The 62444-nt window shown below is 38.9% G+C and overlaps 5 protein-coding genes across 10 annotated transcripts; 1 reads left to right on the top strand and 4 right to left on the bottom strand.

Moving 5' to 3' along the window:
• Positions 1-4777: 4777 nt before the first annotated feature.
• On the bottom strand, positions 4778-5743 carry LOC307137476 (odorant receptor 131-2-like; the record flags this gene model as incomplete). Its single annotated transcript, XM_079835142.1, has 1 exon — positions 4778-5743. One exon carries the CDS (start codon positions 5741-5743, stop codon positions 4778-4780), a length of 966 nt encoding a protein of 321 aa, XP_079691268.1.
• Positions 5744-8896: 3153 nt separating this feature from the next.
• LOC307137982 (odorant receptor 131-2-like) lies at positions 8897-9859 on the bottom strand (the record flags this gene model as incomplete). The annotated part of the gene is made up of 1 exon (XM_079836041.1): positions 8897-9859. One exon carries the CDS (start codon positions 9857-9859, stop codon positions 8897-8899), a length of 963 nt encoding a protein of 320 aa, XP_079692167.1.
• Positions 9860-23895: 14036 nt separating this feature from the next.
• Positions 23896-35483, top strand: LOC307137764 (B9 domain-containing protein 2). Of its 6 annotated transcripts, none has more exons than XM_079835679.1 (8): positions 26244-26321; positions 28844-29623; positions 30379-30648; positions 33864-33926; positions 34010-34154; positions 34265-34415; positions 34497-34607; positions 34685-35483. In XM_079835679.1, exons 3-8 carry the CDS (start codon positions 30453-30455, stop codon positions 34730-34732), a joined length of 714 nt encoding a protein of 237 aa, XP_079691805.1. In that variant the 5' UTR covers positions 26244-26321; positions 28844-29623; positions 30379-30452; the 3' UTR covers positions 34733-35483. The 6 variants fall into 6 exon arrangements, 5 of the variants coding, with proteins under 5 accessions (XP_079691806.1, XP_079691805.1, XP_079691803.1 ...); XM_079835677.1 differs by having other exon boundaries at positions 26292-26321; positions 28844-29412; XM_079835676.1 differs by lacking the exon at positions 26244-26321 and adding an exon at positions 28592-28825 and having other exon boundaries at positions 28903-29412.
• A 451-nt stretch (positions 35484-35934) lies between these two features.
• cbr1l (carbonyl reductase 1-like) lies at positions 35935-42655 on the bottom strand. Its single transcript, XM_079835124.1, has 4 exons — positions 41895-42655; positions 41114-41294; positions 40885-41008; positions 35935-37589 (listed from the first exon to the last, which is right to left on the bottom strand). Exons 1-4 carry the CDS (start codon positions 42181-42183, stop codon positions 37350-37352), a joined length of 834 nt encoding a protein of 277 aa, XP_079691250.1. The 5' UTR covers positions 42184-42655; the 3' UTR covers positions 35935-37349.
• Positions 42656-48363: 5708 nt separating this feature from the next.
• On the bottom strand, positions 48364-49257 carry LOC307137100 (olfactory receptor 52Z1P-like; the record flags this gene model as incomplete). The annotated part of the gene is made up of 1 exon (XM_079834579.1): positions 48364-49257. The coding sequence occupies one exon, from the start codon at positions 49255-49257 to the stop codon at positions 48364-48366; it is 894 nt and encodes a 297-aa protein (XP_079690705.1).
• Between the last annotated feature and the right edge of the window lie 13187 nt (positions 49258-62444).

The raw sequence follows: 62444 nt of genomic DNA, 5'->3' as shown, positions 1-62444 counted from the left end.
TTAGATTCAAATAGTTATAGATGGACCAATACTACAAACAGGGGCTGTTTCCGAAATCGCCCCCTATACCCTCATTCACTATTCCCTACATTAGTCCACTGATATAGTCCACTTCGAAAACGAGTGAGTGATTTCGGACACTAAGTCGCCGGAAAGGCAGCCGTTTTTGCAGTTTGTGCTTGCAGTTTGGCAGCTCCAGTAATAATGAAAAGATTTATCCTGAACTCTGCTACGGAAACTAGCATGTAACCTTAATCAAACAATATAATAATCATCTTAAAAAGGATCATTTATACCTGTATGCATGATATTGGGCTGGACCAGTGCGGTTCGGAAGATGGATGGATGATTGATTCAGCTGTGGGCACTATTTGAGGGAACAGCCATTTAGTGGTGTCCGAAACCATAGTGGACGTTATTAAGTGCACTCATACAATCCCACAATGCACCACAATAACGAGTTTGCAACCGATGAATGCTCGACGGCTAGAGAATACCCATAATGCACTGTGAGAGTCGCGCCGTGCATTGAATGAATTCCCGCGTTTCGCCAGGAGATGGCATCGACTCACACACTTTTTAAGACCAATGATATTGGGCCCACTCACTTATCGTCTCTAATTGAGCACGTCTGTTTACATACCCTGATAAACACTGATTAATATTAACTGATAACTGATCTAATATTTTCTTCATATTCATAGAAAATAAAATCCTTTCCGATCTGATATATGATGGAAAAAAGGATCAGTGCGAGTTTGGCAAAAGGCGAATTCGAACCTCTGATCGATTTGCGTCAAATCTTATTGTCAAGCCTCTTACCCCTACACTATTGCTGCTGATGAAGATTGTGTATTCCGTAGGTGTGTCTTCCTCAACCAGACGTTTAAACAAGCCGATATATTTAAATATATTTTTTGTAAATTGCATCTACTCCAGTAAAATGTTTCTGTTAAAGGACCCACCGACATTTTTTTTGCTTCTGACGCCCATAATATTAATAGTAGCCTACTATAAAGTATGAAATATATAGGCCTACTACAAATATTATTATTATTTTTTTTAATTAAATGCTTATTAGTTACTTTATTATTCCCCTTTCCAAGTAAGTTCAGTGCCACACAAGTAAAGAGTTATGGTTAACTTTAAGCTTGTTGGCTCGTTTTTGGAGTAATGGAGTGATGGAGAATGAGGGTACATAGGGCGAATCGGACAGCGGTAAGTTCATTCATTCAGGGCGCGACTCTGAGTGCGTTGAGAGTACACCGTCGAGTGAGAGAACGTTTCAAACGCATAAGGAGTTGTTTCTCGTTTGCTCTCGAAATGCTCTCGCGGGACTTTGCTGTCATACGCCGATCGGGCATCGAACAAGCATATTCTCCAGCGCGTACATCTAATGTACACTCGTTATTGCGGTGCATGGTGGGATTGAATAAGTGCACTCAAAGACGTCCACTATTGTTTCGGACACCACTAAAAATGGATGTTCACTCAAATAGTGCCCTATTTAAGGGTATAGGGGGCGATTTCGAACACAGCCAGGGACAGCTCGTCTGCAGTTTTTGTGACTGGTGTTTGTTAAGGTAGTTCTCTTAAGGTAGTTCTCTAATAGCTATTGCTATTAATATTTATTAATTTATCAATTTCCACGTGTTTTAAATATTATACACTACTGATATTAATTAACTGAATATATATTTTGTTTGTAGGTTGGGGGTTTTATAGAAATGTATGCAGTTACACAGTATAAAACTTTAAAGGCCGTTTTCTCAAAATGAGTTTTTCCTCACACTCAGAGTCAGAAATATACACTTCAGTAGTACCTACAAGCACCAACTTTTGCAGTCTTATACTGAACTATATTCTGAAGGCTTTTACAGAGGGATTTGTTGATATATCATTCCTATCCTGAGTTATAGGTCCTTTAACTCCAAAAAACATGGCGAAAATAGATTTTTTAAGGCTATTGTCAGTATTCTCTAATTTACTAAAGCACAAAATAAGATATCCAGAATCCCCTCTGTAAAAGCTCTCTCATCTAACATGTCAACAAATAGAACCAAGAATTTTAAACATGGTCCTTTCCAATTTCCAGATTTTGTTTTTGGAAAAGTATGCAAATGAGCGTATATTTAAGTATATAAGGCCTCATTTGCATATTAAAACATTAATTTACACACAACTTGTAATACATTTTTTTCTTATGTTTATGCCAGTAATAAACTGGAGAAGTTTCACAGTGATATCTTGTAATTAAAAAAAATTCCCTATTCACCTGTAGTGTCTCACCTTAAATAAATAAATGTTGGCTAGATTGTGTTCATTACCTGTCTAACAATGTATGTTTATGCTGAAATATAATAAAATAATTGTTTCTATTTTTAAAAACATGTATCTTGCGTCGTTATTGGTCATTATTTGTAGTGATTTGGCTCACGTGATTTAAGTTTCGCGCTTTAGAATTTCCGTTTGCGGTGCACTGGGGCGTCTTCAAGGTTTTCTCATTTTAGAAAAGTAAGTAGGACACTCCGAATGCGACCTTCAAATGTGCCCTTCTTTTACATGAATTCGGAGGGTGCATGAGGTGTATCCTTCATTGCTGCAGATAACCCACAATTCTTTGCGTCACCATTAACAACGGTCATATTTCTTTTAATATTATTTGAAAAAATGGTGACGCCGGCAGATATACATGCAAGCAAAGATGTGGCGTTCAAATTTCAAGCTTGTTTTTGTTTTTTTAAGTTGTATTACCTCAAATAGATAGTTGTGGTAAACAGGATTTCAAGTGTTTAGTGATTTTTAAACATTTAGAACAGTACTTTGCTGTCAAATCAAGAAACATTTCTTAGTCTTTTTCAAGTTATAAATAATTTTAATTCATGTAATTGGTGTGAGAGTGCAACAGCGCTGGGAACATGTTGGCATAGCAACGTGATACTTCCTGTTTCCTTTTCTGCCTGTGTGTCCTATGAAGGACATCGTTTAATTCTGATTGAGGACACTCCGTATACCGCATCCTTCACAGGATGTGTCCTCCGGAGGACGCAGCCTTTCGAAATTAAATGAAATGAGAGAGCTAGTGTATTTGGAGGATTCTGCAACTGAGACAGCCCTTAAAATAGCCGACTCCCTGATCAGTGCCCTGACTACTGAACTAGGGAGCTGATTGAGACGCACCCTTAGAAAACAATGACACCCAAGGAAACAGGAACAAACAGGAAAAGGGAAACTAGGAAAACATTTTATGAAATAAACTTCAAACTAAGACCCCATTTACACTGCATGGTTCAAGTGACCCAATTCTGATTTGTCCCTCTCATGTGGCACAGATTAAATATGACATGTGAACATGTAAGCAGGAAAAAAATGCATGAATTCCGATATGATTCGGATACGTGCATTTGCGTCTGCCATGTAGCGGTCAAATCAGATAGTCCCCAGTAAATGCAAGTCATATGTCATTGAAAAAGGGACGGAGGCGAATGACGTCAACTCAGGTGGACACGAATTGTGATCAAGGGCACTCCTCTTTTTTCTCCGCCTTACAAGAGCAATGTTTTGCTGACCTTTAAAGATTGTCTGCGCCCATTGCATATTGCATATTTACTTCCTTTTACGGGTCAGAACTTCTTGGGCTGTTTCGCCAGTGTATACACTCTAAAAAAAAAAAGGTTCTATATTGCACCAAAAATGGTCCTTGGCTCGTAATCATAGGGGAACCTTTTTTAGTGCTATATAGCACCAATTTTGGTGCTTCAGTGGTTCTTCAGCGGTTCTTCAGAGGTTCTTCAGCGGTTCCTCAGAGGTTCTTCACCGGTTCTTTGACTAAGGTGCTATATAGCACCTCTGAAGAACCGCTGAAGAACCACTGAAGCACCAAAATTGGTGCTATATAGCACTAAAAAAGGTTCCCCTATGATTACGAGCCCTTTTTTTTAGAGTGTAATGTAAATGCAAATATCGGATATGGGTCGCTTTTAAAAGATGATGTAAGCGGGTCGTCAGATATAGTCACCAAATCGGAATTGTGCATCAAAACCTGCAGTGTAAATGCGGCCTAAGAATCTCTAAACACAAAGAACCAAAAATGTGACACCATGTTAAGTGTTTTTCATGTTTGAGCAAAACTCACATGAGCCTGGTTAAAGTCAGCATGAAACTGAAATTTTGATTTTGTCTATACTTTCCCGATCACTTGCATGCATACACATGCACAAGTTTACATTACTGTTTTATGATCAAATGATAGACATATGTATAATCTACATAATCATGTTAGCACCAAAGAAATGCTTGATTAAGTAGTCAGTACTCATTGACACCAAATTTTATTTTTCTCATTGTTTCATTTTCAAAAATGCATTTACTCCCTTCTAGCACATATTGATGTCACACATGTTCCATGAGTCAGTATGACTAAAGAAAATTAACCTCAATGGTAACTGTAATTATGTTTATGTCAAATGGCTGGAAAGAGAGCAAAACACGGACAAATAAAACAACACTTATAAAACACATTCTCATATCTGTGGTTACTGCTCGGCCAAACTTTGTGATAAAGGTTAAATGTTTGTTAAATAGGCTGCATGTTTTACCAAAGATAAGCTATTGTGTGTGGTTTATCGCCAATATATCATTGTAGACAAAGACACAAGTTCATATTTTGCAATTTAAGAGAAATTTCCTTTTGTATCTTAATAATGAAAGAACATGATATATTAAAGGCTTTTAGGTTATATTTTAATACTATGAATTTTATAGTATCTAGTATTTTTCAGCCTCCTCCTGCTAAATGTATCTCTGTATTACAACTGTTTTTCCTTTTGAGACCAAATGTGAAGTAGTATTTAAATAAAGAGCTAAAGGCCTGATCTCTCATGCCATATATTAGAGGACTTAGACATTTTGGGAAAATCATAAACGTTACAAAGCAAAAATACATCACAGTCATTGAAGTCATATAGTCAGTATAAACATAAACAGCTTCTTGGATAACTCCAACTAAAATGGATGCAGCACAAAGACCCAGCTGTATTAGATGCAACAGAACAGTCTTGTTGGCCTTTTTGGCAGACATTTTATCACCAGAGGCTGTTTTAGCCACAGCTGCTATAGAAGCATAAGTAAAGATAATAATAAAACACACAGATATAAAAAACACACAAGCGAAAGCTATATCAAGTTGCTTATGGACCTGCAGCCTAAAGAAAGTAGTTTTTGAGCAGAACAAATACATTGCTGCGTTTGTATCAACAGAATAAAATATAATAATCTCACACAGGGATTTAATCCAGCCTATCATCCAAACAACACCAATGGCCATGTTAGTTCTTCCGCAGGTGGTGATTTCTGCGTGTCTGAGAGGGATGCAGATGGCCACATATCTCTCCAGTGACATCAAAGCCAGATTTATTATAGAGACCTGATAGAGAGCTGTTGCACTAACAAGAAGGATGAGGCAGGCGATTTTCATAACAAAAATCCTGCTAACAGCACACACAAATAACACTACACTCATTAAAAGATTGAGCGTATCGACCCAAAGCATGTGACCAAACAAAATGTAGCGGGATACCTCCTGAAAATAAGTCTTTTTCCTTAAAGTGAAGATCATGACTCCATTGACATAAAGGAAAATAACACATGAGGATACAGGCAAGAATGTTTTCAGCGGTGCATCTCGATCTACCAGGTATTGGATCTGAGTGAGATTAGATGTTGAACCATTAAAAGCAGACATATTCAGAAAAATAAAGCATGAAGCTGTTGACCACAGACGCTGGTATAGCACACTGACAAATACTGCAATACAATGTCCTTGGCTTCAGTAAAAATCTCCAGGCTTGTGTGCTGTTGAAGGCACAGAGGGAGAAAGATCAGAGCTCTGTCAGAGCATCACACTCTAAATAGTGTTAAACTCATTATTATATCTGGCAAAAAAAACCTTTGGGGATTTTTGTGGACATCCTCAATTGGAATTACTATTCATAAAGTAAATATTTACCCTATGACCATCGAGATACCCTAGAGTGTGATTAAACATGAGTTCACAGTCTCAACTAACAGAACAGCTATTTTCCCCCTGTACTTTAGGGCTATCTGTTTTCAGGAAAACTGAGGACATATATTTAAAACCTCATGTCTCTGACAGTATATCAACACAGAGATTAACAAATTATTCCTCTTCTATTCTGCAAATCAGTCAGTCAGAAAAAAAAAATAGCATTGACTTGTCATTTTATGTTCAGGTTCTGGGTTTATCTGTTTTTGTAGACAATATGCTTAATAAGGTGCTATAATTTTGGTCTCGCAAGGCCACTGGTATAATTAAACTTTTAAAGTCTGCATGTAATCAAAATGGACCATATTCCATTGTTAGCGCACATTACTAATCTTGTGGTGAACAATTAATCTGTGCAAATGAAATCAACCAAAACAAAATAATTGTTCTTCATAATCTTTAATCAAAATCTGAAAATTTGCTCACAGCAGCAGCAAACCACAACGATACAACTATCCAATCAATTCCCATTGGACAAAATCAAGTTCTGTCCTACAAGTTTTTTTTTCGTTTGAGAAGCCGCTTCATTCGGACATAAAAAGTGTGTCTGAAATCGCATACTGTCTGAGCAGAATTTTAATTGACCTCACAACCTTTAAAAAAGTATGTTTTAGAGATTAAATTCGGACGCACTACATCTGCCATGTTGTTACTGTCATGTGACCTTCCAGCGTCAGTTACGTCAGTTCACTGCCATTCACAAATCCCCTCCCGTGGCCTCATGGGATAGTAAAGTGTCCATCAAATCCTCACTTCAGAATCTAGGTGTAAGTATTAGGTTATCCAGGTTTCTTTTCACCTACTGCTTTTTTTTTTTTACTGTGTAAAATACCCCCCCCCCCCCCCCCCCCAGAAATAAATAGTTTTGCCCTGGTTATTCTTTACATACAATAACCTATGTGTCACAACTGGTAAGGCAAGATGAAGAGCAGTGGATCGATTTGCAGCAATACAACTTTAATCATAACAAAAACAAAGAAGGTATCCTATAGTGAAGGAACTGTGAAAGCTTTGAAACACAAAGATAGAACCAAACTGAGGGTATTAATCCACAAGATTATGAGGACTGAACAAGAAACAGGTGGCAAACATAATCAGTAACCAAGGAAACAGGAACTAAACAGGAAAAGGGAAACTTCGACAAACGTAACAAAATAAAGTTCAAACTAAAAGCCTCTAAACACAAAGAACTAAAACGTGACACCATGTTAAGTGTTTTTCATGATTAACCAAAATTCACATGAGCATGGTTAAAGTTAGCATGAAACCGGAACTTCACTATGTTCGGAAAGGAATTAACGCATTCTACAGAGCCCCTTAAGCGACATGGTGATGGAAAAAAAACATGAGGTGGGAGGAACAAATATGTTTCAATGCTTTTGCTTTCTCTCACAATTATAAAGTTGGGTAATTCAATTGTATATAATTTGCAGGCATCAGGGAGCTGCTATGAATATGCATATGCGGGGTATAGAAATCGCGTTTGAATGTATGCTCGCTTTTTACTTTCACTCTCCAATTATTTGTAACTATTTACAAGAAAAGATATTTGTCAGTGATGCTTAGGATCTGTTGCGCGCCAAATCCTCCGACATCATCCTGTCAGTCATCTCTCCTTACTATCTTCATGCGTTAAGTGAAATCTGATGTACTGTAATGTAACGACTATACCGCAACAAGCCTAACCATTTCCCTTTAGAGGCTCCGTTAAATGCGTTATTCATTTTCCGTGCCTTTCTGAATTTGGATTTAGGCTTTATTCTTTATAAATCCCGATATGGGCGTATGCAACGTTTATACATCAGGCCCCTGGACCAATACTATGTTACTGTCTGGGAAGCAAAAGTGACATTAGATAATCATATTTATGTTTCTTTCTTTTTAATTTTTTTTTTATTGCTGAAGTAAGCCTGTTGAACATTCTTCTCCTGCATCCATATTCTTCTTCAATCCAGAATGGCAGCACAGCTGAAGTTTAACTTCACCCTCTACTGTACAGGCATGAATTTGCATTTCTTTCAGCCTGAGGCTCGTTTATTTAACTTTTGGTGTGAAAAGGCCTTTACATTTTCCAAAAATATACCTTTTTTTGTTGTTATTAAAAAACAAGCAAGCCCAGGCTAAAGGTGAGAAAAAGTTATGCAAAAGTAATGTAACGCATTACTTTCCATAAAAAGTAAGTAACTCAATTGGGTTTGACATGGCTTTGAATGTATTTTTGAATGTAAAAACAAACTTGTGTGTTGTCTGCTTGCCAGATCACTTGCATGCACAAGTTTACATTACTGTTTTATGATCAAATGATAGACATATGTATAATCAACATAATCATGTTAGCCCCAAAGAAATGCTTGATTAAGTAGTCAGTACTCATTGACACCAAATTTTATTTTTCTTATTGTTTCATTTTCAAAAATGCAGTTACTCACTTCTAGCACATATTGATGTCACACATGTTCCATGAGTCAGTATGACTAAAGAAAATCAACCTCAATGGTAACTGTAATTATGTTTATGTCAAATGGCTGGAAAGAGAGCAAAACACGGACAAATAAAACAACACTTATAAAACACATTCTCATATCTGTGGTTACTGCACTGCAAAACTTTGTGATAAAGGTTAAATGTTTGTTAAATAGGCTGCATGTTTTACCAAAGATAAGCTATTGTGTGTGGTTTATCGCCAATATATCATTGTAGACAAAGACACAAGTTCATATTTTGCAATTTAAGAGAAATTTCCTTTTGTATCTTAATAATGAAAGAACATGATATATTAAAGGCTTTTAGGTTATATTTTAATACTATGACTTGTATAGTATCTAGTAATTTTCAGCCTCCTCCTGCTAAATGTATCTCTGTATTACAACTGTTTTTCCTTTTGAGACCAAATGTGAAGTAGTATTTAAATAAAGAGCTAAAGGCCTGATCTCTCATGCCATATATAAGAGGACTTAGACATCTTGGAAAAATCATAAAAATTACAAAGCAAAAATACATCACATTCATTGAAGTCATATAGTCAGCATAAACATAAACAGCTTCTTGGATAACTCCAACTAAAATGGATGCAGCACAAAGACCCAGCTGTATTAGATGCAACAGAACAGTCTTGTTGGCTTTTTTGGCAGACATTTTATCACCGGAGGCTGTTTTAGCCACAGCTGCTATGGAAGCATAAGTAAAAGTAATAATAAAACACACAGATATAAAAAACACACAAGTGAAAGCTATATCAAGTTGCTTATAGACCTGCAGCCTAAAGAGAGTAGTTCTTGAGCAGAACAAATGCATTGCTATGTTTGTATCAACGGAAAAATAGATCATAATCTCAGACAGGGACTGAATCCAGCTTAACATCCAAACAACACCAATGGCCATGTTAGTTCTTCCGCAGGTGGTGATTTCTGCGTGTCTGAGAGGGATGCAGATGGCCACATATCTCTCCAGTGACATCAAAGCCAGATTTAATGTAGAGACCTGATAGAGAGCGGTTGCAGCAACAAGAAGGATGAGGCAGGCGATTTTCATAACAAAAAGCCTACAAACAGCACACACAAACAACACTACACTCATTAAAAGATTGAGCGTATCGACCCAAAGCATGTGACCAAACAAAATGTAGCGGGATGCCTCCTGAAAAACAGTCTTTTTCCTTAAAGTGAAGATCATGACTCCATTGACATACAGGAAAATAACACATGAGGACACAGACAAAACAGTTTTCAAATCTCGATCCGCCATAAATGATATAGTCTGAGTGATGTTAGATTTAGAATCATTAAAATTAGACATATTCAGAAGCATAAAAAATATTAAAAAAAAATGCTGTTATAAAACACTGAATAATACTGCAATTTATAAAGTCTTTGTAACTGTAAATCTCCAGGCTTGTGTCACCTCTGTTGTTGAAGGTACCAAGAATGATCAGAGAGCATCACACTTTAAATATCAAAGACAGCATCTGTCATGAACTACGTATGGAATCCCAGTGGCTGGTTTGTGTGTCAAAATAACTGAAAAAAACTAAACAAACAAAAACAGTAACCCTTGGTGTGTATTTCACCAATAGTGCTTGACTACTTGCATCAACTATAGCAAATCCCAGTGGTTTATGTTTCCTTGTGCGTTTGTATAGAAATATGTCTTTAATTCTTGAAGTTATAAGACATGTAATTCAGACTCTGTCTGTAGGGTCAGTTAATACATTTCCTAATTAATATCCTATTATCAGTTAATATCTCCTTCAATTTGTGCATTAATAGAGTTTAAAAAGTTTTAATGGAGTGTTTTAATAATTATTCGTTATCACCAGGGGCACAACTACCCAGTGCCAGAGGGGTATGTCCCCCCCCCCCAATAACAAATAGTTATTAATAGGCTAATAACAAACATAAAAATAAACATTCGTTTGAAATTAATTAAAGAGAAAATTATGAGTTAAGCAATATCATACGAGCAAGAGTGCTATTTTCCAGAGTAGCCTATATCAGCACAATTGCAAAATGCGACATTAATTTTATACAACAGCTCAATAAACAACAAGTTGTCATTTTTTTTACAGTTTTTCTCTATTTTTCCAACAAAAATAGATTCAAACAAAGTATAGGTTTCTTTCTCGAATAATTCACCGTTTTTGAACAGTTGATTAGAACGAATTAGTTGAATGATTCTAGAATCCACTCACGCTGCCAAATATACTGGCAGTTTATAGTTTCATAGGCCTGAAATAATTTCATATTTCTATAATTAAAATATTATATTTAGAACATAAATCTAAAAATCTCATTACATTATTTAGGCAATTGTAATTACAGTGTAAGTGGATTTTGTTGATACTGATTTAATTTAAAGGGGGGGGGGACACTCAGTTTCAGTCAGTCTCATGTCAATCTTGAGTACCTATAGAGTAGCACTGCATCCTGCATATCTCCGAAAAGTCTTTATTTTTATTATAATTATAAAAGAAAGATGCGCTGTTCCGAGTCTTTCCGGAAAAAGCCGTGCGGCTGGGGGCGTATCGTGTGGGCGGAGCTAAAGAATGTCGAGCGCGCGCCGCTGTTACTGTGTTGAGTGCGTCTGAAAGCTGCGTCATCCCTAAAAGCGGGGAAAAACTTTATTCAACATAAAAAATGGCTTTTAATCAGATACAGCCATACATCTATGATCCGGAATCAGACCCAGAGGCTGAAGTTGAACAGGAGCAGCAGCAAAAACGACTAGAGCAGGACGTCGACTATGTGGTATAAGTTACACTAACTATATAATATGTTTAGCGGCTTGTGTTATTTAGAACACCATGTCAAGCGCGAGTGTTACAATGTGTGTGTGTGTGTGTGTGTGTGTGTGTGTGTGTGTGTGTGTGTGTTTACGCGTGGTTTGTGTTTACGCGTGGTTTGTGAAGACATGATTTGTAGTAAGCGGACTGGTTTTGCGCGTCAGGCTAGTGTTTACATAGAAAGACATGGAATAGTAGCGCATTTGAATGAAGAACCGCGCTTATTTAGTTCAACATATTTCCCCATTCTTTGTGTATTGTTGTTTGGAGTGCTTTTACAATACACAAACATACACATATAGTGGCCAGCTAAACAAATGTACACACACTATACATCGCATGCTCCATTGATCAATCATCTGTACGAGCCAGCGCTTTGATGGGCGTAGCCTATTGCTTTCACGCTCTCTCTCTCTCTCGCGCGCGCTCTTCCGGTAGAATTGTCCGTACGGCCCATACAAGGAAATTCCGCCCTGTTGATGTCAAGCGGACCCATGATCGAAAAAAACTTTCCGAAACTTATGACTAACAGGAAGTACTAATTTTGGCAAAGAAATACTCCCATCAAACGTCCACCTTAGCTTATGAAACGGTGTCCATGTTTAGCATGGGAATCCAAGTCTTTAACAGTGCCAAAAGATCAGTATGCATGAAACAGCATTTCACCCCCCCCTTTAATTATATAACAGCCATAGTGTATCGGGGTAAATAGTGTAGGGCCTAATGACTTAAAAAGATGGTCAACAATATGTAACTTTACTTTATAAGAGGTGTGCCCTAAAAAGTAGGCATGCAATTTTGAGAACACAAAGAGCACATTCTTTAGTCTGTTTGGATACTTCAAACCCAAGTTTGCACTGCCTGTTTGGTTTACCTGTTTAGCCTACACGTTAAAAGCGTGCATTTTGTCAGACTCATAGCGCGCGTCCTTGATGTGATTTACCATATAAGCGCGCGTTCTTAACGTGCGCTCTGGGGTCACGGAAAACCCGCGTCGGTTTTTTTAAATAGCAAATCACGCGTCGAGGACGTGCATCGGAAATGCGCGTTTTCCTTGACCCCAAAGTGCACCTTATAAGAAGGCGAGTGGGCGCATGTTTTGAGATTACACGCTTTTGACAGTGCGCAATCAGACGCCCGCCCAAGCGTATATGAACACTTTGGCTTGCCGCCGGCACGCCCACTCGCGATATTCCATTATTATCCAAAATTCTATTATGGAATCTTATGAGGGCGCCTACTCTAGCCTGTTAGTCCTCTAAAATGTTATATAATATTGAGGAAATACAGAAATTATTTAGATACGCACAACAGCAGCTACATATAGAAAAGACTACATTTTTTCATACCATCGTTTTGGCGCCCCCAATGTGCTGCGCCCCTATGCGCCGCATATAGCGCATACCCACTTTTTGCGCCACTGGTTTATCACACAGCTCTCTGGAATACTTTGTCAATCGTGGGATTCAGAGGTATTGTCTAAGCAAAGTCGTCAAAGTTTATAGTGGTGAACTTCAGACCAACTATTGTTAGCCAACTATTTGATTGCAAGTTCCGTTGTTATCAGCATAGTTCAACGAGTCTGTGTTTCCATAGTTCCAACAAACATTCAAACAAATAGCACCGCAAGTTGTGTGGTTGGAACGACAGCTCTTGACCTGTGGTTAGAAGTAGTTTATTGTTTTTATTACATGTGAATAAAGTTTCTTGAATATATTAAATTAAATCCTTATCTTGACCAAAATAAGCAAGCTGACATTCAGTACAATCTATCTCTTTCTTTTCTAATATATACAAATTTAATTTACGTCTTTCAGTTTATCAATAGATTTAAAGCTGCGTTTTTAAAGAGTGCACATGTACGTACATGCTCTAGTATGTAAGAACGAGCCTATGATTGAATCTGAACTGCGGAAAGCGTCAAGACACACAATTTTTTTTTCAAGTTTGCATCCACCAAAGTTAATCTAATAACTTAATCTACTGGTTTGTTTGTCAGACAAAATATTGGCGGATAGCAACGAGGGTACATAAAATCGGCAATATGACTGGTCAGATTGCCTGTTAATTAAACTCCAGGCGAAGGGTTAATTTCGTCATCACAGTCTGTGAAAAGGATCCATGCAACAATGTAGCCATGTGCATCCGTAATTACAAGATTCTTACATATAAAAAGTATTTACGTCCTTAACTCGTAATTACAGCTCTGTACCACCTGACCACTGTAGATTTGCGGCATTAGATTTGCCATTTAATTAAGCCACCCGGGGAACCAGCTAAGGATCTCGAGTCCCTCATAGCAATGGCCATCCGCCTGGACAATCGTCTGAGAGAGTGGAGAACAGTTCGAGCAACTGTTTTTTAAGTAGCAACAAAACATTGCTGGGCTAGAAGTAAGAACCGATTACGTCAGGCGCTGGGGGCGGGGTTACCGTGACCAACAAGACCAACACAAACTTGTGACAGCCATTTTTTAAATAGCAGCTAATGGAGCTAACCCCTGCTGCTCGTTTGTAATCTCCGTCTATACAAATTACGACGAGCTGCACAAATGCGTTGGATTCGCTGTGTTTTGATGCTGATGTAGGATCGTAAAGCCATGTGAATCAATAGTAACGCAACGTTTGCCATTGTTTATGGACGGCTTGTTCGAGATGCATCAGCGCTGTGCAGACCGATCGCCGTATGACAACGAGTCCAACAAGAGCATACGACTCCTTGTGCTTTTGATTCACACATGCAGTGTTTTGAAATCATACGCGGATCGGTTTGCGCAGCGTCGAAGCATCTCGAACAAGCCTGGTGTGTTTGTGTTTTCCGGTGCCTCGCTAGCGTTGCTGAGAAAGATGAGACGTATACAGTGACGTAAGACCTGGCTCTGTTGTGGCTCTCAGCATGTGGAAAAGCAAACGGTTCTTAGAAGGCTCCTCAGTCGAACCAACTATGAACTGGGACTAGCACTGGCTCTGAACAAGCACCCGGTTCATTCTGGTGGAAAAGGGGTATTAGTGTTCCTTCTTCCAGAGCTTCCCTGGCCCCTGAACAGCTCCGAGATTCCCCGGAGGACATGTAGTTGGGCCGTTCCAGGCATTCTCCTGACGAGAGGGAACAGCGCATGAGGGAGTGTCTGTGTCTCTACTGCGGTGCTTCTGGCTACTTCCGCTCCACTTGCCCCCGATCTTTCAGGAAACGCCTGTCCCTGCCCAGCTACAGGAGGGCTGTGATGGGAAAATTAGAGCTCCTCCTACTAACGATGTCCTAGCTGTTCTGTCGACCTGTCCCGAGTCCCCAGTTTACCATCGGTTCAAGCCAGTATTCAGCAAGTCCCGGGCTACCTCCTTACCACCTCACTGCACTTACGACTGTGCCATTGATTGGGTCCTGTCCTCCCAGGGGTCAGATCTTCTCCTTATTCTCCCCGAGCGCTCAGCTATGGATACCTACATTGAGGAGTCCTTGGCAGCCGGCATCATCCGTGCCTCGACTTCCCTGGCTGGGGCAGGCTTCTTTTTTGTAGAAAAGAAAGATGGGGGTCTTAGGCCTTGTATTGATTACCGAGCCCTCAACAAGACATGGTTCGGAATCGATACCCCCTTCCTCTCATGGCCACTTCTTTTGAGCTGCTTCAAGGGGCTTCCATTTTTACTAAACTGGATCTCTGCAATGCTTACCATTGCCACTACGAATATCTGATGATGCTGTTCGGGATCACCAACGTCCTCACAGTATTCCAAACCCCTATTAATGATGTTCTCCAGGAGATGCTTAGTATATTCGTCTTCGTATACCTGGACGATATCCTCATCTTCTCGAGGTCACTGAAGGAGCATGAGGGGCATGTTAGCAGAGTTCTCCAGAGACTCCTTGATAATCATCTCTGCATAAAACCAGAGAAGTGTGAATTTCATGTTTCTTGGGTTCATCGTCACTCCTGGCCACCTGGAGATTGACCCTAAGAAGGTCAAGGCAGTCCACAACTGGCCCACAGTTGTGGTGGAGGTGGATGCCTCAGAGGTGGGGGTGGGGGCTGTCCTGTCACAGAGGGGTGATGATGGAAAATTATACCCTTGTGCCTTCATGGGATCGAGAGTTGCTTGCGGAAAAAACTTGCCTTTGTGGCGTGGCGCCATTGGCTTGAGGGGGCTCAGCATCCTTTCCCTGGAATACCTCCAGCAGGCTAAGCAGTTCAACCCATGGCAAGTGCGATGGTCTCTGTTTTTTAATTGATTCCAGTTTCTCCTATCTTACAGACCTGGCACCAAGAATGTTAAGCCGGATGCACTGTCTCGAGCCTACTCTTCTGAAACACAAGAGAAGCCCTTGGCATTGATTATTCCGAGTTCTAGGATTGTCGCACCTCTTCAGTGGGAACTAGAAGGAGTGGTATGAGAGGCCCTTGCCCATGAGCCCGATCCAGGCAGTATTCCCGCTGGACGCTTGTACGTTACTCTATCTGCCCAGGCCTGTGTCTTACAGTGGGGTCATGAGTCGCCCTTGATGTGCCATCCAGGAAGTGCTAGCGCTTTGGACTTCGTCCAGCAGCGGTTTTGGTGGCCGTCCATCAAAAAGGACGTTCAGGTCTATGTGGAGGCCTGCCCCTTGTGCAACCAGGGGAAGTATATACATCAGTGACCCCAGGGACTGCTCTGTCCTTACCTGTTCCCTGCACGCTATGGTTGCACCTTTCTCTGGACTTTGTTATGGGACTTCCTCCATCCCAGGGCAACACAGTCATCCTGGTGATTGTGGACCGGTTCTCTAAGGCTGCCCAGTTTATTCCCTTGCCTAAGCTGCCTTCGGCCAAGGTAACTGCTGAGCTCCTCATGAACCATGTCTTCTGGATTTTCGGAATTCCCCTGTACATTGTCTCGGACCGAGGTCCCCAATTATGACTTATTGGGGCCACAGCCAGCCTATCGTCTGGGTTCCATCCAGAGTCTAATGGCCAGACAGAACGGATTAATAGGCCTTTACCACAGAGGAATTGGATACCGGAAGTGCGCGTCGAAGCAGTGTGCTGATTCTTCCATTGGTTATGCATATTTTCAATGTGCTGTTAACACCTAGTTGAACAAACGACACTTAAAATAAGCATCTGGAGGATGATTTAAAAATATGGACATTTTCAGAGACAGGAGAAGAGATAAACTGATCATTACTGTGTACAGGATTTTCCAAACTCTGCTGAACTTGTAGTTTTTTAATCTAACATAAGCTGAGGGTCGTAAACATACGTGATTATTTCACCACACGGTGTCAGTGCTCATCTAAATAGTGACTGCGATGAAGTGTGTGAGACCTGATGAATATGATCTGAATTAACATATTTATTTGCATTAAACATTTTAGTCATTATTCTGTCAATTTTCATTGACAATCATTTGACTGTGTATGTAATTCACACATTAATGCCAAAATTATGCCAAACGTATTACTGTTTAAGATTAATTAAATGTCATCGTTAAATTTATTTAAGGCAGTTACTGCACATTCATTCATCTATTTAATACTGTTGTCATGAAAATTGGAGTTTAACCAAGGTATTTGTAGTAAAACTGGTACAAATGGTACAAATGGTAGTCAATCCATGAAAAAAACATGGCTACTTCATTCTTACTATAATAAACCATGGTTACCTTCCGTAAGGGTGTTTATCAGTCAAATTCTTTTAAAAATGTAAATTCAACAGGTATGATTAGTAAGGGAAACACTGTAAATGAGAAGACGAGCACTGGACTGCGGCAAGTTAAAAACATATTAATTATTAAGAATGCACATTTGGATGGGGACATATCAGAAGATTGTCAATACGAGACGTAAACATCCTCAGTTTGGAAATGCATAGGCATACAACACACAAACATACTCCCACATTTTATTTTAAAAGAAGGGCCTTCATCCCGCCATATCAGTCTCACCCATGCTTTTAGTTTCAGGAAATGGTAAAATCTGAGGTATGGATGTCATTATTTAGTATTAGAGCACCGGATCACTGCAGCAACATCTGCGAGAAGATTCAGACATTAGTTTTGATTGCGTTGCGATGGGACCGGAAGTAGCGGTGCACTGCTTCACTTACCGGAAATAGGAAGTGTGATAAAGGTCTATAAGGATCAGGAGACCACCTTGCGATGTATGGCAGCCAGTAATCCCATGTCTTGGGCCACCTATATTGTTTGGGCTGAATATGCCCACAACACCCTCCAGTCCTTGGCCACTGGATTATCCCCCTTCGAATGCCAGTTTGGTTACACCCCCCCATTATTCCCAGAGGAAGAGGCGCAAGTTGGTGTTCCCTCGGCCCAGTGCTTTGTCCTAGGCTGTAGACAGACCTGGAGGAAGGCCAGGCGTACCCTCCTTCGGACCTCCCAGAGATACCCGAGCCAGGCTAATCGGACGGCCTCTAACTTCCGAGCCGGTCAAAGAGTTTGGTTAGCCACTAAGAACCTGCCCCTCCGGGTTGAATCCAAGAAGCTTTCCCAGAAATACATTGGCCCTTTTCGCATAGCAAGGAAAGTTAACCCTGTTTCTTATTGCTTGTTTCTCCCTCGCTCCCTTAGAATTAACCCCACATTTCATGTCTCAGTACTAAAACTTGTCTTGTCTCCTCCCTTCTCCCTCCTGCTGTGTGAAAGAGAACAAATAATGTATCTTATTTTTATTTTATTTAATATGTGCATTAAAATAAGTTTTGCACTTTGCACTGTGTTTATCTGAACTCTCATAACCACATCATGTCAATCTTGAAGGTTACATCAGAATCTACTAGCACACACTCCCGTGTTTCCATTATTATTCACATTAAATATTTAGTATTTGTCTGTGTGTTTGTACAAAGTGGTCTCTGGGGGTATGAAATGTGGTGTTGATGTCTACCTGAGGTGATTACTTGGGGCCACAGGGAGAAGAAAACCTTATGTTTGGCACATGCTGTACTCTAGACGTGTGCCCTTATTAATGAGTGTGCTATGTAAACATTAAAGTATAAACATGGCATCTTCAGGGGACATTCTAAGAAGTTGACATGTAGTGACATGCATGATGATGAAACCTACTTTACTCTTGATTTGTGTAGAAAATACAGATATAAAGAGATATAAAGGCTAATTACAAAGTTTCCAAAAACCTCATGGTTTAAAAGACTCAAATCATCCCCTCTTCTTCTTCTTCTTCTTCTTCTTCTTCTTCATCTTCATCTTCTTCTTCTTCTTCTTCTTCTTCTTCTTCTTCACTATCTATATACTATAACTATAACACTATAAAATAAATAAACAATGAACATACAGTTCTCAAAAAACAAGCATCGGTTGTTATTGAATATACATGTAACTTCAGTGGAGCTGAAGTATATACACATATATACACATTTTATGTATCCAATTACACACAACTGAGTACTATTTTCACACATCTTTTTTATTAGTTGTGCACAAATTTATATTTTCATAAATTGTAACAGTGGTCATTGGTCATTAAAGCATTCTGTGCCATTTGAATCCCCATGACATAATATGGTATATTTGGTGTAAAAAACGGGCTAATACTTGTTTATAAATACTCATTTTACATAGGTAATCCCCCTCTACCACAGAACACAATAATATGTACCCAGGATTAATCAGTTAATTAAATTATTTTAGTGCAAGTATGCTAAACTGCCATGTCCCCAAAGCTTGCATAACTTCAGCCACAAATATAAATAATAAAGATCAAACAAATTCCAAATGTTTCAATATTGTTGTATATTCTTATTATAATATTCCTCACCAAAATATACTTTTGCTATTAATACATTTTTAATGCTTAAAATCTTTAAAATATGTTGTGTCCCTAAACTTTCCCCATTACTCTGATGGAAAGTTCCTCTGATGCCCTTGACTGTTCCTCTAATCACATGACTCTCAGGAAGTAGAATACTTTTTGGCGGCAAACTATCTACAAGAAACATTCCTTTTTCAATGTTTTAGAATGACTCACTGGTGTGGTAAAGCATAAAATGTGAAATTAACAACACCATAAGAAGAAGATTGTTGTTGCAGGAAACAATAATTGAAGATTTTCTTTCATGACATATATTCAGTTGTGTGATGTCCTAACTGACTTCCAGAAACAGTTGATGAAATCAACTGAAGTTAAAAGACATTAAATCTCTGACGAACTCAGCAGAGGAGGATTAAACAACTCCACAAACAGCATTACCAGTTTCACGCATTAATAACCAGACTGACTTTATTTCTGTTAGATGTCTACAGAAGTTGTTATGGAGAATTAACAGGGGTTTAATGCTCAATCACTGACACTGACAAACCTACTGTCATTGAAATCTTATAAAAGAACAAAACCAACCGTCATTGAGATCTCATAACAGAACAAAGCCGACCATTAAACTCGACTGACCATTAAAATCTTGTAATGAAATGAAACTGACTTTCATTGAGATCTCGTAACAGAATAAAACAGACTGTCATTGAAATATCATTAGATAACAAAACCGAATGTCCTTGAACAAAACCAACTGACAGTGAAATATCAAAATTGACCAATACTGACTGACACTGGCAAACATAGCAACATTGTGTCAGCCCAGATCCGGCCCACATCTGGCACATGTGGAATACTGATCTGGTCCACATGCTGCATGGAATGACGGCCCTTCGGGTGGCCCACTCCTGTTTGCCAGATCTGGGCCACAAGCAGGCCATAGCAATGCCACATGTCAGCCAAGAGCAAAGAAATTAACCAGATTGTACCTTATCTTCATCAGAAGAATGGCATCTACTCTAATGTAAGTCTCTCTGTTTTATCCCGAGGTTTACTGCAGTCAGCCGGATCCGGGCCGTATTCAGATCAGATGGTGGATCTTCGCCCAGACATGACCAACGCATGCCCCTGACGTATCTGCAGAGACCGTGTCAATTAGACTCCCCCTGAAATTACCTCATGGCATCCTCAATAAACCCGTCTCTGGCGTGTTGCCTCCAATCTTTTGAATATTCCGATCTATTATGACCCCTGACCTGTAAAGTTGCCAGAATAATAATCATACGCTGTTTGTTAATTGGCCAGAGGAGAACTGGCACCTCGACTGAGCCTGGTTTCTCCCAAGGTTTATTTTTCTCCATAAGGGCACCTAATGGAGTTTTGGTTCCTTGCCACTGTCGCCTTTGGCTTGGCTTGCTCAGTTGGGGACACTAAATTTTCAACTAAACATCCAAATAAATCTAATTAGTAAACTACATTAACCATATAACCTAAATTACTGATCTGCCCACATTGTTACTGTACGATAATCGAAAGATGACATCACCGTTTTCTCCGGAGCGGCTGTACGGCCGAATAAAATACTGTTGAATTATTTTCCTGTTTAACACTGTGTGAAGCTGCTTTGAAACAATCTGCATTGTAAAAAGCGCTATATAAATAAAGTTGACTTGACTTATCTGAGCCACAAAATATGTGTAGAATAAATATGGAGTCATCTAAGCCTTAATAAGCCTGTTAACAAGCAGAATCACTGAAGGAAAGAAGATAACAGGAAAAGACATGAGCAGAAAGACAAGAACTACAACTGACTTCAGCCACATACTTAGATGAAATCAACTGAAGATAAAAGAAGACATTAAATCTCAAGAAGATCTGAAGATCTCAGCAGAGAAGGATTAAACAACTCCATTAAACTGCATTAACAGCTTCACGCATTACTAAGCAGACTGGCTTTATAGACGTCTACAGAAGCTCTTATTAAGCATTAACAGGGATTTAACTCTAATGTGTTTCATTTGAAGTCACCATAACAGTGATCAGTGTTTCCATTAGTTGGGCACTTAACTCTTAATACATGTTTGTCTTTATTGGCTGCTGTGGACAGTGTGTTTGTAAAACACATTTGCAGTAGCAAAGGAAGCGAAATTACATATGATGATGATGATGATGATGGTTACCTGTTGATGGTTTTATAATCATCAAGGAATCGCCTGATGTTATTTGAGTCTATCAAGTGTGTTGTGTTAATAATACATTAACACTACAAACTCTACATTACACTCTAAAAAAAAAGGCTTGTAATCATAGGGGAACCTTTTTTAGTGCTATATAGCACCAATTTTGGTGCTTCAGTGGTTCTTCAGCGGTTCTTCAGAGGTGCTATATAGCACCTTAGTCAAAGAACCGCTGAAGAACCTCTGAAGAACCGCTGAAGAACCTCTGAAGAACCGCTGAAGAACCACTGAAGCACCAAAATTGGTGCTATATAGCACTAAAAAAGGTTCCCCTATGATTACGAGCCAAGAACCATTTTTGGTGCAATATAGAACCTTTTTTTTTTTAGAGTGTACTGAAGCATGAGATCCAGCAGTATTACAACAATCAGAAGATTTTAACAAAACACAAAAAGTTAATCTATGATGACCTTCACATACAGACAGACATCGAGAATCAGCGTATGAATCTCATCAATGGTGAGGGTCAAGAAAATATTAGAATAATTAGATCAACTCTGGACATCACAAAAAAGCTACTGAATGTCATAAAAAAAATAAAATCAAATATTTACAATTAAACAAAATAATAGGACAGTTCAGCTGCATAATTGATTCATGCTGCAATGCATGCTGGGAGTTCTGTACTATGCTGGTACCCAACATTAGAGTTGGGGTACTCGGACTTGGACTCGGACTCGAGTCCGGACTCGAGTCCAATTTTGAATGAACTCGGACTTGTCACGCACTCGGGTGAATTTGACTTGACACGGACTTGGACATTTTGAAAATATCCTGAGTGCAGTCGAGTCCGCGTCATGTGTAACAACAAAACCGCCATAAAACTAAGATAAGAAATTAATGAACGCCTCCCCGCCCTTGATTTTACTGCACCACACCGGCAGGCAAGAGGTCTTTGTGTAGAGGTCTTTAATTGACAGCAGCGCAGCCTATAGTGAACACGCTGCCGCTTGTCCTTAAAGGGACAGTTCACCTCTAAAATTATGTAATTATTTACTCACTCTAATTTTGTTCCAAACCTGTATTCATTTCTTCTGTTTAACACAAACAGTTGAATGGTAGCCATTGACATCCATATTATTATTTCCTACAATGGGACCAACTGGTTGGTTTCCGACATTCTCCAAAATATATTTTATGTCCAACAGAAGAAAGAACTTTATTCAGGTGTAAAACAACTTGAGCGTGAGTAATCGATGATAGAATTTTCATTTTTGAGTGAACTATCCCTTTAATGTTAATAAAACAACAGAAGACAAAGAGAAAATCACTCACTCACTCACTCCTGACTAACTTTAGTAAATTTAATAAGAATCACTGTACATATGATACAGTGAAGTTTGTTTTATTTTACATTTAAGTGTTTTATTCAATTTCTTTGTTTTATTCCCTCTTGAATAATCCTACTTGAGAAAATATATCATTATCGTGAAATAAGATTTTAGTATCGCCCACCCCTAAACATTAGCATTTGGTGATACCAGAGGCATTAAATAATTGAAATACAATAAAACAGGTTAATTTGTGTTTTTCTTGCACTTGTAATAATAAAAGTTCTACATATATATATGTCCATTCTATTGTTTGAAACCATTTTGATTGGAAACTAGTTGATCTGTTGACAAAATAAAAATGTTAAATGGCAATGGCTAGATGTAATAGTGGTATTTTTTGTTAAATTTTATATTGCCATTGGTTTAATGGGTTGAAAGGTTAAAATATTAATAGAAGATAAAAATTTACAATAGCAATTTCTAATCTTTTTTCAATTTAATTACACTCTGGACTCGGGCGGACTCGACTTGGACTCGGCCGATAAGAACTCGGACTTGAGTCCAACTCGGCCCCTTTTCGGACTTGATTGTTTAAGACTTGGACTTGACTCGAACTCGACAAAGGTGGACTCGGACCCAACACTACCCAACATGCATTGCAGCATGGCATTTTTGATTGTCACCATTGTTGAGATTCGTGTGCTGATTGTTGATGTCTGTGTGTTTCTGAATGTCATTGTAGATTAACTTTTTAGTATATTAACCATAAAGTAATTACACTTAGGGCAACAATACGGCCAGCAACGGGACTGCATGTGGCATTGCTATGAACTGGCAAACAGGAGTGGGCCACCCAGCACTACCCAGCTTTCCACGCAGCATTACATTTACATTTGCTGACACTTTTATCCAAAGCGACTTACATTGCATTCGTCAGTTCTTGCTTGATCTCCTGTGCACCCCATTTCCCCTCTGTCCACCCTGTATCTGTGTTTTTTATGTTAATAAAATAAGTTCAACAAATGTTATGCATATCTTTGTGGTTCCTTTTTAGGGAATGAAATGGCTAAATTAAATTCCATTGAAATTTAGTTTTATGCTAAGAGAAATGTGTTGAAATGACACTGTGCCTTAAAACACATCTGTCATTGAAGTGCAAATGGTATTCTGTGTCTTCTCCTCTTTGCTTGTAATGTAACGCAAGCTCTTGCCGCCGGATGGCAGTAAATAACCTTGTCAAACCAAAACACAGAACATGAGGAAGTGGGTTGCTAACATAGACAGGTTGCTAAGGAAATCAAGCCTGAAGGCGCTGTGTACACAGTGAACAATTGCTTACTGGGTTAACATTATTGCTCGCTTTACAGTCTTACCTGCATTGCTGATCAATGAATGATTGTGTAAATCGTGGTACGCGTGTTCATTTTAACTAAGTTAGTCTGCTTTGGTTATGGCGTTGTGAAACATGAAAAAAGGAGTGTAGATGGTCAGGTCGCTAATTAGCTAGCGTTAGCAGTTCTGCTAGTTTTAATTTACCCTAGTTACAAGATTGAGTTAGATATCTGTAGCAAGACAACTAAAAACGAAAAATGTTATAGCCGATTTCATTATAGATGTTTATGAAGCAAATTGTATCAATGCAAACAACAACGATACAGTATAAATTAAGCAGACATATATAAACTGACATAGTGAATATATGTTGGAGCAAAAAAGAACAATTACATCGAAAATATATGAATCTAAAAACAAATATAATAGTGGAATATGCTAATACAGTGCATGAAATTGGTATATGACAATTTGAATGGATGAATGTGATAACCAACAAACTATATAATGTAATTTCAGGACTCTTATGGCAGAATTGCATATAATTGGGCAGATCATTGGGGCCACCGGTTTCCCACAGAACAGCCTCTTCTGCAAATGGGGTGTACACACAGGTGTCTTTTTTGTATTATTGTTTACTATTTTATACTGTGTTAAAAACTGAAGTTTACACTAGCTGTGTCAAAAACACAGATCTTACTGAGAATTATTGTGTTTTCCTTACATTTTAACGGTGTAAAGATTGTTCTAATGCTTATTTGATGTGCCAAAGTTTGCATAAATATAAACTACAAAACCTTTTTTCACTTTGTGCCGTTCAGGAGGAGCATGGAGGCTTCTTTCTGGTCTGAAGGAAGGTCAAACTCAAGTGGACATGCCTCAAACAGGCGACATGGCATACTGGAGCCATCCCATTGATTTGCACTACACTACTAAGGGCCTACAAGGTATTTGCTGGACTGGCCGGTAACAATTAATTAACCGATAGTTTTTTAAATGGATTTACTGAATGAAAACTAAAATAGTGCTGAACTTTATTACCCTTAAAACACAGTACTGAACCATGAAAATGTAACATACTTTTTAAATGGAATAAAATTATTTATATTATGATTAAGTATACATATGAGTATACAGTATGTATGTATGCTTCTTATTTTGTAACATTTGATGATTATAAAATATGGCGGTCGCACACCGGGCGAGAAGTGTAGCGTTGTGTCACGGCTAGGACAACTCACAGATTCATCTCGTCACGTTAAATTCAAGTGGCGGTCCAAAACAGTTTAATTACCAAACATGCAAAAATTACTTTCAAGAATAAAAAAAAAAGTAGCATAGTTTGAAGTTACTGATTTGTAGTGGTTTTTCTGATTTGTTTGTGGTTTTTCTGATTTGTTTATGTTTCTGTCGGCCTCAGGAACATATCAATTTGTTTTTTTCATGTCACTAGCATTAAATATGTAACTTCGCTGGCTAACAAATGCATAAAAGTAACCAGCTTTGGACATAGACTAATGCAAATAGATGGTAACTATCATGACATCAAACATTTTGGTCTTTGTGTGTTTTTCTCACATTGTTTTAACTGCTTGATTTGCTATTAATGTTAGTGGCCTCTGAAGCCTCATACTGATGTTCTCAACTAATTCAGCATCTAGTCAAATGAGCTAATTACTTTATATTAATATGAAAACATGTACTGTAGTTTAGTTTGCACACTCCATTTCGTTGTCGATGTTTTAAATCCGCATCTGAAGTGTCTCGCGTGTCAAAACAAACAGCACGAGGCGTCAGTGATTCCGGCAAAAGAGGGCGCTCTCATACTGTATAATGGCAGCCACTCCAACAATGGACACAACCCAGAAAAACTATCAGTATGGATTTTTTGCCAAAACTGATCAATCGGTCGACCTCTAATTTGTATTATGTTTCAGTGTCTTAGAAAGAGTTTACAACCACTTAAACATGATTTAATATATAGGATGTGTTTTCTACCTCCAGGATGGCCAAAGCTTCACCTCCAAGTGTGGCATCAGGACTCTTTTGGGCGATGCCAGCTGTATGGTTATGGTTACATCCATGTACCATCAAGCCCAGGACAGCATCGCCTTCAATGCGCGACATGGCGGCCGCTGGGATCCTGGCAGGATCAACTTGCCGAGATGTTTGTGGGAGGAGGCCCACAGTTGCGCTCGCCAGATCTCATTTACAGTGGCGCAGACCGTTACAGACTCCATACGGTTGCCATGGGCACAGTTGAACTAGAGCTGTGCGTTATTCTACGCCACTTTGACAGATATGGTGTGGAGAGCTGAGAACGGACTGCAGACTGTCACACATTTCAGATCAGAGATATGTGGAGTGAAAAGAAGGTAAAATATTTTGTTATATTGGACAGGAGGTTCTCATATAAGGTGTGTGTGAATGTAAAGATGAATAGTTATAGTGAAATAGTGAGTGATGGATACGTTTACAGACTGATAATGTGTTTTCGGATCTCAAATAATACTTTTTTAAATTTCATTTTTCAAAACATTTTTGTACACTTTGTATGTTTGATAGAATTGTATTTTGTTTTGATGCAATTAAATTGGGCAGTTTTCAGAATCAGGTGAATCATTTTTGAATCAACCATTTTTAAATCATTCATCATCAATGCTTGGTGGGAAGGACCTTTCAAAGAAAAAAAAAAGGCTTCTCGTTCAGTTGTATGAGCATATATTTCTTAGTTCATAGTTCTTTCTGTGACAGGCATTTTGTAGCAGGCTCTGTGTTTGGTAGATAGTGAGATACAGCTCTGTCACATTTTGCTCATTTCCTGTGTGGACTTACTAACTGTTTTAGTGAGACTAAAAAAGACAAAAGAGCAAGTAAGATCACAGCATTTTTGTGTATACTGTATGTTTCATGTAACATCGAGGAAGTTTAAAACTTTACAACTCAAGGTTTTCAAAGGCTCTACTTGGTCTGTCCTCTGAATGGGCGAGGAAAAAATAAATAAAAAAACTGTTGACACCATCCTGTATGAGAAATGGAAACTTTGGCTGTTAGAAGTATTTGAATGCGTTGTTTCACGTCCTACTTGTACTGAAGTTCATCAGTTCCTCTCTAAAATCGGTTTCTTTATTTAGACCTAAAGAGAGCTGGGGGAGGGTTGTTTTTTTAACGTTGACAAGTGTTCAGTTGTCATCATTTGGTGGCTCTGCTTATTCGCTGTTAAAATCTGTCTCCTTTCTACTAAGAGTTCTCAAGTTTGAAAGTAGGAGACCCTCTGTGGGAATTGCGTCTGCTTTCTGTAAACACAAGCTGTGGAAGATTATTCAACAGATAAACTGCCGTTCTAGCATACTTTCTGTGTTGTGCGATTTAAATGTTCCCTTAACATACCCAGATAACTTATTTAAAAGGGCACTCATTAGTTTCTTACTTATCAAAAAAGATATTTATGTAAATAAAGGAATAATACTTTTGAAAAGTTTATTTAAAATCATGTATACGCACATGAGATATCAGTAGCCTCAAGGCCACGATAACTCACATCAAATTCAGCACAACACCAAATTTCCATCTGAAAGATGGTGGAGCCCCAGAGCACACCCAACTAGTATGTAATTATCATGGACCACAGTTCAGTGTAAAGTTTTCCAGAAAGTTTGCGCTGGCGAGCACCTTTGTTTTGGTCAAATTCATACCCATTTGTTCTTCGATTTTGTAAAGTATTTCAGGCTATTTATATGTTTTTACATGGAAAGGGTCGCCATCTGTGCCGCCATTTTGAGATCACCTGATCAGGTAAACTCTACTCACTTTATCCTGGTTACCCTCATTAGTATTCAACACTTTTTCTCTCGTTATTAATGGCTGACTGAGTTGCTTATTTGTGTGATGCTACCCCAGTATAAGTGCAGCCCGACTACTGTATCCTGTTCTCACAAATGTTAATAAAATTAATAATCATTGTAGTTATATGAAAATAGGAAAGTGCACACCTTAACGATAATGACATTGAGGAACAATATCGCGCGAATGGAATCACTTTTCAGAATTATCCAATTTCCAGTTGTTAAATGATAACCAATCAGAATCCACGTGATTTTTAGGAATTTCAGTATTTAGACGACTGATAACTGCAGGCAGCATGCCCTTCTGATTAAACAAAGTTATCATACGTTGGTGTGGACGCTAATATAGTTCTCTTTATAGTAATTTTTTTAGTTGATGAACAATGAAAACATTGACAGCCAATCGGAATCCATCTGACCTTTAAGAGCTTGAGCATTTAAAGTGGCAGACGTCATAACTGCATAAAATAAAGTTATTGTGTGTTGGTGTGGATGCGTATATAGTTATTGTTATAGGTATTTTATAGTTCTCTTTCTTGGTCAGAACAAGTGGGTTGTTAAGGATTCTTTCCTGAATTCTTGTTTAATTAGGTACAGAATTCCTAACATCTTGTTTCATTCTAAAGGTTTAATTCTTTGCTGAGTGGATAGGAATAACCAGCTGACTCCAGGCATGTGAATGCCATCATGCGTTGAAACACTTTGCCTCACATATTGTCTACAGTGCGGGTTAAATCTTCAGGGGAAACTAGTGTGCTGCAAAGGAAGTGTTGTGTCATTTGGTTAAACTGTGCTGCTTCCTTTTCCTCTTTTGTCATTCCTTGAGTTGAGAGCAAACTGTTCAGAACAAGAGGATGGCACACGAAAATAACTGATATAACTTTGAATCTCGAACACGTGTATTTGTTTTTTTCTGTTGAGCGGGACGCAAGAAGCCGTTGAGGTTATCAAGTGGAAACTATGTACTGTAAATGAAGCTTGGTTGCTTGTAAGGACATCTATTGCGTATGTTCATTGGACCTCTGACTTCATTGGTGAGTTTCTTTTTCCAGATCCATTGAGGCTGTTGTGCCAGCATCCATATCTTGGTGATGTTTGGTTTCTGATTCAGGCCGTTGGGTTTGAAGCGAAGACGACAACACCAGCTTATGCTGTAGCCTGTAGCAATGCTAAAGTGAGGCCAGCATTATATCCAGAAGTGCTCGAGACCCTTTAACCAGCCTGTAACCATCCATTGCCACTCTCAAAGACTGAAGATAAATTCCAGCAACGCCGACCATGAGAGCGGAGAGCTTATTACTGGTATTGCAATGCCTTTTGGGTTTTGTGCACTATAGCGAAGCATTGTCAACATGCAATCCTTTAGACCTGGAACTGATAAAGAGAAAGCGCATTGAAGCCATTCGAGGACAGATTCTCAGCAAGCTACGACTGCCTAAGGAACCAGAAGTAGATGAGGAAAAGGAGTTAGAAAACATCCCAGCAGAACTGATCTCAGTGTACAACAGCACTTTAGAGCTAAATCAGGAGCAGGCGGCAGATCCTGTACAACAGCCAATAGAAGATCCTAATGAGGAGGAATACTATGCTAAAGAGGTTCACAAGTTCACAATGAAACGAAGTGAGTGGGTCTATCCTTTCTCTATTGTCTAGCCTGTTGCTTATTGAATGATTGCAGTGCCTTTCTTAGTGTTAGAGCCTATGATGCCATGTGCCTGCCGATTTCCTCAGAGGACTGAGGGTGTGTGCAAATTATCTGACCACAAACAGGAAGGAAGGCTGCTAAGAGAATGCTAATGAAGTGACTCAGATCCTGGATCGAGTGTATCTTGGTAAATTACAGTATCACTCATCTCCAAACATCCCTTGATTTCTTATTGTCTCTTAAATCCATATTTGGACTAATATAAGACAACACTTGTTGGGGATGTTTTAGTGTTGGTTGCAAAGACGATGATAACAGCCACTCGCTTTGAGGTTTCCCATGCCTTTTACAAGCATGAAAATGAAAATATATATGCACAGTACCATTTAAATTTTTTAAATCCTGTTCTTTTCTAATCATCAAAGAATCCTGAAAAAAAAGTATTCACTTGTATTCCACAAGCAGCAAAACTGTTTTCAACATTGATAATAATAATAATAATTTTTGAGCATCAAAATCAGCCTATTAGAATGAATTATGAAGTATTATGCAATCTATTATTTACTCCTAATGATTAATGATCTATTATTGTCTCTTAAAACTAGCCTGTATATGAGTTTGTTTAAATGATTCTGATCAATTTGAGTCATCATTGAAGTATTACCTTTAGATTGAAGTATTACTAGATTTAGATTTTGTAAAATGAGAGCACGAATATATCGTTGCTGGATGACTATTTTATTGGTACATATGAAATCCTTGTCATTCTCGTAGGCCTACATATAAAACACACCCTTTGTTCTCCACTTCATTCTTTTGGTGCTCCATTCATACAATTTCTTGTAATATATATATATATATATAATATATATATATAATATATAATATATATATATAAACATACATGCTTATTTTCCATTCTTCTCTCTATCTTATCACCAGTGACAGAAAAAACACCAAAAAATCACATATTGTTCAACATCACAGATATAAAGCACAAATTGGGTTCAAACCCCATGCTCTCCCTGGCGGAGCTCCGTTTGCGCATCAAGGAACCTAAAATTCTTAATTCAGAGCAGAGATTGGAGCTGTACCAGGGCACTGGGAACAAGACGCGCTACCTGAATTCACGCTTCATTTCCAATCAAGTGAAGGGCAAGTGGGTGGCGTTTGATGTGACGTCAACCTTAAAGGACTGGCTGCAGAAGACGGGTGAGAATCAGTTTTGCTTGCCACATGCTACAGTACACTTTGTTGTATTTTAGAGCTATAAATCCCATTGAAACTATTATCTAACATCATAAAATTAACCAAGCAAAACACTTCAAAAGACCCTCTCAACTGTATCTATTAAAATACCCAATGTCTTAATAAAAATATAAAAAAGTATATATATATATATATATATATATATATATATATATATACACTCTCACCTAAAGGATTATTAGGAACACCATACTAATTCTGTGTTTGACCCCCTTTCACCTTCAGAACTGTCTTAATTCTACGTGGCATTGATTGAACAAGGTGCTGAAAGCATTCTTTAGAAATGTTGGCCCATATTGATAGAATAGCATCTTGCAGTTGATGGAGATTTGTGGGATGCACATCCAGGGCACAAAGCTCCCGTTCCACCACATCCCAAAGATGCTTTATTGGGTTGAGATCTGGTGACTGTGGGGGCCATTTTAGTACAGTGAACTCATTGTCATGTTCAAGAAAACAATTTGAAATGATTCGAGCTTTGTGACATGGTGCATTATCCTGCTGGAAGTAGCCATCAGGATGGGTACATGGTGGTCATAAAGGGATGGACATGGTCTGAAACAGTGTTGGGGGTAATGCATTACAAGTAACTTGAGTTACGTAATAATATTACTTTTTCCAAGTAACTAGTAAAGTAACGCATTACTTTTCAAATTTACAACAAAATATCTGAGTTACTTTTTCAAAAAAGTACATTTACATTTAGTCATTTAGCAGACGCTTTTATCCAAAGCAACTTACAAATGAGAGCAAAAGAAGCAACTAGAACAGTCAAGGGCAAAAGTATGCAAGTGCTGTAACAAGTCTCAGTTAATCTAGCACAACACACAGGACTTTTTTTTTTTAATTATTTTTTTTTATAATAAATTAGACAGACAGAAAATGAATAGAATGATAAGTGCTATTCTTGATTGGTCAGGTGCTGCTGGAAGAGATGTGTCTTTAGGTGTTTTTTGAAAATGGCTACAGACTCGGCCGCACGAATTGAGATAGGCAGGTTATTCCACCAGGTGGGAACGGTCCAGGAAAAGGTCCGTGAGAGCGATTTCATGCCTCTCTGGTATGGCACCACAAGGCGTCATTCACTAGCAGAACGCAAGTTCCTGGAGGGTGTGTAACGCAAGTTACTTTTTCACATTAATTTGACTGACAGCTCTCCTGCCCCCATGTTGAGAAAAATAAGTGCAGAGGCGTTGTGTGTTAACATGATGGTTATTGTAGTTCTAGACTAAATGTGAGCATTTATTTATCTCAATTGCACAATAAAGATGAAGTATTCCTCAAATATTCCTCCCGCTTTTTTCTCCTGCATCCTATTCTACCATTATCCAGAATGGCAGCACAGCAGAGCTGCGCCCTCTACTGTTCATGTGTGAATTCGCATTTTTACCTCAGCCTGGGGCTTATTATTTCAATTTTAGTATGAAGAGGTCTTTACCGTTGCACAAAAATATAACTTTTTTACAGAAACAAGCCCAGCCCAGGTGAGAAAAAGTAACGCAAAAGTAACGTAACGCATTACTTTTCTTAAAAAGTAACTAAGTAACTCAATTAGTTACTTTTTAAGGGAGTAACGCAATATTGTAATGCATTACTTTTCAAAGTAACTTTCCCCAACACTGGTCAGAAACAATGCTCAGGTAGGTCGTGGCATTTAAACGATGCCCAATTGGCACTAAGGGGCCTAAAGTGTGCCAAGAAAACATCCCCCACACCATTACACCACCACCACCACCACCAGCAGCCTGCACAGTGGTAACAAGGTTCTCCTTCTGTTTACGCCAAATTCTGACTCTACCATCTTAATGTCTCTACAGAAATTGAGACACATCAGACCAGGCAACATTTTTCCACTCTTCAACTGTCCAATTTTGGTGAGCTCGTGCAAATTGTAGCCTCTTTTTCCTATTTGTAGTGGAGATGAGTGGTACCCGGTGGGGTCTTCTGCTGTTGTAGCCCATCCGCCTCAAGGTTGTGCGTGTTGTGGCTTCACAAATGCTTTGCTGCATACCTCGGTTGTAACGAGTGGTTATTTCAGTCAAAGTTGCTCTTCTATCAATTTGAATCAGTCGGCCCATTCTCCTCTGACCTCTAGCATCAACAAGGCATTTTCGCCCACAGGACTGCTGCATACTAGATGTTTTTCCCTTTTCACACCATTCTTTGTAAACCCTAGAAATGGTTGTGCGTGAAAATCCCAGTAACTGAGCAGATTGTGAAATACTCAGACCGGCCCGTCTGGCACCAACAACCAGGCCACGCTCAAAATTGCTTAAATCACCTTTCTTTCCCATTCTGACATTCAGTTTGGAGTTCAGGAGATTGTCTTGACCAGGACCACACCCCTAAATGCCTTGAAGCAACTGCCATGTGATTGGTTGATTAGATAATTGCATTAATGAGAAATTGAACAGGTGTTCCTAATAATCCTTTAGGTGAGTGTGTATATATATATATATATATATATGTATGAGCTACAAAAATTACTGAATTACAAAATTACTAAAAATTAAAATGTGAACTGAATATAAAAATAAAAGCTAATTCAAGATATTAATAAATATTCGATTAGTAAATCAATAATCAGAAAATAACACTGCTTAAACCCAAAATTTGCAAACCTGTCACACTGTAAACCTGTAACCCTTTCTGAGGTAGTTCTTTTTGCATTTGCATTTACATTTTTATAGATTTTATCTATTTAAAGCTGCTGTCCGTAACTTTTTTTTGTGTTCAAGATTTACAAAAATTATATAATGAGTATGTACAACATGAATCCGTTTTCCAAACCGTGTTTTTGTCTTACCCTGAATCATAATGGTACCCTTATAATAAGTGTTTATAATGGGACTATTTCAGGCTTGTCTGGTAGGAACTTCTGCGGAGGAGCACAGTCCCTGCGTGACTCGCCATAGACATAAACAGAGCGAAGTAGCTCCGGCTGCAGTGTTCTTCCGCAAGACGCATTCAGTTCTGTTTATTAACAGCTAGAGCGCAAAAAGTTACAGACTGCAGCTTTAAGTTTGTTGTTGACAATGTTTATTTTTATATTACTGAAAACACTGACACTGTGGTGCATCAGTTTCTAAAGGAATGTTTATTACATGAAAATTAAATGTATGCATATTAAATTAAACTTTCTAAAATGTGATTCCTAGAACCGGAGCAAGGATTTCAGTTACAGGTGCCCTGTAACGAGGGCTTTCAATTCAGAATATCAGGTTTGTGAATTAAAATTCAAATCCTGTATGTCTTGAAGTTGATAGAACAAGCTAATATATATAAGCTATATTTGTGTATGTAGGTTTATCTGTAACACCAAGAGGGGATAAAGGCCCCTTAACAGAACATGAGCCAAGGCCCCACCTTTTGGTAATGTCACTTTCTGCTGACGGCCAAAGCCCATCAAAATCTCGCCGAAAACGGCAAACTGATGCAGTTTGTACCGAGTGAGCCTTTTATGATTCAGCATAAAGGAAAACATGACATTCCTTTTATATATAATGTTTATGTACTATATCAAAAGCCTCACAGTAATTTACCTTCATGCCTAATGCAGAAAGTCTGAGGGCTGCTGTGTGAGGAGCCTGTACATTGACTTCCGCAAAGACCTGGGCTGGAAGTGGATACATGAACCTTCTGGTTACAATGCCAACTATTGCACTGGCTCTTGCTCTTACTTCTGGACTTCAGAAAATAAGTACTCACAGGTAGGCTACCAATAAAGACTAACAGATGTTTCATTACTGGACTGTTTAGAAATGACGTTGTCCGATGTTGTTTGTCTACAGGTTCTTGCACTGTATAGGCATCATAATCCTGGTGCATCTGCTCAACCCTGCTGCGTACCTCAGGTTCTAGAGCCACTGACCATCCTTTACTATGTGGGGCGACAACATAAGGTCAGAATAGATTTTTTTTTTCACTTAGTGCTCAACAGAAATCGAATCTAATTAATACTCAATGTAACTTTTCTCAGGTAGAACAGCTGTCAAATATGATTGTGAAGAACTGCAAGTGTTGCTGAAAGTACCGTTTCCTATTGGTCCTCATGAGCAAAATCAAGAGAGGAACATCTTGAGGCCCAGTATTTTCTGAGGGGAACCATTTTATTCCTCTTTTTGTCATCTTGGCCTTTTTGTTTTACTTGACTCCACTTTATCACACGTAGATATTGTATTCATTGTTTGATATAAAGGTGCCCAAAGTGTTTAATATTATTTAGCAGGTAAATCATATTGTGATCATACAAACTTGAACTGAACAAAGTTGAAAATGATATGTCTCTCAGCTCTGTTTTCAGAAGATTCTGTACTTCCGGTCAACAATAAAGCATTGCTTTAACATTGATTTTAATAATTGTTCTGATGCCTAGGCTCAATTTATGCTTAATTATGCTGTTGGCAGCGGAACGGACGTCTGTTTTTAAATGTGCTTGCTTTTTTTGGTTGTTGTTGTTATGAATCCTTCTTAAAACACATAATACACTGCTTTAATATCATAATGTATTAGCTCCAATACTAAGCAATGTTGCTACAATTTAGTTCAAGTTTTTTTTTTTTTTTTTTTTTTAAGTCAGAGCTGTTGGTGTTATTGCTGTATAATTGTGATCACCCTTCAGTGTTTTTATGTTGAGTTGTTTTTCCCCGTCTCCACATTTGTTACAGGTGTTCAGGAAAGACAATTTCCTGCCAGCTATTTTGTTGTGGCTTCAGAGCTGGCAAGGCTTTTGTTGTTTGATTTCTATAAGGGAAGTGAATTAAAAGTGGTATGTTGTATATACGCTGGTATGTTTGTACACTGCATTTTATTTAATGATCTTACTGAACATATAATAGAATAACAGTTAAATACAATGAATGATCTCGATGTACCTGTTTGTTAGGTGAGAAAATTATAATATATATACTGTACAGTACCAAAAGTGATGCGCAGAGGGGATTTTTATTTTTAATGACCATAAAAATTTGATTAAATCATCAATATATATATATATATATTTAAATGTATATATATATTTTTTTTAGGTATTTTAAATATAAGGGATGAACAAAACACTAAACTTGGTTATGGTATTTCTCTGACAACATTATTTGGCAAAAAAGCAAGCTACAGGTTTTATTTACAGGTTATTTATATATATAAGTTGAAAGGATTTATTTTATCCATGATCCATCCATGGGGCTTCATGACAAACATTCCTGATATATAAAAAGCCGAATTCATTTAAACATGGTAATAGTATACTTTAATTAAAATTTGAATAAATATACAACCATGTGCATACAACAGGAGAGGAGAGGAAATGAATGAGTCTAGCTTGAGAATATTCTTTAGATTTGTGTCCTATGCTGCCCCCTAGTGAAACAACTGGGCTGAAGATAAATTAGTATTACTTGCACTTTTCACAAATTAATGAAAAATTAATACTGATATATTTTATTTTACATAATTTTTGTTGATAAAAGGTGTTTTGACATTCTGCGTATGAATTTTAAGCTCCAATAATTATTAGACTGGCAAGAGATTCTGTTGCAGGCTTTTCCCCTCATAAATTCAGACAATGTAAATCTATGGCTCCCTCTACTGGTTACACATCTACCATACTTCCTCAATGATTCAGAACTGTTTTAAAAGTGCTTGTCTGGCCTATCCAGTTACAGGGTGTGACAAAGTAAATACTTAAGGAAACATTTATCTAATTATTTCAAACAAAAGTAGTGAATGAAATAAGATATTATTGCTTTTGCTTAGCTTCAGTGTAGTAATATTGTGATCATGACTCAAACAAGATGTTTTCATGTTTAAGGACACTGAGAGTGGGCAGTTAATCCGCTAACAAATTTCCATCTATAAACTGGCAGATAAGTAATTCTCTGCAATGATAACTGCTTTCTGTTGGCCAATAAGGTTAAGATACTGCCAAATATTATCAGTTTAGTTTTATGGTGGCTTTGATTTCTTAAGAGCAGAGTCTGAGGCAACAAAAGCTTGCATAACATCAGTGTTGTTTTACTTCATATATGTACCCTGAGTGGTGAGGCGGGTATGATTGTGTATGAATTGTAGGGCACAAAAGCCATCTTGTATAATACAGTAAATATTTCTCTAACTAATGCTTCAATTATCCTAAAACAAGCACATGATGTCAGCAGAAATAACTTTTGAGCATGAAGAATGTGAATGCAGTAAAGGCTGACAACCAGTCATTTTAACGGTTACGTTACAATTCAAGATCACAAATTCACAAATATTTTGGCAAACTAAATATTTATTTAGCTTCATAAAATAGGAATGTATACAGAGATTTCAGTTTGTGCAGATCTGTTCTGTGGAAGAAGGATTTGAGGGCCACAATCTGTTTATCTTCTATTTATCAGTGAGATAAACAAAATGACCCCTAAAGATGCTGAACATCCGATATGGAGAACTCATAAACCATACAATTACTTTCAAGAAAACTTGTGCCAAGTACATGTTAAAGCTTTTTCAAATGTAATTTCATGTAGTAGAAGTCAAATTTTACAGTATGCCTCTCATAATGTAAACATGTCAGTATATTTTGGAAAAGTCAGTTACTTTCAGATGTAATCATGACATTATTTTTTAGATGGAATGAATTGATGGTGCCTGTTTTCTTAACTCTACCATTCCTGTACAGTCTTGTCCCACACTAGCTGTCCATGCGGCTCTTTGGCTCCTACAGGCAGCATAGCCAGATAAACAGGAGTTTCTGCTCCTTCCTCTGGACTCTTGGTAGCATTTTGTCCAGCCATATCAGTCCGCACCCATCCCGGACAGCAAGCATTCAGAAGGATACCATCCCCTGGCCTCGTCTCGCTGAGAACTCGAGCCTGGATCTTTGATAGCACAGTCACACCAATCTAAAAAATGAGAGAAAACAAATACGGTTCAGTGACAACAAATTCCTTTTCTGACAGATTTTGTCTGGGCCTGCTTATTGCTAAGATACACAACCTAGCAAATCATTAGAATGTTAGGGGCTGCATCCGAAAACTTAGGCAGCTGACTTGTTAGGCAGCTGCATTAACTTTGTCAGCCGGAATCGGGAACACTTCACATAACACCTGATGTACTCGTTGAAGAATGGCATCTACACTAATATTATTCTCTCTGTTTATCCCAAGGTTTAACTTTACAGTAGTCTGCCGGATCCAGATCAGATGGTGGACCTACGCCTAGACCATAATGACGACCACAATAAAGCCCTGAAGTGTCAGCAGAGACCGTGTCAACTAGACTCTCCCCTGTGAAGGCCTCCTTCACTTCACTTTCCCTCTTTACAGATGAAAACGTTATCAAAATGATTGGAAACGACTAAAAACGCTGTATTATGCATGCCAGACAAGTAATTTGGAGGTCATTTTGTAAAGAAAAACTACGCACCTGCGCACATGTGTATTAAAACACGCTTGCCCATGGACTAAATACGTGGTGCTTATGTGCATGTCGTCACCGTTCTTGCGGATTCACGTTTTTTGAAGTTTACACGAAGATGATAACGGTATCGTTTCAGAACTATTTCAAAGCCTCTCTCAAGGTTTGCCTTCTCTAGTCATCAACACTGTTGTCGTGCGGATGGGCGGCCGGAACGCATTGAGAGTTTCCTATTTTGGTTGAAAATGGTGTCGTGTAAGTGGCCCCAGAGTAAATAACTAATGATTTTTTACAACGGAAATGAATCAATCAAAACTTACTTTAGCTGGACAATACATTTTTTCTAGAGCTGGGGCCTGTTTCAGAAAGGAGGTTCAACCAACTCTGAGTTTAAACCTGAACTCTGAGTTGACTTACTCTGAGATGGGAAACTCTGAGTTTTGGGTTTCAGAGCAGCTGAATTGAGGTAGTTCAATCAACTCTGAGTAGACTGACTCTGAGTTAAGCTCATGCATTCCAACTATGAAAAGCCACGATCAATGGAGCTCCGAAATTACGATTCACCATGGCAACAGCACCCAACAAAAAGACTTTTACATACTTCTGGGTCAATACACAAGTTTAATTCTTAATTATTTTAATTAAGTTTAATTTTCATGGTATCCAAAAGGCAAACAAAGAATGTGGCAGCAGCTAAAAAAATAAATTAAAAAAACATAATTCAATCAGGAAAAGCTTTAAGCATAAAATGTTCATGGGTGTAGGTTTAATGACTTTACAAACATTTGACATATTAAATAAATATCATTCAGTGTCCAATGTGCAGCAGCTTTTCCCACATAGACCCTTTTCTCAGACTGTGATGACGTGTTTTAATGGTCATCAATATCGTAAATCCTGCAACGTTTTTTGTATTATTATTTTTTTATGTATGTACATTTATAACACTAATACTTTGTATTATATTACTTTTGCATCAAATTACAAAAATCAAGTTACCGCTGCTGTGAGAGTGTTTCTAATACAGCGTCTATGGGAGTGATAGTTAAAATTAACATCTTTCTCTCTTTTCACTGGAGTTATCAATCTCACTTTAATTTTTCCATCTTTTTGAAAGTTGTGAAATCACTATTGTGGAGTTTCTTTTGCTATTTGAGCAAATGGAGACACAGAAATATATATTTAATGTATTCTCTCATTCACCGCTAAAAGAGTTAACCCAACTATGACGACTTCAGCTTCGGAAACCCAGAAATGTGAAAAGGGTCTATGCTCTTTTCACATAATGAAATGTTCTCTGATCCCACCGGTTACATTTATTAATCAGGGTAATGACATTATTGACTTCTACTCAGGCCAGCCAAACACCAGCACCACTGACAGATGAAGACGAGATGGAGGAAGAATATTAACACCCAACAGGAAAAAGAATAAAGTATTTGTAGGAAATAAAGATGACTATAAAAATGTAAATAAATGTATTTAACAGCTGTGGTGGTGGTTATGCCATATATCTTGTTCTACCATCTGGCAGCATCCTTCCATTCCATACAATAATCCGTTTTCAGAAAGTGTGATGATGGGTATATGAGTGTCATAAATGCGTCCAACCACTGGAAATCCTAAAGGAAATTCGAATTATTAGGTTACTTCTAGAGGATTATCAAGTGAACGTCAGGATCCTGTATAAAAGGACATGCCATTTTTGTCAGTTTGACAGTGTCCTCATGATGAAAATATGAGCAATGAATGTTCCTGCAAAGAATGCTTTTCTTACTTTGTATTTTTGTCAAGTGGCAGAAAATGTAATTTGTTTTAAGTAAACTTTGCTTACTTTAGATTTAGATTAAATTTATAATTTTTTTTATATTTATACTTGAAATATGACCAAAATACTCAGTAAGAAAAGCATTTGTGGCGTTTTAATGAATGAATAAAGTATTTAAACACTGCTGGTGCTTTGAAAAGGGGGAGGAGAACGAAAGAAACTCTGGGTTTACCAAAGAAAACCTGCTTCTGACCAGGTTAGGTTCATAGAGTAAGTTACCCTGGTAACTGACTCTGAGTATAAGTTACCTCTCTTTCAGAAACGGGCTTGGCTTACCCTGCTTTCTCGGGTTTGACATACCTCCCATTCTGAAACAGAAAACCCAGAGTTTCCCTTATTTCAGGGTTAACCTACTCAGAGTTTTCACTTAACCTCCTTTCTGAAACGGGCCCCTGATGTACAGCCGAAACAATCTCTCTTCCATTAATTTCCTTTTATCAAAGTAAAGCTGCTTTGAAACAATCAATTTGGTAAAAAGCGCCATATATAAATGAAGGTCTTGCTGGCACTGCCTTATCAGGCAATGACTTTGCAGGCTGCGTTTGCCAAATGAAGGGACCACACAAAACTGATTTTGGACAGAATTCTGAGGCATCATAACGGTTTAATGATCAACAACAAAATAAAGGGAGTTTTGGTGATAACTTAATGAATATTTAATTACTACAATTCTAATTTCTGGTTGGTAAAAACATACATTTATACACAAACTGACCACCAGCTGCAACTTTCAGGTACCATTTGTATTTATAGCTCTGTCATGGAATGGAATGTGCAGGATTGTGGGATATCTTGGACAGCGAAGGCTTCAAAAATCAATCAGATTAAGGTATCTCAGTAGACAGGATGTGACATGATCATTGGATTCGAATGTGCCTTGTAGGCTGCCTGCAGAGGCCGTGTTTTTTCAGTGTTTTTGGATGCAGCCAGGGACAAATAAGGATGTTTGTTACCTTGCTGGTACCATAGGCAGTGTTTGGCCAGCCTTGAGTCATATGATCTCCTGTCTGTGCAGCATGAACAAACTCTCCCATCAGCAGGCACAGCTCCTCCTCTGCCAAATCTTTATTTCTGAATCTGTCCGGAGGTAAACATAAAACAAAAATATAATATATATATATATATATATATATACGGTTTGCTTTTTACCTTATGAATTATTATAAAAATTGATTCACACACTTTGACTGTAGTTCAGGACTGCACTGGTCAAGCGATTTCTTGCTAACAAAGCTGGACACACTGACCACTCGAGCATTGGGTCGAAGTATCGGAAGAAGAGCATGACACACCCACAGTGTTCCCCAGAAGTTTGTGCGCATGGTCACCTCAGCCTGTTCTCCAAATGGCTCTGTTGCTGAATCTAGAAGAAGAGAATTTTGAATAGATGTAAATGATGCAGAATGTGTGTTTTTGTAAAACATAGTAATTAAATGTGGAATGAAAAAAGCAAGGTCTAGAGAAAATATATTGAAATGTGTCATAATAATATAATATATTATAATGTGTTTGGTGTAATGCATTACTAGTAATTAATTAGTGTAATTGAATTACTTTTCCCTTGAAATAGTAGTAAGGGATGTAACCTTAATTTAAATACTGGTCAGTTCAAGAATAATTTATATTATTTATTTGAAATAATTAAAAGAGCAGTTTCAAGTCTATTCTTATATTGTTCAATGGGTCAGCATGGGATTATGCTGATAGCCTATGGGATTTATAAAGTAATTACTAGGCTAATAAGTAATGCAATACTTTTTAGAGAGAGTACTTACAATAATCTAATTACACTGTTGAAATAGCTAGTCAATTACTTTTGTATAGTAACTTGGCCAACACTGAATATATGGCCTAATAATATATATTTTTTAAATAATAATTTTTTAAAACACTTTTTGACAGAGCATTTAAGACTTGAAGATTTTCGCAGGTCTGCGTTGAAAACAGGACATTCAAAACTAACGTTTGAAGGCAAACCCCGCGTTGTTGATAAGAACATCCAGGCCGCCGTACTTTTCCTCCAGAAACTTCTTGAGTTTTAGAGCGCTTCCTTGGTCACAAATATCAAGTTGGTGGAAGATTACGTTTTTGCACCCCTCAGCTTGCAGTCCAGCAGTAGCCTCTTGTCCCAGTTTCTCATTCCGTGCAGTGAGGAGAATATCTCCTTTGAAACCTGCCTTGCAGAGCCCTTTAACAATCGCCAGTCCGATGCCCTTATTTGCCCCTGTAACTACAGCCACTTTTGTGGACATTGTGGGTTTCTGTAGCGTCTGCCGTTAAGCGAAGAAACGAAGCCACGAAAATAAAGAACCTGCACTCTGGTGTTTAATGTTGAAATGCTAGTTTCTGAAATGTTCCGCACGCAGCTCCACCTCTAAAACGGGCAAGAACAAAAGAAAGTGCTAAGTCATGCTTACTTTTGCTATCATGTTGATAACATTGATAGCTGTGTTTTATTGCCAAGGGGTAAGTTAACTTAAATGCATTATGTTATATATGTAGGCCTGTAGGTAATTTAAATTAAATTAAATGTGATAAATATTAGTTTGGCTGAGGTACACTCTCGTAACCTTTTTTGTTCGACATTTACATGAGCGCCTACATCATGAATCCATCTTCCAAACCGTGTTTTTGTCTTATCCTGAATAATCACGACGGTTCGGACTATTTAGACCAAGCTGGACCGCTGCACCTGCGTGACTCGTCATACATAAACAGTGAGAGAAGTAGCTCCGGCTAGAATGCTTCACAGACTGTGATGACGCGTTTTAACGGGGCAACGTTTTTTTGTATTTTCATTAAATATATATACATGTACATTTATAACACTAATACTTTGTATTTCATTACTTTTGCATCAAATTACAAAAAAATAAACAAGTTACCGCTGCTGTGAGGGTGTTTCTAATACAGCATCTAGTGATGGTAAAAATTAACATATTTATCTCTTTTGACTGCCGTTATCAATCTCACTCTATTTTTTCCCTCTTTTTGAAAGTTGTGAAATCATTATTGTGTCGTTTTTCTTTTTCTATTTGAGCAAATGGGCACACAAAAAATAATTAATGTATTCTCTCATTCACAGCTATAATATTTAACCCAACTATGACGACTTCCGCTCTGAGAAACCCGGAAATGTGAAAAGGGTTCTGTTGTGTAAATTCCGTGTTAGAGCGCCAAAGAGGACCCTTCCTAGTAAAATTAACTCTAAATCAAGAAACAAGCATTCAAAATAAATATTTGGCAATGAATACGTTGCAATGAAGGAACAATAATCTGTTGTTTCGTACTGTACGCAGCAGTGATTGGATGGAACACTTTTGTATTTATTTAGGCAATTTATTTTTTGAAGCCTGTCTCTGGTGGAACTTTAAGATAGGCCTAACCAATCTAGATGCAAACGAAAGAAAACTAATTTTAATGTCACAAAACATTTCAAATTCGACAGGTTTTGCTTTTATTATCTTCTTGATAGTAGGCTATATCATCAGTGAGTGTGCATGGGTCAAGAGGACGTGTAGAGAAAGCATTTAAAATCCTCCTTGTTCATTGTGATTTGTGTTCATTTGCTGCCATCTGCTGTTTAAATAAAGCAAATAATTTTGCATGTGGCACAAGATGCCACACTGTTAAAAAAAAAAAAAGTCCGTAAAAATAAGAATGTAGCCGTATAAATATTAAGGAATTCTACAGGTTTTTTTTTTCTTCTTTTTTTTTCTTTTTTACAGGTATTTTAACTGTATTTTGAATCACGCATTACATTAGGTTGTGTTAAAATCAAATAATATTCAGACAAGCAACGAAGAAAGACAATAGAAATACTACAACAAAATAAAAATATATGACCATCTTTTTTAATGATTTACCACAGTAGCCTACTTTAATTTAATTAATTGTGCATTAAATGCTTTTACAGCACCTGCTCTGTAAAAAAAAAAGTACGGGTAATTGTCTGCATGTTATTTAAATTAAATGATGTTTTATTAGGCTAAAAAGGTTCGGGAGGAACACGTTCAGATAATTGGCACAAGTGGAGATCACTCAGCTAATCAACAAAAAAGGTATATGGGTCAATGACGTGACGTCTACATTTTCTGTCCGATTGCATTTTTTCAGTTAAAAACTGGTTTAAATGCATAAAAAGATACAATATCTATGTAGTAGGCCTTAAACTCACTTAAAAAAAAATTATTTAAGTGTCAAAGTATCATGTGGTGCGACTGTCCGGCCGATGTTTTGGAAATATTGTTTAAATTACTCCAAATTTATTCACATTTATTTTCTGCAGGCCTACTATTTGGCATGATTTCCAAAGTGTTTTGTAATCCTGCAGAAAATTGCAAAGCAAATTTTTTTTTTCATAATAAATATGGCTACAAACAAACATTGTCCGTTGATGTCCATTTTATGAAATATGTGGTGCGAACATCAAGAAACTACCAATTTCAAAAAAAGCAATGAATATTAAGTTATTTCACAAAAAATATATTTTTTATTATACATTTCAGTGACCTTTTGTGGGAATCTAGCTTGTTTTGTTTAGGTGGCCAATTCTATGCCTGTAAATTGAGTAAATTTAAAAATAGCATGTGGTGCGACCACTGCAGAGTGTTTTTCATGATAGATATATGTCCTAGATTGGCAGTTTTTGTGCTTTTATATTCAAATGATGGTTTATATAAAGTACTTTTATTTTAGTATTATTTGGAATAGATTTTTTATCCAATTTGGGTCATTTACAAACATTTCAGACGGTTTATTTTTAATCTGTGTACAATATGAGAAAAAGAAATAATATTTATTTATTTATTTATTTATAACTATTTACATCTATTTTACCAGATGCTACTGCCAAGCAAAGAAAAAAACGCTTGCCAATTTACCTGCAGTCTTTGTGCTAAGCTAGGCTAGCGGTGGGTGTGTCAGACGATGGCACGCACGGAGATGAGAATGGTATCTATGGACTTATCTAACTCCGGGGGTTTCGGTGAATAAGCTAAAGTCCCAAAAAGTTGGCGTGTTCCTTTAATATCCTAATGATTTTGGCATTAAATGAAAAATCGATAATTTTGACCCATACAATGTGAGACTTATGACTGGTTTTGTGCTCCAGGGTCACAAATGTGCATTTACTTAAAACTGTTCATGGCAAGGCATGTTCATAAAAACAATTTTGTGAAATTAATAAAATACGGTTTAAATAATTTTTTTGTATTAAATGCATTGTATATTGATCTCTTTAAATAGATTTTTAATAGGCCTAATATTCGAGATGTTCATGTCATTTGGAGCGATCATCATATGGTGCAACCAATAATAGCAATAACTGTAAATTAAAAAATAAAATATCTAATTTCTGTGGTTGAAATAGAAATCACTTGATACAGAATGCTTAAAGGAACTGTATGTAAGAAATGTATTTCAATTAATCATAAAATCGCCCTGATATGTCATTAGACATTAAGAAATCATGTTAATTTCAAATACTTATATCACTGACAACAGTTGTCCGGCCAGGATATTGTCATTTAAAAGTGAAGTTGCAGCCCTCAACTGATGTTGATGTTGACATGTGTTTTGGCCTGAAGCGCCACCCTCCACCTATCTACCAATCACGAATCATAGACAGTATAAGAAATGGACAGAGCGAGCACATAGACTTCAACGGGGAGATTTGAAGTCAGGATAGTCAGGAAGTCAGGACTCGTCACTTGCCATTGGAATAACTTATTACAAGGTAATGGAGCCTTTTATACATTGTCGCGTTTGTTTAGAAATAAACAATGGACGAATGGAGTCTTTAAACGCCTCAGATGTAAAGAAATTCAATGTCAAAGTGAGGTCAAAATGAATGGGAGTCAATGGGATGCTAACAACAGGTGATGGCTTGGTTAGCAATGGCCGCGCCTATGGGTGGTCCGCTTTCCGGGGGCTGGGCTACCTCCTTGTCACAAAGTCAGTAGTGTTTTGGCATCCGGGTTGCCAGCTCTGCTCTAGTTACCACAGCTGCAGCTACAAACTTTTTGGATAAAAAATAAAACTTTACGAAACCTAAAAGACCTCGTTAGGAATCAGAAAAACATTGTGACAATGAAAAAAAAAACTTGCTGTGTAGGACTCGTCACTTGCCATTGGAAGCTCCTTGTAGCAACCTACGTTCCTGCTGGATCCTGCAGCCTATCTGGCAACCTCGAGTCAGGGGGAGAGTGAGAGGGGATAAACTACTTTACAGTAATTTAAAAGTGAATGCAGTACCAGTTTTGGCCACAATCTTACATACATTTCCTTTAAGTGAATGGTATTTTTTAAAAACATTTTTATCAGTTTTATGCAATTTACAATAAAAAAAAGTCTGTTAACTACATTAAGAAGGCAACTCGATGCGTTTGTGTAAGAAAAATATCCATATTTAAAACTTTACAATTTCGGCCAATCGCCTTCCGTAATCAATTTATGGAAAAAGTGTTGAAAGTGCCTCTGCTGTTCAAAGGCTTACTCTAGAAACGCTCGTCAGACGTAGCATAAGCATTTTGAATGGCGAGAGGCACTTTCAACTCTTTTTCCACGGAAGGTGATCGGCTGGAACTTTACTTTATAAAGTTTTAAATTTGGATATTTTTCTTACACAAACGCATCGATTCGCTTCAGAAGGCCTTTATTAACCCCACAGAGCCGTGTGGACCATGTTATTTGACGAACAGATGCACTTTTATGGACTTCAAAAACAGAGCAACAATTACTGCCATTATAAAGCTTGGATTAGCTGGACTTTTTAAATATATCTCAGGTTTTATTCTTCTGACAGAAGAATGTCATATACACCTAGGATGACTTGAGGGTGAGTAAATCATGGGCTAATTTTAATTTTTGGGTGAACTAACCCTTTAAATCTGTCCCAGCCACTGTGACTTCATTACAAGAGTTCATTACTGAACCAGGGGCAATAATATTTTTAAATAATAATAATATAAAAATGTATTTGAAAATAATATTATAATGTTGTGTATAATACTATAGACACAGCCACTTCATTGAGAGATTTATTTGTTGATTTATTTGTGATGGAATAATTACTTTATAATGTTATTGTAGTCTTACACACATGCTGTGCAGTTACTCTGAGCCGTACATTAATTTGAGTAATGACGGATATAATGGGATGGTTTGATGCAGCGCAAGAGATGCAGATAACTTGATCTTGACCCTTAAGAAACTTTAATACTGTCACGTAACAAATCTGCTTCAAATTGAATTAAAAATAAAATTACAAAATTGAAAGAAAAATGTAAAGGGTGTTCAAATACAATAACAACAATGCACATGTAATTTATCTATTATAACTTTTATGTTGTTTTGATCTCTTGGCTGCTTCCTTATAAAGGTCCAGAAATTTGTGTTTTTTCTTTTTTTATTTGTCAAGTTTTTTGCCAGGTGGCTTTTTTAATTATATGATGTCATTACATTGCTGTCTTGCCGCCAGCCAATCGCTGCATTGCTGATCGTGGTTTTGAGTATCGATTCATCTGCCCTCTTGAGGAAACACAAGAACGCGCAGTAATCTTAGACAATTTAATCCAGATATTTTAATCCAATCCGCAAATTCGTTTAAAGAACCAAATTAGCCAGAGATCAGTTATCACTATTAGAAGATCTGGGATCTGTCAAATCATCTCAGATGTACTAAGCGAGGTACGAAGAAAGGACCCCTGATCTTGCCAGTTTTAATATTGATTTTATGATTGTTTAAATTCATTGATGTGTGGTTGATAGGCTACAAGAATTACAGGGATTCCATCAGCTTTTAGCCTATCAAGAAATGCTCTAAAACCAGGCTGTAACAAGTAATAGGCCCAAGTAACAGGATGATGCAATGAAACACAATTCATGAAGTCAACAGTTGTAATTTTAACCATTAAATTGGTCAAAAGTTATATAGCCTACAAAAATAATAATACAAACGTTTGCTTATGTGTTTTTGGTTGAGTATCATATTTGATACATCAAGATTTTATGCCTCATATACAAGATTAAGCTTAACTCGAGGGGGAAAAAAACACAGCAGTTTTATTCAAAGGCACAAACTGTGTACCTTGACCTGAAGGTGAACATTTTTAGAATTGTACTGAAAGGCCCTAACCTATAATCATGTGTTGATGCATTGGTTTTAATGCCCTCCCCCCTATTTCTCAGTAAAGAGAGTAACAGAACACAAAGTAAAAGTTTTCTTGAATGATGACAATCAGTGTGTGTTTATTACACTTGTTTTGTCACATACACTAGTAACTGAGTACTGCATTTTCTTACATATGACTTAATTATTTACTAAATATGACTAAATATGACTTAAACATAATTCAAATATTGCTCACAAATTGACATAATGAAATATTTGAAAACAAGTACTTTTTTTCATCTAGAAAATAACAAAACTCCTATTTCAAAGGCAATAACTTATTCCTAGAGCTAAAAAGTCTAAAAATATTGTCTCTCAGAGCCTGAACACTCAGTCCATAAATGGCTGGATTCAGAATTGGAGGAAATATCAAGAAATAAAGTGACATAACGGTTTGTGTTTCAAATGGAAGATAACTTGTGTCAAAGCGACTTTGTACAATTTCAAAAAAACAGCCCACACTATAGTTCAATATTGCAAATAAGTGTGGCATGCAGGTCTTCAGTGCTTTTATTTTAGACTTTTTAGTGGCAGTGAAGCATATTTTCAGAATATGTCCATATGAGTAAAGGGTCATTGCAAGCTGAGGAAAAGTATATACAACAACAGAAAATAATCCAATTGCACTCACAACATTTGTGTCGTCACAGGACAGTTTGACAAGAGAATAGTTGGAACAGTACACTCGCCCAATTATGTTCCTACAGATTGTCAAGCGCAGAGTCAGAATAAAAAACAAAGCGAATGCCACTAAAGGATAACCCCACGAGAAAGCAATTAGTTTATACACCCTTGTGATTGTCATAATACTGTGATACTGTAGCGGGTAGCAGATGGCCACATAGCGATCATAGCACATCACTGAAAGAATGGTGAATTCTATGATAGCATATGTATGCAGGAAATAGGTTTGAGCCTTACAACATGCCAAAGATACCTCATGAGAAGGAGACATTAAAGTACCCATCAAGGACGGAAGCAAAGCCGTGCCACCATAGATGCCATTGACAGCCAAGTTACATAGAAAGACATACATAGGTTTGTGAAGCGCTTTGTCAGTAATTATAATAAAAATCAAAATGGTGTTAGCAAAGAGTACAAACATGTACAACATAAAAAAGATCATGAAGTAAAGGTATTTAAGATCCTCCATTCTGGAAAGGACCTCCAGTATGACAGATGACAAATTTGATGAGTTTTTCATCTTTAAATTGTTCAGCAGACTGCAGTAAAATAAAAAAAAAGTACATTACATTCTTGCCAAGAAGTTTAAATCAGTTGTATAGGCTAATGGAAACAAGTTATAAGCAGATGAACAGGCTCCCCTTGTATAGGGCCACTGTAAATATCAGAGAAAAATAAAATACTTATAATTAATTTCAAAACAAACATTCCAAATCTTTTCAGGTCAGCTGGATAACAGGTGAATGATAAGCCTTGCCACAAAATATAAAAACTGACTCTCCTCCTCTCCTTCTCTGTTTATATTTAGGTTACTACTGTACGTGTAACCGGAAAATAGGCCAGTGTATTCAGATCACATGGTCTTTTCATTATGATTATGTAAATAGCCTAATCTCTTAGGGATGCTTGAATTAATACTAAACGTATAAATCAATGTGTTTATACAGATTAGAGTTTGTTGGTGTATATAACTGCTAAACCATGGCATTAAAATTAAAATATACTTGATCTGATCATACATCTAATTAAGGAAAATGCCATATACAAAACAACTGAAATGTAGAATAGAAAATTGTTTCTGTCCTGGATGCCGTTTATAGGCTATAGAGACTTGTTACATGCGACCTGTAGGCCTATCAATGATAAAACAAGGGCAGGCTCTGTTTAAGTGCCGTTTGCTATATAGACCTTATGCGGCAGAGAATAGCACGCAGCCATCTTTAAAATTTTGTGTTTGAACATTAGGTAACACTATGGCTTCACTGTCGAAGAGGCCTAATGGTTAAGTGGATTTACTTATTGTTGTCACAAATGCCGGTGAAGATTCCACCATCGGCCACCGGAGGTCTCACTCACCTGAATATTAGTGTTTGATTCGGACTTCATTTCCCTAGAATCCACATTCTGGGACTGATTGCTGCACACCTGATCCTCATCTCACAGACTATAACGTACTTGGTTACTTAACGTAACCTCGGTTCCCTGAGATAAGGGAAGGAGTACTGCGTCTTAAGACGCTGTATGGGAATTCTCCTATTCTCGAATATACTGAAGTAATTTGTAAAATCACGCAGTGCTACTGCCCAGTCCAACAGTTTCGAGACATCTCGCACGCTATTGGCTGGCCAGTGGGAACTGCATGAAACAAAGGCAGAACAGCGTAATCTGAGCGAACCAATGGGCACAAAGCCCGCGAAGCTGAGCGCAAGAGCCCGCGAAAGGGGCATATAAAATACGCTGTAACTGTCAAAAACGTCAGGTTAAATCGACTGAAGCGACGATCACCCGAGTCAGCGCCATAGCACGGCCATCTACGCAGTACTCCTTCCCTTATCTCAGGGAACCGAGGTTACGTTAAGTAACCGAGTACGTTCCCTTTCGAACGGTCAGTTCGTACTGCGTCTTAAGACGCTGTATGGGAACCTGTAAAATCCCGCCGTGCTATGATAAGCGCAGTGACATGTACTCCCTCAAGTTTGAACACTTATTAGAAAGGGCTCAAGACTAGAGTTACTGACACATCATTTATATATATAATATATATGTACACACGTCTTATACTACTGGGCTCATAGAGGCCGGTAACTATAAGGAATGTGTAAGCATTGAAGCATATGAAGGCCCCAATGCCAACTTATGACGGGGACGGGCTTACAAGGCCGTCTAATATTCGTTAGGCCGTCTTAGTATTTTATACAGCGAGGACTTGTACCTGCAGTGCAGGGACATCCAGACTGAAGAATCTGGTTAAAGTAGATGGTGAGGACCAACTTGCCGATCTACAAATGTCACCCATAGAAACTCCACTAGACCACGCCCAAGAGGAGGCCATGCCTCTGGTGGAGTGAGCTTTGACACCTATGGGGCATTGGAGGCCCATAGTGTCATATGCCAACGCTATCGCGTCCACTAGCCATCTAGCTAGGTTTTGTCTGGTGCCCGGAAGTCCTTTAGTTCGGTCAGAGTTTTGCAGGTGCGGGCGGGAGTGGACATACATATTGCGGGAGCGGGCGGGAGTGTAACACATACGTTGCGGGAGCGGGTGGTAATGGTCAGAAATTCGGCAGGTGCGGGCGGGAGCGGGATGAAGAAAACAGTCCCGCGCAGGGCTCTATCCTGCATCCAACATCTCTTATAGAAAAACAAGAATTTGTGATATCTCGCATGACACTGGGTTATAGTTCCTGACTGAACACCAGTCAGAGAACACTGACCATTTAAGGGCATAGAGACGTCTAGTAGACAGAGCTCTAGCTTCACTGATGGTGCTCAAGACACTGGGAGGTTCTCGAGCCCCCCTTGAGTGGCCAAACATGTAACGCCCACAATTTTGGGGTGGGGGTGCCGGATTGTCCCGTTCGCCTCAGAAAGGAGATCTTTCCTTAGGGGAACTAGCCTCGGGGATGCTGATAGTAACTGAATCAACTCCCTGATCCTTTTTAAAATCTGGGGAATGAGCAGTACTGGTGGAAAAGCATAAAGTATGCAGCTGGGCCAGTCGTGGGCCAGCAAATCCTTGCTCTTTGAAAAATAGATTGGGCAATGATAGTTGTCTTCAGAGGCGAAGAGGTTGACCTCTGCCCTCCCAAAAAACACTCCATATCATTTGAACCATTTAGGAATGGAGGGCCCATTCCCCTGGAGACACGAGGCCCCTGGAGAGCATGTCTGCTCCCTGGTTCAGTCTGCCTGGCACATGCACTGCTTTTAGTGAATGTAATTTGCCTTTTGCCCATAGGAGGAGATGTCTGACCTGTTGGTTGAGCCATCTCGGCCTGAGCCCGCCTTGGCGGTTTATGTTGGAGACCACAGTCGTGTTGTCCGTGCGGACTAGAACATGGTGACCTGAGAGACGTGGTAAAAAGTCTCGAGGGCTAGCACTACTGCCAGCATTTCTAGGCAGTTTATGTGCAACCGTGACTTCGTGCTCGACCATGAGCCGAAGGCCGGTTCGCCCTCGTACAGAGCGCCCCAAACCGAGTTGGAGGCGTCCGTGGTGACCACCATCCGTCTGGAAACTGTTTCAAAGTGACCACGGGGCCAGGGCTTTGACACAGCCGCGATCCACTTTGATCCAAAGCTGGCCTGAATGCCACGCTTGGGAAGGAACCCGTGATTTCAGCCAGTACTGCAGGGGGCGCATGTACATCATACCCAGCGGAAGTACTGGAGGAGCTTTTGCCATTAGGCCTAGCATTCTCTGAAATTTTTTAGGGGTGTGTTGGTTCCCATTTTGAATGAACATGCAAGCTGCTGTGTAGTCAGAGCGCGTTCGTCCAATAGCCACGCCCTCATTTGGGCTGAGTCTAAAATCGTTCCCAGGAAGGAGGTTCTCTGCCTGGGAAGCAATGAGCTCTTGGCTGTATTTACTCTGAGACCCAGGCATTCTAGATGGCTGAGTAGCATAGATTTGTGAGATTTTATTTCTTCCTCTGACTGGGCCAGTATGAGCCAGTCGTCGAGGTAGTTCAGAATGCGCATTCCCGCTTGTCTTAAGGGGGAGAGAGCTGCATCCATGCACTTCGTGAAAGGACAGGCCAAATGGCAGGACTGTGTACTGATAAGCCTTCCCGTCGAACGTGAATCTCAAAAACGGTCTGTGATGTGGGATAATTTGGATATGAGAGTAAGCATCTTTCTGATCCAATGAGAAAAAACCAGTCCATCGGGCAGATTTGCGCGATGATCTGTTTTAATGTCGGCATTCTGAAAGGCCTTTTGATAGAGCCTTGTTCAGGTGTCTGAGATCTAAGATGGGCCTGAGGCCGCCATCTTTTTTGGAAACAAGGAAGTAGCAGCTGTAAAAAAAACCCTGACTCGCTCTGAGCTGGAATTTTTTTAACTCGCCTTTATGGCGGTAGAATGCAGGGGAGCACGCATTAAAGCGGACTCGTAGTTTACATTCATTGCATGAAAAACATTCAGAACAGTATTTTTCTCCCTGACCGGAACAAAAACGGGCCGTGGGGAGAGATGTGACACTGTGCGGACAGCACTTCTGTGTAGCGGCACACACCTGTAGTGGGCGCGTGCTCTACATATAGAGCGCTCTCGGCGTGAGCAGTAATCTGTGAGAACAGTGCTTATGTGCAAGGTGCATGTATTTTAGTAAGGTCGTTGTTAAAACACAGCGTTGATGTGCAGGCGAGCGTGTTTGACAAACACGTTAGTTGACTGCAATATTTACATCTCCAGTCGCCTGAACCGAGGGGATTGAGAGAATGTAAAGTAAGTCTGTAGTGGTAATCCGGCCACAGCAGGACTTTTGAGTGGTTCTATAGCGCTGAATTAACAGTGCTTATATGCAGGGGTACACCCTATGTAGGGGACACACTGCCTGCAGTCATAACAGAGGAAAGAACTCTTAATTGTTTATTAGGATCACCGTTAATACAGCGTTCTGTGTACAGGCGTGCATGTTTTATAACAGGCTCCTTTACTGAGAGAAGTGGTGGAAGGCTTGGCTGCCATTCACTAAATTGAGACTCACTGAGAAACCTGTGACAGCGGGGTTCGAACCGGCAACCCTGTGTGCGAAGTACACGTAACAGCAGAGGGCGCGGCTATGACGTAAGTCGCGCTCTTGACGGTGTTCTCAGTGTGTGTGGCGTGCATGTTTCATAACAGGCTCGTTTACTACACTGTTGAACCTCTCCAGTCGCCTGAATAGGGGACTGAGAGAAGTGATAGAGTGAAAAGACGCAGGGCTTGGCGGCCATTCACGACGCCATTATGCGCTAGACAGCGAGGCAGCAATGACGTAAGTCGCGCTCTTGATAGTGAGCGTGCTGGGAGAGAGAGGGGGCGCATGCGCTGCCGCTGTAGGAAGCGCGAGCTGCAGTGACAACAGCCTGTAACGTAAGACGCGCTCTCAATATCTCCAGCAGTCTGAGAGAAAGTAATGCGGGAAGCTCCGGCATTAGTTTGCTCGTCCCCTCTGGCATTCTCTGTCCGCGACGCTTCTTAGCGCGGCCCAAGTGAGAGAAAAGGAAGAGCGAGACGTTGGTAATCGTGCGGATTCGTCTTCCTCATTGCCGCCGAATGAGACCAAGCCCTCGGCGTCGAGCGGAGGGAGCAGGTCCGATCGAGGGAACGTCACAGGGGAATCGTCTCTCTGAGGTGAAGACGAGTCACGCGGGCACTGGGCCGACGTGAACTCGCTAGCCTCGGTATACTCAGCCCTCTGGCTCCGCCGTTCTTTCCCGCCGAGGCTCGGGCGGAAAGGGGAACGGGAGAGCGCGAGGGCCGGGGTCGCGCTCTGAAAAGAGCGCTATCCGCGAACGGAGGGAGGAAATGGGCATACCCTCGCAGTGAGAGCAGCCGGACCTGGCGAGAGCAGCGTCCGCGTGGGCCTTGCCCAGACAGATCACGCACCCGTCGTGATTATCCTCCTAGTGCAGGTAAGTACTGCACACAAGTGATATGTTTTTCTCAGTATTGTACAGAAAGGATACACCGTAGTGTTTCACCAAAGAGTGCAGGGGAAAGGCGTGACAGCTCGCGGGATCGCTGGCGATTTGAGCGCGCTGAAATACAGCAGGCCGCTGACTCTCGCAGGACGTCCGGGCTGGTTAGTTCGCAATTCCGCTGCAGGCTCGTCAATTCACGGTGAAGGTGGTGTAGTTCGAGTTTATCAGCGAGGACCGTAGATCGTCGCTGAAGGAGATTAATCTGACGTTTTTGACAGTTACAGCGTATTTTATATGCCCCTTTCGCGGGTTCTTGCGCTCAGCTTCGCGGGCTTTGTGCCCATTGGTTCGCTCAGATTATGCTGTTCTGCCATTGGTTCATGCAGTTCCCACTGGCCAGCCAATAGCGTGCGAGATGTCTCGAAACTGTTTTGACTGGGCAGTAGCACTGCTTGATTTTACAAATTACTTCAGTATATTCGAGAATAGGAGAATTCCCATACAGCGTCTTAAGACGCAGTACGAACTGACGGAACGGTTGTTTAGTCACTCGTATTGTTTGCCTCGTCTGCATTTCTGAGCGTTATTTCCTGTGTTATCCCTGCCTGTGTTTTGACTCTGCCTTCGACTCTCGTTTACAACCCTGTGCTGCCTGCCCTTTTGATTACTGTTTGCCTGGACTTTGGATTCTGATTCTGATTGTTTGCTCCCTGCCCTGACCTATTGCGTGTTATGACCACGTTTTATGCCTTGCCTCGCTATTGCTGTTCTCGCTGGTATCTCAACGCACGCCTGTTTGTACACTGAAACTGTCTTCTTTTAATAAACTGCATATGGATCCTAACCAGCCCTCGTGGGATCATCGAGGGCTGGTTATCATGACATGAGCATTGTAATGTTTGAAGAGGATTTCATAACAAATGTCAGTAAAACAGGAAGATTTAAAGGGTCATCATGTAAAGGGTCTTAATATAAAGTCTGTAACATACTTTGGTTAAAATTCCTCAATGTTTGTAAAACAACACCCTTTTTTACAATGATAGTGCTGCCTTGGCGGACATGGCTGAGGGCATGCTAATATGGGACAATAAGCGATCTTGGGTTAGCATGAGCAATATGATGTCATATTGCTCAGAAAATTAAAACTGCTTGATTATTAAGAGTGTTTAGGATTTTTGAGGTTTAAAAAAAAAGAGTGAATGGATTTTTATCATTGTAGGGTGGTTGTGTCCACACACTATAAAACACATTTATGTGCAAACACCATAAAAAGTGCAGCATCCGATGACTTATTGTACGTTTGTCTTTTAATCCATCAAAAGATCTGCCCTTTTCTCTGCTCTCACCTGCTGAATATAGTGCCTTTTCTCAGGGTTTGGAAGCATGCTCAGCAGTTTCTTCTACACTCTTAAAAATAAAGGTTCTTTGGTGGGGTGTATGGTTCCATGAAGAGCCTTTAATATCCGAAGAACCTTTAATATCCAAAGAACCTTTCCATTACACAAAAGGTTCTTTGTAGTGTTGTTTAGACTATAAAATGGTTAGAAAAAAATGGTTCTTTAAAGAACCTTTCACAAAACGGTTCTTCAGGGAACCAAAAATGGTTCTTCTATGGCATCACAGTGAAAACCCCTTTTTGGTTCTTCCTGGCCCCTTTATTTTTAAGAGTGTACCCTGAATTCTGGTCAGGAGGGACCTTCTCTCTCAGGTAGGGGTGAAATCTATCAACACCGGCCGGACTTGTGGAGGTTGTGGCCCCTGAGGGGGCCCAACAGATTCTGGTCTCTCAACTGAAGTTGTGGAGACCATTCTCTATTTCAGAGCCCCCTCCACTAGTAGACTTTATGCCACTTCTTGGTGCGATAATCAGCAGGTGGACCCAGTTAACTCTCCAGCAGGTACAGTGCTGGAGATCCTGCAAGATCAGGGTTATCTCTCCCTCCACTTTAAAAGTGTATGTGGCTTGTGGCTATGTGCTTGCTTACCATGCACCTTTGGGTCAGTCTTTGGGGAGAAACCCGTTGGTGTTTCATTTCCGCCGTGGTCATTGAGGCTGAGGCCTGCAACACACACAAGAGTACCAGCTTGGGATTTGGCCTTGGTATTAGAAGGTTTGGCTGCGGTCCCCTTCGAGCCTATTGAATCTGTTCCAGAAAAGTTTCTAACTCTGTTTATTTTGGCTTTAACATCTCTTAAGAGAATTGGAGATCTTCAGGCCTTGTCTCGTCTTAGTCATGCTTGCCTTGATTTCACACTAGACAGGCACTTGTCAGTATGATGTAGTGGGTATTTTGTTTCCACAGTGTCACTGTTTTCGGTTGATGCTGTGTGAATTTACTTGAAAGTGAACGTCTCAGGTTATGACTGTAACTGTTATTCCCTGAGAAGAAAACAAGATACTGCGTCACCCTGCCATACTTCCTATGCCTGTGAACAACAGTTACAGTTGTAACCTGAGACGTGTTTTTCAAATGGTTATAATTAACACTGTCACAGTGAGTTCTGAACTGGGGCCTGAATTCTAAAAAAATTGTATGGCCTGTGAAGAGCACATCTGTAGTCTAAGGTGCGATATTACAGAAAGCAACGCAAGGTCTTGCATTAGATATGTAGATCATTTTTTTTATGAATTCATACATTACAAAATAGAAATTTCATCCATCTTTATTGATTAAGTTAAATATGACAGGCTTGTTTTAATCTTGATCATATGAAAAGTTGCATATCAAAGTTATATGCATTTGTGCGTTTTACTAAACGCTAATTACAAATTAATAATGTTCTGATTTTGAAAAGAATGCTTATTAAACATGTAAAGCCTGCATAACACATGAAATACTAATATTTATAATAATAATAATAATAATAATAATATAGAAATATATCAGAGAATATGGAGCTCAAGGAGGAAAAAAAACACCTACATTTTATTCAGAGGGCCAAACTGATCAAAAACATGCAATTTGGTGCAGTAGCTGATATTTTTTTTTGCCAAAAAGTAAGATGAAATTCTGATAGCTTGTAATGTAAATCAGTGATATCTTTATTACAGTTGTCACTTATAATATTAACATCTCCAAATAATAAGCCTTAGTAAGACGATATTGCTTAATTTTATGATTAAAGCACAGTAGTTTCTATTTTTGGGGTCAAAACATATCATTTGCAATACTGGTGAATGAAGGATTGGACAAATTAACATTCCTCAAAAGTCTGATGTATTATATTTGATACATTTTAACACATACATTTAAAAAAAAAAAATGTAATGCTGATAATCAGGTAAACCTTGAGTATCTTGTATTATTTAGGAAACACCACAACATCCCACTCACATTTCTGGTATCCTTGCAGGCCCATTTTAAATACATGAAATGAAAATGCACCTATTTTTTAAATGCATGCTATAAATCTTATTGTGAATAATTCATAATGTTAAAAATAATTTTGTTTTGATTGCATCAGTGTTTGCATGCATTATTTGCATAGTGTTACAATAACTGACCCTCTTTAGGGAAGTCATTATGGTCTTACAGTGTGATTTCTGTCTCTTGCGCTGTCCATTGGGCTCAGTTTGTTGACCTTGTACTTTAGACTCATCAGTGATTTCTTTAAATTGCCTCCCTGGGAATTTGTGTGTTTTGAAAAATAATGACCCCTAATTAACATGTTTATCTAGTTTCAAATACATCATTGTTTTCTCAAAGGCATTAAACATGACCACAGATGTTTGTGAGCAACTGTTGCTGGCCATTTTAATAAGTCTTTAATTAGCCATTAAGTCTTTTCTACTGTATTACACACATTCAACATTTATGTAATAACAAATATATTGGAATCATTTTTTTGCCTTGTAATATCAGCTGTCTTTAATAATATTTAGATATTTGCCATTTTTCAGCTATTCCAAGAATATTAATTGAAGATCACATGCATCTAGGCCAGAGCCAATAATGATCCTATTATTAATATTATTATTCAAGTTTCAAAGTGCTGCTTATTAAATTATCAACCAAATCCCACACATTTATGCTAAGGTTACTTAAATGATTGACTTTAAACCAGAACTTCACAGGACAAAAGGAACTCAGCAAAAGCTTGATGTTATTATGGTAGACTTTTTTAAAGCTCTTTCTTGATTGTGAGAATTAGTGGTTTATTCTGTTCACAAAGGTTTATTAAAAGCCTACAGTGTGAGAAAATATCACAGCAATTATCTTTTTATACTGTAATTATACCTAATGAGCCCTAACATATGCTGTATGTAGGGTCTGACTGTTTGCCACCCTGCCAGAAGAGCATCAGTTTTGGCTTTAACATTCAGCTGGATTCATGACCTCACTTCTTCAAATGTGTGATGAAATTGATGTGTTCTGATAGGTTCGGTACTTTGCCCATGTACAGTGATTCCTTCATTGCGCTGGAGACTTAATGTAAATCTCAGCTAAGTTTCATCTACATATTGACTTGAACAGAGGACAAATGGCCCCTGGTTTATCACAAAGTTGCCCACACCCCCAGCTCACGCGAGGTTCGTTCTGCGTTCAGTAAATATTTTCAGTCTCGCTCTTTCTATCCGATGGTGCGCGTTCGTCTCAGCTATCTCACGGTCAATGTCCATAATAGCTGATTAAAACATACGTTGTCTTATTTTAAATCTAGCTTTACGAGCTTTCAGAATAAGCTTTAGTATCAGTGCTCGTCTCTTTTCCGCAGTTTTGTTAATGATCTCTTTAGTAAACTAATACATAACCAGCAAAAGAAGTGCTGCTTGCATCTCCTCCACTTGTTATTGTTGCAGACAGTGTTGCGCAAAAATGATTACTGTCCGTCGCTGACTGGGAGGAGCAGCCGCGCACATCACCTAATTTGCCTAATCTTCATGGTACTTCAGATCGCAGTGGAAACGCAGACAGTAGCAGGTCTGGGGGGAAAAAAGTTCCTGGTACAAATTGTTCCGGGTAATTTCGGTGGAAACGCGGCTTTAGTATGCATTGTTGGAACTTGTGTTAGGCTGGGTTCCATATGTTGTGACCCCCACGGCGGTCCCATATGTGTATTCTTCCACGGTACGGCTCCCTACGGTGAGCCCGTGTCTTTCCCTTGGCAGAGTTTCCTCTGCCGTCTCAGTGCGTTGTTGTTCCCCTGCCTTCACTGGCCGGGGCCACCCCTGGGACTCCCGTATGTTGTACTGCCCTAAGGCCAGTCCATACGTGTATTCTCCAAATGTTAACTCCCTCTGGGCATGATGTGGCTTCCGCAGCGGCCCTTCCGGGCACGCTTTCCCAGTGTTATCCAATAGTCTGCTGAGTGGGTCTTGCGGAACAGCAGTGTTACTCTCCCTGCATGAGCTGGGCGCTGGAAGTGGTAGTAACTGTGGTGTTTTCCAAAGGGATCCCAATTCGCCGGTGACGTCCGACGTACGTCCCGTCGCCACAGTTGCTGTACTGGCATGTAATGCCATCACTGCATGGCAGAGTCACTAGTTCGGCTCCTCAGTGAAAAACAATAGTGCGCTACTCTCGCTTCTGGTTTATACCCGTGGCGCGTGGCGGAGCGGAGCGCGAGATGCAAATCTCGCACGCCAATGGCTCATTGGCCTGTTCTCTTTATCTCGATGCTCATAGGGGCTCTCTGAAGTGATCGCAATTCGACGTACGTCTCTGTTTCCTCCTTCAAGTAACGAGGGTTACCATAGGTAACCGAGATGTTTTTCTTTAAATGAAAGCTGCATATGGTTTTATAGAACTCATAATGTCAGATTCTGCAGTATGTTGGTTTTTGAGTGGAAATGAGCGAAGAAAATATGGTTTCTGAGAGGAAATGTGAAGAAAAAGTGAAGAAAAATACCATATTTCTCCCTTAAAGGGATCGTTTACCCAAAAATGAAAATTCTGTCATTAATTACTCACCATCATGTCGTTCAAAACCCGAATTAAGATATTTTTGATAAAATCTGAGAGCTTTCTGACCCCACATAGACAGCAACACAACGACCACTTTCAAGGCCCAGAAAGGTGGCAAAGAGATCGTTAAAATAGTCCATGTGACTACAGTGGTTCAACCTTAATGTTATGAACCGACAAGAACACTTTTTGAAAACAAAAATACAGACTTTATCCAACAATCTTCTCTTTCCTGTCACTCTCCTACACGATTCATGTAAGCACCACAATACACGCATGTGGTGCTCAGCCAATAGTGAGCCGATGTCCTGCCATAGAACTAGGAAACGCTGCACTGTGTGAAGAGCCCAACAACGTAAATAGCGTAAGGGAGTGACAGGGAAGAGAAGACATTGTTGAATAAAGTCTTTATTTTTGTTTGTTTTTTTTGTGTACGAAAATTATCTCTTTACTACTTTTCTGGGCCTTGAAAGTGGTCGTTGTGCTGTTGTCTATGTGGGTTCAGAAAGCTCTCAGATTTCATCAAAAATATTTTAATTTGTGTTCCGAAGGTCTTATGGGTTTGGAACAACATGAGTGTGAGTAATTAATGACAGAAATTAATTTTTTTGGGTTAACTGACCCAAAATTAGTTAAATATTAACACAGTTTTCCACAAATTATAGTAAGGATGGTCTGAGATGTTGCCTGACTGTCATCACTATAAAGAGGACTGTGGTTTGTCCATGGCTCTCACATCTGGGACAAGTCAGAAATTATGGCCCAAGGGGGATAATTATCAAACCCATGATAGTTAATGACCTCTGGATCTCTTTATTCTCCTCTCAGGCCAGTTTAATACCTGGTTAACTAAGTACCTGGTGTCTAATGCTGTGAGACAAACAACTCGTAATGTTTGTGAAATTATCCCTCTTTACAAAGTATGTATTACGCAACAGTGCATGTCAGTGAATGGAAAATTATTTGAATAACTTTATAAGACTTTTCAGCTTGAATAAAAGGGCGCCTGCAAATATGTCTTCAGGAAGCCGGTGTGTGTGCTTTGTTGTGTTGCTCTCTTCACAATCGCTTATCTCTGGTTCTGATAAAGAACTATATGTGGTGTCAGTTGAGACAAATATATCAAAAAGATCTCCTACTGTAACATTTAGATCCACTGGAGGCAAATTGCTGAACCCAAGTGCAGTTTAATCAAAATTCAAAACGTAAAACCATGAATTGGCATAAACTATAAACAAAGCCGTGGCTCACATAGCATGGCTAAAACAAAACTCACCATCAGTGGTTACAACCTCAATACAAGACAAAGACACATGGCAAACATGAGAGCTTAAATACACATGGACAAATGACTAGACAAGTGACACCTGTGAACAGTGATCAGACAATGAACCAATGACAGGACAAGACACAAGATCACATGAGGGCATGGGAGTCACATGACAAGACCAGGAAACAAGACAGTACTTGACAAACTGAGAAACATGACAGTAAACATGACATTGAACATGATAAACTAAACATGAAATCTGAACATGAGCCAACACCAAAACACCCTGTGACACCTACTCCATTCATAAAAAAAGCCCTGAATACGATGAGTTATTGGAACTTATTACTCATGCCACAGCTTGATTAAGTCTGAACATGTCTGTTGCATACACTCTTTCCATTGCACAAAAGGTTCTTTTTATAGTGGAAAAAGAGACTTTAAATTTTAGATTTGTCAACCATAACTCTTTCCAGGACAGCCAGGAACCTTGGAGTTGTGATTGATGATCATTTAAACATCCACTGGCTCTGCGCCTCTATACCTAAACGTGCACTACTTCAGAGTTATG

This window comes from Gobio gobio (genome assembly GCF_949357685.1).
Source record: "Gobio gobio genome assembly, chromosome: 14".
NCBI lineage: Eukaryota > Metazoa > Chordata > Actinopteri > Cypriniformes > Gobionidae > Gobio > Gobio gobio.
Note: the sequence above shows the minus strand (reverse complement) of the source record. Positions and strands in the feature narration are given on the sequence as shown.

Excerpts from the sequence above, each read along its gene's own strand:
- LOC307137764 (XM_079835677.1), top strand. The coding sequence starts at position 29,070 with ATGAGAGCGGAGAGCTTATTACTGGTATTGCAATGCCTTTTGGGTTTT. Across the intron at positions 33,927-34,009 it reads CTTTCAATTCAGAATATCAG|GTTTATCTGTAACACCAAGA; the intron begins GTTTGTGAATTA and ends TTGTGTATGTAG. Across the intron at positions 34,416-34,496 it reads CAGAAAATAAGTACTCACAG|GTTCTTGCACTGTATAGGCA; the intron begins GTAGGCTACCAA and ends GTTTGTCTACAG.
- cbr1l (XM_079835124.1), bottom strand. The coding sequence starts at position 42,183 with ATGTCCACAAAAGTGGCTGTAGTTACAGGGGCAAATAAGGGCATCGGA. Across the intron at positions 41,295-41,894 it reads CGCGGGGTTTGCCTTCAAAC|ATTCAGCAACAGAGCCATTT; the intron begins GTTAGTTTTGAA and ends CTCTTCTTCTAG. Across the intron at positions 41,009-41,113 it reads AGTCCTGAACTACAGTCAAA|ATTCAGAAATAAAGATTTGG; the intron begins GTGTGTGAATCA and ends ACCTCCGGACAG.